Source organism: Hordeum vulgare, chromosome 2H (assembly GCF_904849725.1).
Source record: "Hordeum vulgare subsp. vulgare chromosome 2H, MorexV3_pseudomolecules_assembly, whole genome shotgun sequence".
NCBI lineage: Eukaryota > Viridiplantae > Streptophyta > Magnoliopsida > Poales > Poaceae > Hordeum > Hordeum vulgare.
In genome coordinates this window covers 171,760,657-171,832,745 of record NC_058519.1, presented here as the reverse complement: position 1 = coordinate 171,832,745, position 72,089 = coordinate 171,760,657, and the positions used below count along the sequence as shown (strand labels likewise).

Genomic DNA, 72,089 nt, shown 5'->3' with positions numbered 1-72,089 from the left:
TCTCATGGAGGACTAAATATAGGCCTAAGGAGGGCACCGGAGGAGGTGGGACCCAATCAGGCGGCCTCTAGGGCGGCCTAGGGCCTGACCGCGCCCACAGGTCACCTGGGAGGCCCGTGGCCCCCCTCTGGCCCATCTTCAGTGATCTCGAAGCTTCCGTTACGCTGATTTTTTATATATTTTTCCTGGAATTTTTCGAGCTTCGTAAAATTGGGTAAAAGCCCGTGCAAAATAGACATCAGCAGACACAAACTGGAACTGGGTGCACTGAGTTAGTAGGTTAGTGCAAATATGTGTAAAATGATATAAAAGTGTAGCAAAACATATAACAATGTCACCCAAAAGATCATGGAACAAGCAAAAATTATAGATACGTTTGGGACGTATCAGCTAGCTCATTGATCAATAGATGATCATGGTTTCCTAATCATGGACATTCTATGTAATTGATAACGGGATCACATCATTAGGAGAATGATGTGATGGACAAGACCCAATCCTAAGCATAGCACAAGATCGTGTAGTTCGTCTGCTAAAGCTTTTCTAATGTCAAGTATCATTTCCTTAGATCATGAGATTGTGAAACTCCCGGATACCATAGGAGTGCTTTGGGTGTATCAAACATCACAACGTAACTGGGTGATTATAAAGGTGCACTACAGGTATCTCCGAAAGTGTCTGTTGGGTTGGTACGAATCGAGACTGGGATGTATTGCTCCGTGTGACGGAGGGGTATCTCTTGGCCCACTCGGCAATGCATCATCATAATGAGCTCAATGTGACTAAGGAGTTAGTCACGGGATGATGTATTATCGAACAAGTAAAGAGACTTGCCGGTAACAAGATCGAACAAGGTATAGGGATACCGATGATCAAATTTCGGGCAAGTGTCATACCGGTAGACAAAGGGAATTGCATACGGGATTGAGTGAATCCTGGATATCGTGGATCATCCGATGAGATCATCGTGGAACATGTGGGAGCCAACATGGATATCCACACCCCGTTGTTGGTTATTGGTCGGAGAGGTGTCTCGGTCATGTCTGCATGTTTCCCGAACCCGCAGGGTCTACACACTTAAGGTTCGATGACACTAGAGTTGTAATGGGAATAGTATGTGGTTACCAAAAGTTGTTCGGAGTCCCGGATGAGATCCTGGACGTCACGTGGAGCTCCGGAATGGTCCGGAGGTAAAGATTCATATATAGGAAGTGGATATTTGATTGCCGGAAATGTTTCAGGGGTCGTCGGTATTGTGCCGGGACCACTAGAAGTGTTTCGGGGGTCCACCAGGACGGGCCACCAGCCCCGAAGGGCCACGTGGGACAAAAGTGGATGGTAACCAGCCCTTGGATGGGCTGGTGCGCACCCACAAAGTCCCAAGGCGCCTAGGGCAGCTAAACCTAGGGCATGGTGGCTGCCATGGGTGGCAAGCCACCCCCTAGGGCGCTGCCCCGTCCTCCTCTTGGCCGCCGCACCACCTAGGGGAAACCCTATGGTAGCTGGCCCTCCTCCTCCTCCCTCCTATATATAGTGGACGGTTTGGGAGGGCTGCACACACCTGGAACACCACCTCTTGGCGCAACCCTACCTCTCCCTCTTCTCCTCCTATGGGTGCTCAGCGAAGCCCTGCTGGAGAACTACATAGCTCCACCGCCACCACGCCATCTTGCTACCGGAGCTCTCCCTCAACTTCTCCTCTCTCCTTGTTGGATCAAGGTGAAGGAGACGTCACTGGGCTGCACGTGTGTTGAACGCGGAAGCGCCGTTGTTTGGCGCATAGATCGGAATCTTTCGCTATCTAAATGACTACGAGTACGATTCCATCAACCGCGTTCATTATAACGCTTCCGCTTAGCGATCTTCAAAGGTACGAAGATGATCTACCCCTTGCTCATTGCTACCATCTCCTAGATAGATCTTGGTGTGACATAGGAAATTTTTTGAGTTACTACTACGTTCCCCAACAGTGGCATCAGAGCCAGGTTCTATGCGTAGATTCTATGCACGAGTAGAACACAAAAGTTGTGGGCGATGATTTTGTCAATTGATTGTCGTTACTAGTCCAATATTTTTTCGGCGGTATTGTGGGATGAAGCCACACGGACCGACTTTACACGTACGCTTATGTGAGACTTGTTCCACCGCCTCACATGCACTTGTTGCATAAGGTGGCTAGCGGGTGTGTGTCTCTCCCACTTCAGTCGAATTGGATTCGGTGAAAAGGGTCCTTATGAAGGGTAAATATCTTTGGCATATCAACATTGTGGCTGTCATGTAGGTAAGAAGCGTTCTTGCTAGAAACCCAAATCAGCCACGTAAAACATGCAACAACAATTAGAGGACGTCTAACTTGTTTTTGCAGGGTATGCTATGTGATGTGATATGGAAAAAAGGATGTGATGTTACATATGTGATGTATGTGATTGATCATGTTCTTATAATAGGATTCACTACTTGCATGTCGATGAGTATGACAACCGAAAGGAGACATAGGAGTTGTCTTAATTTATTGTATGAGATGCAACGCCATGTGCTTACTTTACTTTATTGCTAACCGTTAGCCATAGCAGTAGAAGTAATAGTTGGCGAGATGACTTCACGGAGACAGAATGATGGAAATCATAGTGTCATGCCGGTGGCAATGATGATCATGCCGTGTCCCAAAGATGGAGATCAAAGGAGCAAGATGATATTGGCCATATCATGTCACTATATGATTTGCATGTGATGTTTATCATGTTTTTCATCGTATTGCTTAGAACGACGGTAGCAAAGATAAGATGATCCCTCATCAAATTCTGAGAAAAGTATTCCCCTAAGTGTGCGCTGTTGCGAAGGATCGTTTTCTCGAAGCACCACGTGATGATCGGGTGTGATAGACTCTAACGTTCGCATACAACGGGTGTAAGCCAGATTTACACACGCAAAACACTTAGGTTGACCCGACGAGCCTAGCATGTACATACATTGCCTTCGAATACGAGAGACCGAAAGGTCGAACATGAGTCGTATGGATGATATGATCAGCATGGAGATGCTCACCATTGATGACTAGTCTGTCTCACATGATGATCGGACACGGGCTAGTCGACATGGATTATGTATCACTTAGATGACTGGAGGGATGTCGATCTAAGTGGGAGTTCATTATATAATTTGATTAGATGAACTTAATTATCATGAACTTAGTCTAAAATTTCTTTACAAATATTGTAGTTCCAATGGCCAACGCCAATGTCAACCTCAACTTCAACGCGTTCCTAGAGAAAACCAAGTTGAAAGACGATGGTAGCAACAATGCGGACTGGGCTCGTAATTTAAAGCTCATCCTCATGGCTTCCAAGAAGGCATATGTCCTTGATGCACCGCTAGGTGACGCTCCCGTTCCCGCGGTAGCCCAGGACGTTTAGAACGCCTGATAGTCGCGAAGTGATGACTACTCCCTCGTTCAGTGCGGCATGCTTCACTGTTTAGAACCGGGGCTTCAAAGGTGTTTTGAGCAACATGGAGCATATGAGCTGTTCCAAGAGATGAAACTAGTTTTCCAAGCTCATGCCCAGGTCGAGAGATATGAAGTCTCCGACAAGTTCTTCAGTTGTAAGATGGAGGAGAATGGGTCTGTCAGTTAGCACATACTCAGAATGTCTGGGTTGCACAGCCGTCTGTCTCAGCTAGGAGTTGAACTTTCGGATGATGCGGTCATTGACAGAATCCTCCAGTCGCTTCCACCTAGCTATAAGAGCTTTGTGATGAACTACAACATGCAGGGATGGATAAGACCATTCCCGAGTTGTATTCAATGCTGAAATCAGCGGAGGTGGAAATCAAGAAAGAACATCAAGTGTTGATGGTGAATAAGACCACCAGTTTCAAGTTTCAAGAAAGGCAAGGGTAAAAAGAACTTCAAGAAGGACGGCAAAGCAGTTGCCGCGCCCGGTAAACCAGTTGCCGGGAAGAAGCCAAAGAAAGGACCCAATTCTGAGACTGAGTGCTATTATTGCAAGGGAACCGGTCACTGGAAGCGGAACTGCCCCAAATACTTAGCAGATAAGAAGGCCGGCAACGTCAAAGGTATATATGGTATACATGTTATTGATGTGTACCTTACCAACGCTCGTAGTAGCTCCTGGGTATTTGATACCGGTGTTGTTGCTCACATTTGCAACTCAAAACAGTAACTACGGAGTAAGCGGAGGCTGGCAAAGGATGAGGTGACGATGCACATGGGAATGGTTCCAAGGTCGATGTGATCGATGTCGGCACGCTGCCTCTACATCTACCTTCGAGATTAGTTTTAAACCTTAATAATTGTTAGTTGGTACCAGCTTTGAGCATGAACATTGTATGGGGATCTCGCTTGATGCGAGATGGCTACTCATTTAAATCTGAGAATAATGGTTGTTCTATTTATATGAGTGATATGTTTTATGGTCATGCTCCGCTGGTCAATGGTTTATTCTTGATGAATCTCGAACGTGATGTTACACATGTTCATAGTGTGAGTACCAAAAGAAGTAAGGTTGATAATGATAGTCCCACGTACCTGTGGCACTGCTACCTTGGTCATGTCGGTGTCAAACGCATGAAGAAACTCCATACATATGGACTTTTTGAGTCTCTTGATTTTGATTCATTTGACACATGTGAACCGTGCCTCATGGGCAAGATGACCAAGACTCCGTTCTCCGTAACAATGGAGCAACCAACTTTTTGGAAATAATACATACCGATGTATGGGTCCAATGAGCGTTGAGGCTCGTGGTGGCTATCGTTATGTTATCACCCTCACTGATGACTTAAGCAGATATGGGTGATTCGTCTCCAACGTATCTATAATTTTTTATGGTTCCATGCTATTATCTTGTCAACTTTGGATGTTTTGTTTGCATGATTATGCTATTTTATATCTTTTTGGGACTAACCTATTAGCTCGGTGCCAAGTGCCAGTTCCTGTTTTTTCCGTGTTTTTGACCCTTTTCAGAGAAGAATATTAAACGGAGTCCAAACGGAATAAAACCTTCAGAAAGATTTTTTTCCGTAATAGAAGATTCGCACGGAACTTGAGAACCAAGTCAAAGGATCCCGGGGGAGGCCACAAGCCCCCTAGCCGCAGCCTGGGGGGCGCGCCTACCATGCTTGTGGGCCCCCCGTGGCTCCTTTGCCCTACTTCTTCCACCTATAAATTCCCTAAAAATCCAAAACTGCCACAGAGAGCCACGAAAATACTTTTCCGCCGCCGCAAGCTTCTGTCTCCGCAAGATCCCATCTGGGGCACGTTCTGGTGCCCTCGCGGAGGGGGGATTCAGACACAAAGGGATTCTCCATCAACACCATTGTCTCTCCGATAATGCGTGAGTAGTTTACCACATACCTTCGGGTCCATAGCTAGTAGCTATATGGCTTCTTCTCTCTCTTGGATCTTCAATACAAAGTTCTCCATGAACTTCATGGAGATCTATCCGATGTAATCTTCTTTTGCGGTGTATTTTTCGAGATCCGATGAATTGTGGATTTATGATCAGATTATCTATGAATATTATTTGAGTTTCCTCTGATCTCTTATATGCATGATTTCGTATCCTTGTAATTCTCTTCGGGTTGTGGGTTTTGTTTGGCCAACTTGATCTATAATTCTTGCAATGGGAGAAGTGCTTGGTTTTGGGTTCATACCGTGCGGTGTCCTCACCCAGTGATAGAAGGGGTAGCGAGGCACGCATCATGTTGTTGCCATCAAGGGTAAAAATATGGGGTTTATATCTATTGCATGAATTTATCCCTCTACATCATGTTATCTTGCTTAAGGTGTTACTCTGTTTGTTATGAACTCAATACACTAGATGCATGCTGGATAGCGGTCGATGTGTGGAGTAATAGTAGTAGATGGAGACAGTATCGGTCTACTTGTCTCGGACGTGATGCCTATATGTATGATCATTGCCTTAGATATCATCATGACTTTGCACGGTTCTATCAATTTCTCGACAGTAATTCGTTCACCCACCATAATACTTGCTATCATGAGAGAAGCCTCTAGTGAACACTATGGCCCCCGGGTCTACTTCACATCATATTTTCAGCTCTACACTTTTACTTTGTTGCGCTTTCCACCTTCAGATCTCACCTTGCAATTAATCGTGAAGGGATTGACAACCCCTTTATAGCGTTGGGTGCAAGTTTGTTTGTTTTTGTGTAGGTACATTGGTGACTTGTCTTGATACTCCTACTCGATTGATACCTTGGTTCTCAAACTGAGGGAAATACTTACTGCTACTGTGTTGCATCACCCTTTCCTCGTCAAGGGAAAAACCAACGCAGGCTCAAGAGGTAGCAAAAAGAATTTCTGGCGCCGTTGCCGGGGAAGAGTATCAAGTCAAGAATAGTCTCCCTTCAACGTGTCAATTTCTAGCGCCGGGGACTATTCTAAGTGAAGCTTATCCAAGTAACTATCGCAAACTCATCTCTTGCATTTACTTTTTTTCCTTTTGCCTCTCGTTTTCCTCTCCCGCACTTCTGAAAAACAAAAATTTACAAAAATAATTGCCTTTTTCGTTTGCCTTTCCTTTGCTTGTGTGCTATGTGCCTTCAATATGCTTGCATCTTCGCTTGCTGGAAATCTATTGATATGGATCCTCATCCACTTGCTAATCTCTTTAAGAGATCCAATTATGTTGAACCAATTGCTAGTGAGTTGACTGCACTTGACTATCTTTATGATGTTTTGCTTGAGATGCGTGAATCCGAAAATTTTGATGAAGAAATTTATGAAGTGATTCACGAGGTCTCCTTGAATGAAAAGCATGATTGCAATGATTTCACTATGAATTCTATTAATGTCAATCATGCTAAAAATATGCAAAACCCTAAGCTTGGGGATGCTAATTTTGCTATGTCCACTACTTGTTCCAATGAGCATGATTGGGGTAATGATTTTTCTTATGATCTTGAAAATTTGTTTAAGCCTCATGATGATTATGATATTTGCAATAATATTGAATGTGGGATTGGAGAAGCCATGACTTTAGTTGATGATAATCCCACTATTTCTGAAGAGCGTCAACTTTGCATGCATGTGGATCATGAAAATAATATCCTATGTGATAGCTATATTGTTGAATTTGATTATGATCCCACATGTAATTATTATGAGAGAGGAAAATATTGTGGTAGAAGCTTTCATGTTACTAATTTACCTCTCGTTATGTTGAGATTGATATTGTCTCTTTCTTCTTCCTTGCATATGGTAGCTATTGGTTGTCTTGATAATTTGTTTTCCTATAAAATGCCTATGAATAGGAAGTATGTCAGACTTAGATGTGATTTTCACATGCTTTATGATGCCCTCGTTGCGATTCAATTCTTGTCTTTTATGTGAGCATAATTGAATTATCAATGCCTAGCTAAGGGCGTTAAACAATAGCGCTTGTTGGGAGGCAACCCAATGAATTTATCTTTGCTTTTTGCTTTATGTTTTGTTGTGTCCACACCATCATAATTCTGTTATGATTGTGTTTTTTGTGTTTCTTTTTTTGTTTGAGCCAAGTAAAACCTTTATGACTAGTTTTGGTGATGGTTGTTTGATCTTGCTGAAAAAGACAGAAACTTTGCGCTCACGAAATTATTTTTAATTCCTATCCGGAAAGATATTTTGAGTTGATTCTTTTTTCTGCTGGTTGGTATGCCAATTTCCCTAATTGTCGTAATTGTTCAGAATTTTTGAGATACCAAAAGTATACGAAGTATACAGATTGCTACAAACTGGTCTGTTTTTGTTGTGTTGATTCCTTATTTTGATGAAACTATGGATAGTATCGGGGGGTACTAGCCATGGAAAAGTGATGTTCTCATGGACAATTGGATAAAGAGTGGAAAGAGCTCAAGCTTGGGGATGCCCAAGGCATCCCAAGCCAAATTCAAGGACACCAAAAAGCCTTAGCTTGGGGATGCTCCGGGAAGACATCCCCTCTTTCGTCTTCAATCCATCGGTAACGTTATTTGGAGCTATATTTTTATTTACCACATGATATGTGTTTTGCTTGGAGCGTCGTGTATTATAGGATTCTTTTGTTTTTGTCACAATCATCCTTGCTGCACACCTTTTTGAGAGAGACATGCACTCATCGTGAATTTGCTAGAATACTCATTGAGCTTCACTTATATCTTTTGAGTTAGGCAATTTAGCTCGCATGTGCTTCACTTATTTCTTTTGAGCTAGATAACTTTGCTCTAGTGTTTCACTTAGATCTTTTTAGAGCATGGCGGTGTCATGTTTTGGAGAAAAAATAACTCTCGATCTTCACTTATATCTTTTTGAGAGTGCTCTCTCTGAGTAACTTGGTAGTTGGCGTGTGCCATGAAAGAGTCCTAAAGATGATAGGCATCCAAAGAGGATATAATAAAAACTTCCATATTCATGTGCATTGATTATAAAGAGAAGTTTGATTCCTCACAATTAGTTTTGAGATATGGATTTGGTGATATTAGAGTTATGTTAGTAGGGTGTTGTGAATCTAGAAATACTTGTGTTGAAGTTAGTGATTCTCGTAGCATGCACGTATGGTGAACCGCTATGTTAGGAAGTCGGAGCATAATTGATTTATTGATTGTCATCCTTTGTGTGGCGGTCGGGATCGTGCAATGGTTAACACCTACCAACCCTTCCCCTAGGAGTATGCGTTTAGCACTTTGTTTCGATTACTAATAAAACTTTCGCAATAAGTATATGAGTTCTTCATGACTAATGTGAGTCCATGGTATAGATGCACTTTCACCTTTCACCATTGCTAGCTTCTCTAGTGCCGCGCAACTTTCACCGGTGCACAAACCCACCATATACCTTCCTCAGAACAGCCACCATACCTACCTATTATGGCCTTTTCATAGCCATTCCGAGATATATTGCCGTGCAACTCCCACCGTTCCATCTCATGACTTGTGCCGTCACTTTCATATTGTCATTGCATGATCGTAAGATAGCTAGCGAGATGTTTCAACGTCATACACTAAGCTAGATCGTTGCACATCTCGGTACACTGCCGGAGGCATTTCCTATAGAGTCATCATAGCTCTAAGTGTTGAGTTGTAAGTAAATAAAAGTGTGATGATCATCACTATTAGAGCATTGTTCCATGTGAGGAAATAAAAAAATGAAAAGAGGCCAAAGAGCCCAAACAAAAAAATGGAAAAAGAGAGAAGGGACAATGCTACTATCTTTTTCCACACTTGTGCTTTAAAATAGCACCATGTTCTTCATGATAGAGAGTCTCTTGTTTTGACACTTCCATATACTAGTGGGAATCTTCATTATATAACTTGTCTTGTATATTCCAATGATGGGCTTCCTCAAAATTGCCCTAGGTCTTCGTGAGCAAGCAAGTTGGGTGCACACCCACTAGTTCTTCTTTTGAGCTTTCACACACTTATAGCTCTCGTGCATCCATTGCATGGTAATCCCTACTCATTCACATTGATATCTATTGATGGGCATCTCCATAGCCCATTGATACGCCGAGTCAATGTGACCATCTCCTCCTTTTTGCCTCACAACCTCCACCGCACTCTATTCCACCTATAGTACTATATCCATGGCTCACACTCATGTATTGCGTGAGAGTTGAAAAAGTTTGAGAAAGTAAGAGTGCGAAAACAATTACTTGGCCAATACCGGGGTTGTGCATGATTTAAATTCGTTGTGTGGGGATGATGGAGCATAGCCATACTATATGATTTTGTAGGGATAACTTTCTTTGGCCTTGTAATTTCAAAAGATCATGATTACATTGCTAGCATGCTTGAGGTATTATTGTTTTCATGTCAATAGTAAACTATTGTTTTGAATCTTACGGATCTGAACATTCATGTCACAAGAAAGAAGTTACAAAGGACAAATATGTTAGGTAGCATTCCACATCAAAAATTCAGTCTTTATCACTTCCCTACTCGAGGACGAGCAGGAGTTAAGCTTGGGGATGCTTGATACGTCTCCAACATATCTATAATTTTTTATGGTTCCATGCTATTATCTTGTCAACTTTGGATATTTTGTTTGCATGATTATGTTATTTTATATCTTTTTTGGGACTAACCTATTAACTCAGTGCCAAGTGCGAGTTCCTGTTTTTTCCGTGTTTTTGACCCTTTTCACACAAGAATATTAAACGGAGTCCAAACGGAATAAAACCTTCGGAAAGATTTTTTTTTTTTCCGTAACAGAAGATTCACAAGGAACTTGAGAACCATGGCAAAGGATCCCGGCGGAGGCCACAAGCCCCCTAACCGCGGCCTGGGGGCGCGCCTACCAGGCTTGTGGGCCCCCCGTGGCTCCTTTTCCTACTTCTTCCGCCTATAAATTCCCTAAAAATCCAAAACTGCGAGAGAGAGCCACGAAAATACTTGTCCGCCGCCGCAAGCTTCTGTCTATGCAAGATCCCATCTGGGGCATGTACTGGTGCCCTGCCGGAGGGGGGATTCGGACACGGAGGGCTTCTCCATCAACACCATTGCCTCTCCGATGATGCGTGAGTAGTTCACCACAGACCTTCGGGTCCATAGCTAGTAGCTAGATGGCTTCTTCTCTCTCTTGGATCTTCAATACAAAGTTCTCCATGATCTTCATGGAGATCTATCCGATGTAATCTTCTTTTGCGGTGTCTTTGTCGAGATCCGATGAATTGTGGATTTACGATCAGATTATCTATGAATATTATTTGAGTTTCCTCTATCTCTTATATGCATGATTTCGTATCCTTGTAATTCTCTTCGAGTTGTGGGTTTCGTTTGGCCAACTTGATATATAATTCTTGCAATGGGAGAAGTGCTTGGTTTTGGGTTCAGACCGTGCGGTGTCCTCACCCTGTGACAGAAGGGGTAGCGAGGCATCCATCATGTTGTTGCCATCAAGGGTAAAAATATAGGGTTTATATCTATTGCATGAATTTATCCCTCTACATCATGTCATCTTGCTTAAGGCATTACTCTGTTTGTTATGAACTCAATACACTAGATGCATGTTGGATAGCGGTCGATGTGTGGAGTAATAGTAGTAGATGTAGACAGTATCGGTCTACTTGTCTCGGACGTGATGCCTATATGTATGATCATTGCCTTATATATCATCATGACTTTGCGCGGTTCTATCGATTGCTCGACAGTAATTCGTTCACCCACCGTAATACTTGCTTTCATGAGAGAAACCTCTAGTGAACACTATGGCCCCCGGGTCTACTTCACATCATATTTTCAGCTCTACACTTTTACTTTGTTGCGCTTTCCACCTTCAGATCTCACCTTGCAATTAATCGTGAAGGGATTGACAACCCCTTTATAGCGTTGGGTGCAAGTTTGTTTGTTTTTGCGCACGTACATTGGTGACTTGTCTTGATACTCCTACTAGATTGATACCTTGGTTCTCAAACTGAGGGAATTACTTACTGCTACTGTACTGCATCACCCTTTCCTCTTCAAGGGAAAACCCAACGCAAGCTCAAGAGGTAGCAATGGGTATGTCTACTTAATGAAACACAAGTCTGAAACCTTTGAAAGGTTCAAGGAATTTCAGAGTGAGGTAGAGAATCAACGTGACAAGAAAATAAAGTTACTACGATCTGATCGTGGAGGAGAATATTTGAGTCACGAGTTTGGCACGCACTTAAGAAAATGTGGAATTGTTTCACAACTCATGCTGCCTGGCACACCTCAGCATAATGGTGTGTCTAAACATCGTAATCGCACTCTATTGGATATGGTGCGATCTATGATGTCTCTTACTGATTTACCGCTATCATTTTGGGGATATGCATTGAAAGCTGTCGCATTCACTTTAAATAGGGCACCATCTAAATCCATTGAGATGACACCGTGTGAATTATGATTTGGAAAGAAACCTAAGTTGTCGTTCCTGAAAGTTTGGGGTTGCGATGCTTATGTAAAGAAACTTCAACCTGAGAAGCTCGAACCCAAAGCGGAAAAATGTGTCTTCATAGGATACCCTAAGGAAACTGTTGGGTATACCTTCTATCTTAGATCCGAAGGCAAAATCTTTGTTGCCAAGAACGGATCCTTTCTAGAGAAAGAGTTTGTCTCGAAAGAAGTAAGTGGGAGGAAAGTAGAACTTGATGAGGTAATTGTACCTCCTCTCGAACCGGAGAGTAGCGCGGCGCAGGAAAATGTTTATGTAGAGCCTGCATCGAATAAATAGGAAGTTAATGATGATGATCATGAATCTTTGGATCAAGTTGCTACTGAACCTCGAAGGTCCACAAGGACACGTTCTGCACCAGAGTGGTACAACAATCATGTCATGGAAATCATGTTGTTGGACAATAGTGAACCTTCGAACTATGAAGAAGCGATGGCGGGCCCGGGTTCCAACAAATGGCTTGAAGACATGAAATCCGATATAGGATCCATGTATGAGAACAAAGTATGGACTTTGGTGGACTTGCCCGATGATCGGAGAGCCATAGAAAATAAATGGATCTTGAAAAAGAAGACTGACGCGGATGGTAATGTGACCATCTATAAGGTTCAACTTGTCGCTAAGGGTTATCGACAAGTTCAAGGAATTGATTATGATGAGACTTTCTCACCTGTAGCGATGCTAAAGTCGGTCTGAATCATGTTAACAGTTGCCGCATTTTATGACTACAAAATCTGGAAAATGGACCTCAAAACGGCATTCCTTAACGGCTTTCTTAAAGAAGAATTGTATATGATACAGCTGGAAGGTTATGTCAATCCTAATAACACTCACAAGGTATGCAAGCTCCACCGCTCCATCTATGGGCTGGTGCAAGTACCTCGGAGTTGGAACATTCGCTTTCATGAGGTGATCAAAGTGTTTGGGTTTGTACAGACTTATGGAGAAGCATGTATTTATAAGAAAGTGAGTGGGAGCTCTGTAGCATTTCTCATATTATATGTGGATGGCATATTGTTGATGTGAAATGATATAGAACTTTTGGAAAGCATAAAGTCCTATTTGAATAAGTGTTTTTCAATGAAGGACCTTGGAGAAGCTGCTTACATATTAGGCATCAAGATCTATAGAGATAGATCGAGACGCCTCATAGGTCTTTCACAAAGCACATACCTTGACAAGATATCGAAGAAGTTCAATATGGATAAGGACAAGAACGGGTTCTTGCCTGTATTACAAGGTGTGAGGTTGAGCACAGCTCAACGCCCGACCACGGCAGAAGATAGAGAAAAGATGAGTGTCGTCCCCTATGCTTCAGCCATAGGCTCTATTGTGTATGCCATCTTGTGTACCAGACCTGATGTGAACCTTGCCATAAGTTTGATAGGGAGGTACCAAAGTGATCCAGAAGTGGATCACTGGACATCGGTCAAGAATATCCTTAACTACTTGAAAAGGACTAAATATATGTTTCTCGTTTATGGAGGTGCCCAAGAGCTCATCGTAAAGGGTTACGTCGATGCTAGCTTCGACACAGATCCGGATGACTCCAAGCCACAAATCGGATACGTGTATATTTTGAATGGTCGGGCAGTCAGTTGGTGCAGTTGCAAGCAAAACGTCGTGGCGGCATCTACATGTGAAGCGGAGTACATAGATGCTTCGGAAGCAACACGAGAAGGAGTCTGGATGAAGGAGTTCATCACCGATCTAGGAGTGACTCCCAGTGCGTCGGGCCCGATGACTCTCTTCTGTGACAACAGTGGAGCTATTGCCATTGCCAAGGAGCCCAGGTTTCACAAGAAGACCAAGCACATCAAGCGCCGCTTCAACTCCATTCATGGTTACATCCAGGATGGAGATATAGATATTTGTAAAGTACATACATATCTGAATGTTGCAGATCCGTTGACTAAACCTCTTCCACGAGCGAAACATGATCAGCACCACGACTCTATGGGTGTTCGATTCATCACAATGTGACTAGATTATTGACTCTAGTGCACATGGGAGACTATTGGAAATATGCCCTAGAGGCAATAATAAAGTGGTTATTATTATATTTCCTAGTTCATGATAATTGTCTATTATTCATGCTATAATTCTATTAACCGGAAATCGTAATACATGTGTGAATACATAGACCACAACATGTCCCTAGTGAGCCTCTAGTTGGCTAGCTCGTTGATCAATAGATGATCATGGTTTCCTGATCATGGACATTGGATGTCATTGATAACATGATCACATCATTAGGAGAATGATGTGATGGACAAGACCCAATCCTAAGCATAGCACAAGATCGTGTAGTTTGTCTGCTAAAGCTTTTCTAATGTCAAGTATCATTTCCTTAGACCATGAGATTGTGCAACTCCCGGATACCGTAGGAGTGCTTTGGGTGTATCAAAAGTCACAACGTAATTGGGTGAATATAAAGGTGCACTACAGGTATCTCCGAAAGTGTCTGTTGGGTTGGTACGAATCGAGACTGGGATTTGTCGCTCCGTGAGACGGAGAAGTATCTTTGGGCCCACTCGGTAATGCATCATGATAATGAGCTCAATGTGACTAAGGAGTGAGTCACGGGATGATGTGTTACGGAACGGGTAAAGAGACTTTCCAATAACGAGATTGAATAAGGTATAGGGATACCGACTATCGAATCTCGGGCAAGTGTCATGCTGGTAGACAAAGGGAATTGCATACGGGATTGAGTGAATCCTCGACATCGTGGTTCATCCGATGAGGTCATCATGGAACAAGTGGGAGCCAACATGGATATCCAGACCCCGCTGTTGGTTATTGGCCGGAGAGGTGTCTCGGTCATGTCTGCATGTTTCCCGAACATGTAGGGTCTACACACTTAAGGTTCGATGACGCTAGAGTTGTAATGGGAATAGTATGTGGTTACCAAAAGTTGTTCGGAGTCCCGGATGAGATCCCGGACGTCACAAGGAGCTACGGAATGGTCCGGAGGTAAAGATTCATATATAGGAAGTGGAGATTTGATCGCCGGAAATGTTTCACGGATCGTCGGTATTGTGTCGGGACCACCGGAAGGTTTCTGGGGGTCCACCGGGAGGGGCCACAAGCCCCGAAGGGCCACGTGAGCCAAAATTGGATGGGAACCAGCCCATCTACCCACCAAGACCCAAGGCGCCTAGGGCAGCAAACCCTAGGGCGTGGTGGTTGCCTTGGGTGGTAAGCCACCCCCTAGGGCGCCGCCCCCTCCTCCTCTTGGCCGCCGCACCACCTAGGGGAAATCCTAGGGTGGACGGCTCTCCTCCTCTGCCCTCCTATATATAGTGGAGGGTATGGAAGGGCTGCACACACTTGGAACAACACCTCTTGGCGCAGACCTACCTCTCCATCTTCTCCTCCTCCGCGGTGCTTGGCGAAGCCCTGCCGGAGAACTACATAGCTCCACCGCCACCATGTCGTCGTGTTGCCGGAGCTCTCCCTCAACTTCTCCTCTCTTCTTGCTGGATCAAGGTGAAGGAGACGTCATCGGGTTGCACGTGTGTTGAACGCGGAGGCGCTGTTGTATGACGCTTAGATCGGAATCTTCCGCGATCCGAATCGCTAGGAGGAGGACTCCATCAACGGCGTTCATTGTAACGCTTCCGCTTAGCGATCTTCAAAGGTATGAAGGTGCTCTACCCCTTGCTCGTTTCCAGCATCTCCTAGATAGATCTTGGTGTGATGTAGGAAATTTGTTGCATTACTACTACGTTCCCCAAAATTAGGTCGATTTGTAAAATCAGCTTGAAGATCAAGATCTTGCTCGGGGCATACGTTAGGGATGGAAACGCAGTACACAGTACTTCCCGGGACTCGGATTGGGTGCGGCCGACCAACCTGAGGATCGAATCTCCTCGGAAACCGTATTGCACTTTGAAATTGATGCATTGAATAGGCAATGCAGTAGCCACTGATCCTTAATTTTGGTACTGGTGGTCAAATTAAGGATCGATATTTATTTGAAACAAACTTTGCTACATTTGACACAATTTATGTGCAATGATTCTATGTACCCAAGTACTTTACATCATCAATGCTCGGATCCGCATTGTACAAGACTTTGTTGATCGACCATCGGCTTCAACCTCCTCAGCCAGTAGCCGAGGAGTGTTTTCCTACTTTATAAAGCCTTTATAAGGGCAAAGATTTACAACAAACAAGGTAATTCGGCCATATGGTTTTATAAACAAAGTTACGCGGAGAGATATGTTATATATTGCTATTTAATGTAAGAAAAATCTTCTCGGAAAATAATTCATTTATAAGCTCCTTTTCCCAGGATAACATGATGACCATGATCATGAAACCTCAATTCCGATCAATGTGGGAGGAAAATATTGAGGATTCAGTTCAAGGAATGATCCCGAAGTCTATGGCCTTTAATGAACCAAAATTTTCACTTCCGTCGTTGCCGACCAATTATATTCTTTGGATAGCTAGCTTTTGGCTTCACCCAGTCTGAGGTACCAACCCGGATGACCTAGAAGTAATAATCCTAGAGGTGCTCCCTTTACCCCCTAGCCGAACAATCGGGAACATAGGGGGTAAGAACAGGAGCTAGGAAACCCAGTTTGGCTGAAGTCTTAAGTTAAATTGATGCATATCTATGGCTTTATAACGATCACTACGGAAGGCACCTTTCGTATATCAAATACAAACACTGATGATATATTGGGCTCTGGAGGAATCTCGATGCATCTATGCCAAGGTGCCACAAAGGAACCCTCGGCATGGTTTATTTTGACTCCATCACGACTATTTATAATCTGAAGGTGGCCTATCATCGGCTTCCACCCTCATGTAAATGCTACGCACGGTGTTTCCGTACAAAGAAGACAACCCTTAGCCGACATCTCGGTGCCCCGAGGCGGTTGTGTTAGTGGAAACAAGGCAATCAGATATTCGGGGTTTATAACTTTGACTTAGTCAAGGAACATATGTTTGTGGAAAACTTAATAGCCCCCGGTATATGTCGACTCCTCGGATTATTCAAGGTCGAACCACCCACAACTTGGCCTTTTTAGGAAAGAAAGACCCTTCATTGTACTCGGATAACCTCAATCGGCTATATTTGGTTGAACACCGCCTGCGGTTTGCTGGCCGATTTACGCTTGTTGTGACAGTTAGCTTTCGGCTTTCTCCAACTGAGGCACTTAACCTGTTAAACCAGAAGTGACAATAGCAGTGGTTCTCCCTTTACCCCTTAGTCGAACAAAACGGAAACGTAACGGGTAAGCACATGACCGGGGCAATCCAGCTCTAGACCAAAGAGACAACTCGAAATCAATGCATATAAATGCGAAATACCGATGTCATTTTGTCTAGGACTGCATGGAGTACCTCGGTGTTTGGTGGGTTTAGTGCTAACCGCAGAACCCCTTTAATATTGTCGATGCGTGAAATGCATGTGGCGTTGTGTTGCAAAAGTTATGCTTGGAAAAAAAACTTATGCAAAAAACTTTTTGTTTAGATAGAATCAATTTTTTATTGTGCCAAACCGAAATTGGTCGTAAAATTAATATGTGCTTCGGTCATGCTTTAACATGATACATCCAATCTTTGAACTTCAAGCCGGTCAGCCTTTGCCTTCAACCTACATATCCCGAAGGCGGAGTTTTTTCTTCGAGGCCTGTTTAGCAAATTAAACTCGAGCGGCTTTAGAAAGAAAACAAGCTATTCGGCTATTGACCACACACTAGTGTCGAAAAAAGGAGTAGTAGAAAAAGACTTTGCAACAACCAAGAAGAAAACACATTTATTATAAAATGGCTCATATAAATTTAGGAGCCCTTCGGTTAAATCAGGTAAAGAAAATTTTAACAAATAAATTTTTTAACAAACAATTTGTTTTTTGTTTAACAAAAAATATAATGTTTGGTTGAACAAACAAAAAGTAAATTTCAAAAAGAGCTCAGCACGAAAACGACTTAGCTGGTTAATGCAGAGATGTAGTCATCGGCCTGGCTGAGGTCCCAGCCCCCAAGCCCGAGGTAATCTAGCGAAGAACTCGGGTCGAGAAGTAGCAAGGCGACACGGTTGCTGCAGCGAGGCAAAAGCCCCCGGTCCAGCCAAGAAGGCAGAGTAGTTCGGCAGAGTGACAACGCAGCCCCCATTTATCATGAGAAAAGGAGGTGTTTTTAACAAGCAAACTTTTTTATTTAACACAAATATAATGATTGGTCGAGCCGAAAAAAAAATAATAAATTTGATCTTGAAAGCGACTTAGCTTAATATGCTCGGCATTGATGATGCAGTCCCGACTCAAGGCAGGATGGAAGAGCACATTGTTCTTTGAAAAACGGTATGGTGCGTTGTCCTCGGCTTGGCCGAGGTCCCAGCCCCCAAGACGGTTCCGAGGCAGCCGAGCGAGGAGCTTGGTTTGACGAAATGATGACACAACATTATCGACGTGGCAGGCGCAACCCCGGTCTAGCCAAGGGGACACAACAGCTCGGTGAAGTGACGTCGTAGCCCCAAAAATAGGTTGGTGAAGTGATACTGAAACTCCCGATCCAGCCGAGGTGAGGTCGGCAGAGTGACGCCGAATTAATGAAGTGACAGCGCGGGTATGCCAACATTGGGCAGCGCACCAAGGATGACACAATTCGGTCAACGGAGGCGAGGCGACAACATCGGTGCGTTGAGATGACCGCGTTACATAATCGAAGTCAATTACGTGCGCACATAATATGATGCAAGCCAAAAGTGATAACAAATAATGATTATATATATATATATATTTGAACGGGGAAGGCCAGGATGGCCTTTATATTTCATAAGAAAGGAGTGTTACATCGTTTGCTAATACATCGACAAGGAAACCCGGGGGTTCCTCAAACCACTTAATAGTTCGAGTGGTTACAGCATTTCTAGCAAGAGTATCAGCTACCATATTTGCCTCCCTAGGGCAGAACTGAAATTGGATGAAACTAAGATTCTTAGCCAGGAAAGCACATTCTTCATATATTGCAGCAGCCGGTCCAAGTGAGTTTCCTCCGTCGCACATAGTGTCCACCACCTCCATGCAATCACACTCAACCACAAGCTGTTCCAGCCCCAATTCATTCGCCAATAGAAGCCCATCTCTCAGACCTCTAGCTTCCGCCGACCCTGCATCCTCAGCAAAGGGGATGTCGCTGCACAGAGCCGCCATGAAGGTGCCTTTATCGTCGCATACAACTGCCCCTCAACTTCCTGTCCCGGCGTCGGTATTGAAGCAGGCATCAACATTGAGTTTGTAGAGGCCAGCACCAGGTGGATTCCAATCGTGACGGAGGAAACTCAGCGTTTTTCTCCCGGCCCGGGAGAAGTTTTTAGCTAGGGCTGATATCGCATGTGCTGATCTGGGTGGTTCATATACTTTCTCACCATTAGTAAATTGCTTTCTCTCCCACCACACGTACCAAACAGCGGTAGCGATGAGTTCCCCCCTACCAACATCAGTTATGTGCGAGTGGATATTATTCTTGGACAGCAACAAGTCTTGTAGTATCGCACCCCCATCCCTTTCCATCATGCATACTTCCTGGATAAGACTAGACAGCCCCAGGATTTGCCAGATTTCCAACACACGCGAGCACTGGAACATCACATGTTTGATACTTTCACAATCTCATGTGCATAAGGGACATTGCGAGCTGGTTCTGATATGACGGTTCGCCATGACACCATAGCAAGGTATTGCGCCCAACAAGGTTCTCCAAGCATGGATTTTGACCTTCGCCAGGATCCTTAACTTCCAAAGGGTTTTCTAGATAGGGTTAATACCTGAGGTTTGATGGTTGCTTGTCCTCCTCAACTTTCGCCCATGTTGGAATTCCCATTCTTCATGATAAGCCGATTTAACAGAGAATACACCGCGTCTGTCCGGGTGCCAAGAAACAAAATCTGTCATCATCCCAAGTGCCAGTGGTATGTTTAGTATGCGTTCGGTATCAATTGGCCAAAAAAGCTGTCTTATAAGATCCTCATCCCAAACTCTATTCTCCTCATCAATAAGTTCGGATACTCTAGTAAGCACAATATTATTCCTGGGCGTGTGGAGCCGCTTGTTCGGGCTACTAGGGATCCAAGGATCATTCCAAAGGTTTATTGATGTTCCATCACCTACTCTCCAAATGATGCCCTTTTTAAAAGTTTGGAGACCACTCCATATACTCTGCCAGGTACACGAGCTCCCCTTCTTAAGCGAGCAGTTCAATAGGTCACCATCGGGGAAGTATTTGGCTCTAAGTACTTGGGCACATAGAGAATCCGGTTCACTCGGTAGTCTCCAGGACTGTTTTGCCAGGAGGGCAAGGTTGAAGTAGTGTATATCGCGAAACCCCATCCCTCCTTGCTCCTTGGGCACACACATCTTCCACCACGCGAACCAGTGCATGTGTTTCTTATGATCATCATCACCCCACCAGTATTTGGACATCGTAGAGGTAATGTCGTTGCATATTTCCTTCGGTAGTTTGAAGACAGACATGGCATAAGAAGGGATAGCTTGGATCACAGCTTTGAGTAGGATCTCCCTTCCTCCTACCGATAGAAGCTTCTCTTTCCAACCTCTAATTCTGCTTAAAACCCTCTCCACCAGGTGTTGGAAGCAATCGGAACGATCCACCCCCACAATGGGTGGGAGTCTGAGATACTTTTCTGAGACCGCCTCGGCCATGATGTTTAGTGTAACGCACACATCAGCTCGGACCTGAATAGGAGTGCATGGACTAAAGAAGATCGCCGACTTGGCCTCACTTACCAATTGTCCCGACGCTGCACAATAGTCCTGGAGAGCTTGATGGAGACTCGTAGCATTCGCCTGATCTGCTTTCATCAAGATGAGGGAATCGTCCGCGAAGAGGAGGTGTGATACCGGTGGAGCCGACCGACACACCCTCACCCCGGATATATTGCCTGCCAGCTCCTCATGCGATAATATAGCTGAGAGTCCTTCTACACATAACAAGAACAAATAGGGGGACAAAGGATCCCCTTGTCGTAGTCCCCGAGACGGGATAAAGTATTCCGATAGTTCATTGTTGATGCGCACCTGGTAGTGCACCGGAGATACGCATTCCATAACAAGATCCACCCAATCCTGTGAGAAGCCCAATCTGATCATCATGCGTTCGAGGAACTGCCATTCTACGCGGTCATAAGCCTTGTGCATATCTAGCTTGACCGCACAGGTGCCATATCCAGACATCTTCTTCTTGATAGCGTGGTATGATTCAAAGGCCACCAGAAAGTTGTCAGTGATCAACCTTCCCGGGACAAAGGCGCTCTGGTTAGGGGATATTATGTCAGTCAGCAGAAACTTTAGCCTCCCAGCAAGAACCTTCGAGATGATTTTATATAGAACGTTGCAGAGGCTGATCGGTCTAAATTGGGTTATACTCTGAGGGTTCTCTACCTTTGGGATCAGCACAATAGTTGTGTTATTCCACCCAGCTGGAATCTTCTTGTTCTGAATAGCTTGTAGTACTTCATCCACCAGGTCCTCTCCAATGATGTGCCAAAAGCGTTTGTAGAAGACCGCATGAAGACCGTCCGGCCCAGGTGCTTTTAGATCTCCAATATTATAGAGAGCTTTCTTCACCTCCTCTCTCGTATAGGGTTTAGTCAACTCAGCGTTCATCTCCATGGTTACACGAGGTGCAACTTTTTGGAATAGGGCTTCGTCAATCTCCTGCACCTCCGATGTAAACAAGGATGAGAAGTAGTCCGTAACATGGGTTTGCAAGTCCTGTGGATTCTCTATCCAAACACCATTATTTCCCCTCAACTTCTAGATTAGGTTGCGCCGCTTCCTGCCATTCGCAGCGCGGTGAAAGAACTGTGTATTTTGGTCCCCTTTTGACAGCCAGTCCGCTCTGCCGCGCTGAAGCCAGTACAATTCCTCCTGCTCGAGGAGTTTCTCGATTTGAATATGTAATTCCTGTTGCTTTACCGCAGCCTCATCACATAATGGCCCTGAGAGGACGTCATTTAGCTCCTTCTGTAATCCCTGGAGCCTCCTTCTCGGACCCTTGAGAACCTCCTTATCCCACCGATGTAGGTCCGCGTGGACCTCAGCAAAAGTCGTGGCTAGGGGCGCAATTCCTTCCCCCCCTCCTTCTTTCCCACGCTTCCTGAACAATGGTTTCGACGCTCTCCTCAGCTAGCCAGCGGGCTTCGAATTTCCGAGGACCTATCGATCTTTGCTGGAGCAGGCCCAGAGAGTGTTCAGTATCTATAAGGATAGGGCGGTGATCAGACTTATCAAACTCCTCATTGGACACTCCAAAGTCCGGGAACAAATCAGCCCAAGAGGCATTCCCTACAGCCCGATCAACTCGCTCACGGATGTTCCCCCTTCGCCAGGTGAATCTGTCGCCAGAGAATCCCAGGTCATCGAGCCCGCAATCAGTCAGCGCATCGCTAAAACCCCATAGGCAACGGATCGGTCTGATCGCTCCCCCCTCCTTTTCATAGCCGTGGAGGATTTCGTTGAAGTCCCCCGCCAACAACCATGGTAAATCAATCATCGCATGTAGTTGTCTCATATAATCCCATGACAGGTGCTTCCTCTCTCCACTAGGTTCACCGTAAAACCCAGTAATTCGCCAACCCTCTGCCTCCTGTTCTTTTATCCTTATATCAATGAAGTTGGGTTGCACAACCATCGAGGTGACACCCAAACTCCTATGCCACAGCATCACCAATCCACCACTACGTCCGTCACTTTCAGACACACCCATGGAGTCAAAGCCTAGTCGTCTCATCAACTTTTCTGCCTTAGCTTTGTTCAGATGTGCTTCAGACAGAAAAACCACATCCGATTTAGTCCGCCCTTGGATCCCCAAGAGCGCACGAACTGCCGCTGGTTTGCGCAACCCACGGCAGTTCCAGCACAAGATTTTCATTGCGTCCGGTCGAGCTCCTTCTCAGAGCTCGCCGATATATGATGACTAGCATCCATAGTAGCTTTACTACCAGTTCTGGACCTTTTCGAATCTTGAGATGAGGCATCCTCTTCGTCCCTCTCCTCCCCATTACTGTCATGGTCAAGAAGCTCCAGTTGATCTTTCCCAGCAATCGATGGTCCGCCCAACGCCAGCCTCTCCCTGCTAGAGGCCATCGGATCATCATAAGTGAGTCTCTTCCGTGATCTGTCCCCTTCCACCATAGTTCCACCACTGGCCTTTAGAGGGCTACTAGCATCATCTTTTAAATCAGCATCCGATGCTGAGTCCCCATTGCTTCTGCCCTGGGGATTAGGTTGGTGCATCCCCTTAGTACCTTGGCATGGGAGTTGGGCCTGTGATCCTGGTCTAGGCGCAAGAATCCAGTCCCCCCAAGCCATAGAGGTCTTGTCATGCTTCCCATTGCCATGCTCCAAGTAAGTATGTCCCATATGGCCACACACATAACAGAAAACTGGCATCTTCTCATACAGGATCGAGTAATATACTTTCTTCTGGTTCTTGGTAATAGAAACAAACCTCATCAAGGGTTCATTCACATTAAGTTTAACCCGGACCCTCACGATTCTTCCACTACCCCATCTAGGGTTTAGCATGACCTTCACCACCGTGCCAACTTTCTTCGTCAGCGATCTGATGACCGGCTCTTTCCTGTACATAGGAGGGAGATCCAGCACCTGGATCTAGACCTCCAGTTGGTCCAGGATTATCTCATCAAACTTAGTGAACCCGTCATAGCTTTCAATTAGGACAGCATGGTCGCGGAACAGCCATGGTCCTTCTTCCGTGATCCTCTTCCAGTCCCCCATACAGTCCACCGTTATGGAGAAGAGATCCTCCCCTAACGCACTAAAAGTAACCCCCTGCTCTAAACTCCACGCCATCCGCATGTTCTCGTAGAAGGCTCCCCGCGAGAAGGGTTTATTGGTATGAACCCTAGCAATGGCCATGAACTCTGCCGCATCCCCCTCATCCGGGAATTCTTCATCAAAGTTGAGATCATCCTCCTCCCGCTCGTTCAGATATGTGTGTGTATGTATAAGGAATTTTTAACTTAATTAATTTAAGTGGAATAAATAATTTAAGGATTTTGGGCTGAGCGTCAAGGTCGGTCTAATGAAGTGGCAGCACGGGGATGTCGGTACAGGGACATGCGTCGAGGCAACGCCACAACTTTTTGATCGACACGGGCGGGACAACGACATTGGCTAGCGAAGATGATGGCATGACATGGCCGATGTCGATTTATCTGCACACATAAAATAGTGCACGATAATAATAATAATACCACTTAAAAAAACTTTGCACAGTTAATTTACGCGAAGTAAATAATTCGAGGAATATAGCCTGATGCCGTGGAAGCCCCGTTAGATGGCCGACCTGACACAACAGTGACGTGACCCAGGTGGTCATGGCACTCGAAGCAGCGCATAAGCGAGTTGGCACGAGACGGTAGCTGTACGATCAGGTCCTGCACCATCTCCCCTAATAATAAAGCGCGCAGCGCTTCTGCCGTAAGTCATTTTGCATAAAAGCCCTCGCGGTTTCAGGTAATTAACCCGCAGTCCAATTTTAAGTCAGAACGAACCGTTTTTTTGTCATTTTGCAGAAAAGTCCTCACAATTTTAGATAATCAACCCGCGGTCCATCTTTTAGTCACAGCCGAACCTTTTTTTGCATTTTTTAAAAAAATCCCTGATGTTTCAGGTAATCAACCCGCCGTCCTTATTTAAGTCAGCCAAAATGTTTTTTATTTTAACAAAAAAACCCTGACTTTTTAGTTAATCAATCCATATTTTATCTAAAACAAAATTATTCATATCTTTTAAACCGTAACTCCGATTTTAACATGTTATATATGAAATTTGATTGAAAAAATGTGTAGAATCTAAATAGGATGTTATTTTTAACTGTTGAATACTTCTTAAATATTATTTTTGGTGCAAACTTAATCTGTAGTGCACGGTCCTTTTTTTCTCTCTTTCCGACGACCATACGAATTGCAATAAATATCCATTAAATTAAAATCAAATTGACAGGAAAGAAAACATCGTTAATCACACATGCACACCTTTGAAAAATCTCGTGGGAAGAAACAACATATTTCTCATCTTATTCCGAGTGATTGTACATTTAAACACGTTTTCGTTGTGTGAGCACTGAGGCCATCGTCGACAACACAAATGTGATGCCATGTGAAAATATATTGTGTTCAAAGCGTGTGTTATTTTCTCTTTCATTGCAACGCACAGGTTTTTTTGCTAGTATTGATCAATCTATGAAAAGTATATAGATGGCCGAAGCAATAAATTCTAAAAATAAACCGTACGTGCAACATTTTTTTTGAGGGGGTACGTGCAACATTAGTACTATGGAAAATATCACCTTGGAGCCGCCTCTCCCTCCCTCCCAACCCTAGCCGCCTCCCCATCCACCTCCCTTCCTCGCCGCCGCCTGAGGCAGCCGCCGGGCAAGTCCGGGGCGTCAAGGATGGTGGCGGCGGGGCCTAGGCTGCCCTACCTCTACGTTGGGAGCCCTGGATCTGGAGCAGCGACTCCATTGGCGAGGCACGGCAGGCTAGCAGCCGTACGGGCGGTGGATCTGACATCTCGGCCGCGCGGGCGGCGGGATCCGGTGGTCTTTGGCGTCCGACGACGGCTTTTGCGGTGGCCGGTGCGCGCGATCTGGCACCTCCCCTCCTTCCCTGTTCGGCGTGCGGGCCAGCCTGGTCGGGCCGCGATTCCTTGGGTCGCTGGTTTTGTTCAGGAGGTGCCACTGGTGGCGGGGATCTAGTTCGGGCGAAATCCCTGGTCGGTCATGGCCGGCCCCGTCGACGGCGACGCCTGAGGGCGCCGTTCCCCTTCTTGGAGGCGTTGGTATGGACTGATCCCCTCACTTCCCCTTTCCCTAGGTCTCCCAGACGAAACCTTAACTTTGTTGGGCGGCGGCGGCGCTCACGGCGTCGTTCCCTTCTTGAAGGCGCCGCTTTGGGAACCTTGGGCTGGGTGACGCTTGTGGGTGGTGGGCGACGGCGGTGGTGCAGCCCTATCCTAGCATGGATCTCCGTCCGTTGCTTGGAGATGGACTCGCGTAGGTGGAAGTCGTCGTTTGGCGTCATGGTGGCGTCGATGGCGGAGGCACCTACCAAGGCTGGTACCTTAATCTGATCTGAAGATGGACCAGTGGAAGATGGCGGTGACGACACATGTGAGTGCGTCGGACCGGTTTGTGCCCCGGACCCGGTATGTGGATCGGTCAGGGTCTCCGGCTTTAGATGTTAGGCTTAGGTGAGAGGTCTGGGTATTTGGTCCAGTTTGCACCCCTTCATCATATGGATAGGAGTAGCGGCAGATGTTGCCAAGATGACGGATTCAGGCATATTGTACTACTGCTTTGTAAGGTCCTTGAGAATAATCAATAAAATGGCCGCATGCATCTTTCAGATGCAGAGGCCGGGAGTCATTCTTCTTTCCTAAAAAAAATGAGATCAATCAGGCCTTGCTTAACGAGATGATTGATTAGTAGCAAAAAAAAGGTGGAGTCCTTCACGTGAAACTCCCGGTGGGTTGTACTCTCGATAGTCCCATGCGTTTTGGGTGCTCCACGATGCCCAAGCGCCGCTGTGCCTTTTCACAAGATGATTTGACCTCCACGTGAAGTAGTAGTCATGCAGTAATTAAACAAAACTGTGAAGTAGCATCCGACCAGCGGTAATGTCGTCACTTCAATAATATAACAAAGGGCACCGTTAAGTTTCAGACTATTGATCCTGGTGCTGCATCAGACCAGGCAAACACAGTAGGATGATGTTCATATTTCATCGCATGATTTTAAAATTTTATTCACAAATGCAAGAAAATAATTTTTCTTTTAATTTTATTTATAATTCACAAGTTGAAACAATATTCATATTTTTAAAAAAATATCATGGTTGTCAAAAAACTTGATAACTCAAAGAATTATTCTGAATTTCAAGAAACATTTTTTAAAATATACTATAATATTTCGATCCACTCTGATAAATAATTCTTTAAAATTCACTCACGTAATCTAAAAGACTCAGAAGCATTACTGTTGAACTGCATACACTCGATCATTCGTGAACATTTTTGCAAATTTGGGAACATTTTTTTACTATTTATAAACATTTTTTAAAATTCTAAATAATATTTTATATTACGAATGTTTTCAAGTATTTTTTGTGAATTGACGAATAATTCACTTTTTGAATTATCAAACATTTTTTAATTGCATTAAAGAAATTTTGCAAAATGATGGAATTTTTTTGATTCATGAATGTTTTTTCCAAAATTATGATTTTTTAATATGTAAACATTTTTTACAAAAATCCCAATCAATTTTTGAATTTGCAAACATTTTATGTTTTATCAAACATTTATGTAAATATATTTTTTTGAATTTCGAAAGTTTATTTTTGATTTATTTGAATTAGAAAAAATAAAAAGGAACAGATAAATAATAGTAACTAAAAAACTAAAATAATAGGCCTCCTCCCATGGGCTGGCCCAAATGGGCGTGCTGTGTATTTTCTAACGAGCATAGCGTAGTATAGCTGGTCCCTATGCTTGGGCCGGCCCATGCGAGGATTCCCTGCAAAACGTTTTTTATAACTTATAGGTGGCATTGGTGAATAATATTAAAGAATTTTGGAGGAAATTTTAATGACGTATCACAGAAGCAATAGATGCTTTATTAGTAGGGATAGATAGGTGCGTCGGACTTTTTCTAGGTAGTTTCTTGATAATCAGCTTTATAGAATTAACTGCTTTCAAAAATTACGGTTGGACAGAATCTATAACGTGGGTCTATTTTTGTTTCCCTGTACTAATTTCGTTCCATAAACTAATCACTCCTAAAAATTAAGCAAGGACATATCGCCTTATTTTGTACTGAACGAAAATATGTTTCTTTTCTAATATTAACTTTCAGCACATGTTAAAATTGCTACGATCCAAGAAATATGTCTAATGTAACAACTTATTTTATTTTATTTAGAAGCAAAAAAAATTCATAAATTTTCTATTATTTTCCATCTTTAGATTACTCCATGTTATTTCCAACCAGCATAGAAGTTTGGTTCGATCTACTTTGATTCAACTTAATTTACAAAATATGCTTTCATAACATTTATTGATTTTCTCAAATCACGCTGCTGCCATATATGCTTCCGATATTCGCTCCGTGTCTATACAATCACAGAAGTTTTCATATATGCATGGTGGTTCCTTTTATTCCATACTCGTTTCCATCATATGCTTCCAACAGTACATTACATGCTTCACAATTCATGGTCACATTTTTCTCCGAGCATTGATGGTTTGTTTTCTGCTGATGTGGTCATAGTCCTAGGGTAAGGTCATAGGTCTGTCATACAGGTCCTACCCAAGGACTACCTCACACAAAGGACAAGACCCTAAGTCTATCCCGACTGGATTAAGGAATCCCCATCATCCAGTCGGCAACAGGTCCTGTATCATCCAGTCGGATACTAGCATTCGGAGGTTACCAAGCTAACCGACTAGATACACTCGGTACATCGTAACCTCCGTGGAGGGAAACGGTCGTACGTTTCCGGGTGCATTTATTAGCATTTAGAGCGTACGTTACCTGTAACGTATGCATTCAATCGCCACTACTCCGCCCCTAAATCAGAACCGCTCTGGAGGGCAGCGCACTTTATATAAGCCGCCCTCCCCCACTGGTAAAGGGGTTAGCAAATCATTGTATTCCATATTACACTCGGTAACAAACTCCGAGAGCACTGAGACGTAGGGTTGTTACCTCCACCGCAGAGGGGCCTGAACTCATACAACCTCGCCGTAGCTAGGACTTTGCCCATCTCATTCGTACCCTACACATCTGCTGTCAGGATTATACCCACGACAGTTGGCGCCTACCGTGGGGCAGGCGTCTAAGCGACTTCCGGCGAGTTTGCGACTACTTTCTTTCGTCATGTCGTCTGGGGGAGATTCGAGCATGGGTCACCAGATCCTCTCCGGCGCTCTCTCCTTCACCGTCGATGATTCGGCGTGGCTTCAGGAGGCGCCTCTCGACGTCGAGGCGCTTCCCCGTCACGGGGCCACGCACTTCCGTGCTGGCGCTCACGGCGTTCTTCTTCTCCAACAATCGGCTCCATTGTCGGCCTGCACCTCCGTCATGCGCCGCACCAAGCGATCCCGCAGTCCGCGTCTCCAACGTTGGTGCAGCATGCCCGAGCGCGTCCTCTCAAGTGGCAGTTTTGGAGTCTGTTGTGGTTGCCCCGCGTTCCCAGTGCTCGGACTCGGTTCCGACTGAGCTCCCTTCCGAGTACACGGGCCGCGGGCCTGCAGCAGAAGTACACATGGCCAACACCCATGAAGATCCCCGTCAGGCCGGCCGGAGCGAGCGCGAAATCGGTGAAGCATCCGGTGCACGCCGTCCGCATCGTCGTTCTGCCAGTCGGCACACCCGACGGAGCAACGTGGAGTTGTTCCGCACACCTCTCCTCAACTTGGTTGCGGCTGCCAAGATCGCCGATTCCCTCCAGCCGACTGATTCAGAGGCAGGAAAGGGAATCGAGCAGATCCGTGCTCTGTTGCACACGACGCAGCAGCAGAATTCGGCACTCTCCCAGTCACACAATCGGATCTACAATAGTTCCGTCCATGCAAACACACATCGGTCGGTTCACAGCCCTGGTTCCCATCAGCACCACAGGGGAGGCAGCCGTTCCATGATCCGTGAAGATCGCCGCCGCTCGCGCACCCCTCCGCGGGGTGGGCCCTATGGGTCCCGACATCATGATGATCGTCGTTCAGTCGGCGACACTTACGACCCAAGACCCGACGCAAGAGGGCGAATCGCCCAGCGAAGAGTCGACAGGGGTCGAGCCCACCGCGATGGTCACGATCTGGATCGTCCAAGTGGCAGCAGGACCGTCGTGTCCGACCCCGAGTGTTTTAGTCGAGCCATCCGCTCGGCTGACATCCCGCCCAACTTCCGATTGGCAGCTGGAATCGGTAAATTTACGGGGGAATCCAAGCCTGAAACATGGCTAGACGACTACCGAGTGGCAGTCCAGATCGGAGGAGGGGACGACCATGTCGCTATGAAGCACCTCCCTCTGATGCTCGACGGCTCAGTGCGAGCTTGGCTGAACCAGTTGCCCCCGTCAAGCATTTACAGTTGGGCAGATCTGGCCCGAGTGTTCGTCAGGACCTTCGAAGGGACGTGCAAACGCCCTGCAGGCCTTGTGGAGCTTCAACACTGTGTCCAGAAGCCGAATGAGCCCTTGCGCGACTTCATCCAGCGATGGACAACTCTCTACCACACGGTGGAGAACGTCACCAAGCATCAAGCGGTCTGCGCATTCAAGGCAAGCGTACGGTACAGGGAGTTGTACCTAAAGTTCGGCCGGACAGGCGACATCTCCATGAGCAAGATGATGGAGATAGCGGCTCGCTATGCAAATGGTGAGGAAGAGGACCGCATCCGGAGTGGCAAACACAAGACAGTCGGCGATGCCGACGGAGGTAACACTCGGAAGCAAAAACAGAAAGTTCCGCCCACACCGCAGGCAGAAGCTGTGGCTGTGACCAGCGCCAAGTTCAAGGGTAAAGGGAAAGCGCAGTCTGCCCCCAAGAAGAAGCCGTTCAACAATCCCATCCTGGACCAGCCTTGTCCGGTCAACACGAAGATGGACGAAGAAGGCAACCCCATATACGCGAAGCACACCACTCGACAGTGTCGTCTCCTGATCAAGGGATTCAGCGGAGGGCAACCGAGTGAGAAGAATCCTGAACAAGATGAGGAGGACAAGGAGGATCCGTTCCCCCAAGTCCATGCAACCCTCATGATTTTTGCTGACGTCGAAAGCAAGAGTCGACTGAAGTTGGTGAACAGAGAGGTCAACATGGCCGTTCCGACTGCTCCCAAGTTCCTTAAATGGTCTCAGACTGCGATCACTTTTGATCAGTCGGATCATCCAACACATGTCCCCACCCCAGGAAGACAGGCTCTGGTCGTCGACCCGGTGGTGGAAGGAGTCCGACTACGCAAAGTCCTCATGGACGGTGGTAGCGGACTGAACAGCATGTACGCTGACACTCTCAAGGGAATGGGCATTCCAATGTCCAGACTCATCGAGAGCAGTATGCAGTTCCACGGAGTCGTCCTTGGACGGAAGGCCAAGTCACTCGGCCAGATCGCGTTGGACGTCATCTTCGGCTCCGACAAGAACTTTCGCAAGGAGAGGCTCACATTTGAGGTGGTGGATTTCCAGAGCGCTTACCACGCAATTCTGGGCCGCCCGGCATACGTGAGTTTCATGGCACGTCCATGCTATGTGTACTTGAAGCTGAAGATGCCCGGCCCAAAAGGAGTTATCACCATCACGGGCAACCGCCAGCGAGCCGAGGAGTGTCTGCAGGAGGGATCAAGAATCGCTGACCAGCAGATGGCGGTACTCGAGCTCGATGAATACAAGAAGACAGTCGACCCTGCCGACCTGATGCGCTCAAAGAAACCAGTTTCTGAGTCCGCGTTCCAGTCGGCGGGAGAGACGAAGAAGGTCGGCATCCACCCGACAGACGACTCTGCCGCCCCGACGAACATCTCCACCACCCTCGATCCTAAATAGGAAGCCGAGCTCACCCAATTCCTCCGTGAGAACTGGGACATCTTCGCATGGAAACCATCTGACATGCCGGGTGTACCCAGGGAGTTGGCTGAGCACCGAGTGCATGTGGATCCCGCCGCTCGGCCTGTTCGAGAGCGCCTGCGCCGGTCCGCCACGCACAAGAGGAAGGCAATCGGAGAAGAGGTGGCCAAGCTGTTGGCTGCCAACTTCATTCGCGAGGTTCACCACTCCGGGTGGCTCGCCAATGTCGTCATGGTGCCCAAGAAGGACAAGTCACTCCAAATGTGCATTGACTTCAAGCATCTCAATAAGGTCTGCTCGAAAGACCATTTTCCGCTCCCCCGCATAGATCAAATTGTCGATTCGACTGCGGGATGCGAGCGTTTGTCATTTCTTGATGCCTATTCGGGCTATCATCAGATCCGTCTGTATGGTCCCGATGAGTTGAAAACAGCCTTCATCACCCCGTTTGGGTGCTTCTGCTACATCACTATGCCTTTCGGTCTGAAGAATGCAGGAGCTACCTTTATGCGCATGATCCAAAAATGTCTCCTCGACCAGATCGGTCGCAATGTGGAGGCATACATGGATGATATCGTAGTCTAGTCATGCAAAGGTTCCGACCTGCTGACTGACTTGGCGGAAACATTCGCCAACCTTCGTAGGTACGATATCAAGCTCAACCCAGCCAAATGTTCATTCGGTGTTCCCAGCGGAAAGTTACTCGGTTTCTTCGTTTCCTAACGAGGGATCGACGTTAACCCCGAAAAGATCGGGACCATCGTCCGAATGGAGAGGCCGGTTAGAATACACGATGTTCAACGGCTCACAGGTTGCCTAGCGGCTTTGAGCAGGTTCATCAGTCGACTCGGCGAAAAAGCACTTCCTCTGAACCGACTCATGAAGAAGTCAGATACCTTCGAGTGGACAGACGAAGCTCAAGTCGCATTCGACGACCTCAAAGTCCTACTTTCCACCCAGCCGGTTCTTACTGCTCCGCTCAGTAAAGAGCCCCTTCTTCTATATATCGCGGCTACAAATCAAGTCGTCAGTACTGTTCTTACAGTCGAGCGAGAAGAAGAAGGCAAAGCATACAAAGTTCAGCGGCCAGTGTACTACGTCTCCGAAGTCCTGACCCCTTCCAAGCAGAGGTATCCCCATTATCAAAAACTTATCTATGGGATCTATATGACTGCGAAGAAGGTGGCTCATTATTTCCAAGACCACTCGGTATCTGTTGTTTCTGATGCTCCGTTGTCAGAAATTCTCCACAATCGAGACGCATCAGGCCGAGTGGCGAAGTGGGCAATGGAGATGCTATACTGTGACATCAAGTTCGAGGCCAAGAAAGCTATTAAGTCTCAAGCCCTCGCTGACTTTATAGCAGAATGGGTAGAACAACAGCAACTGACCCACATCTACTCGGCTCATTGGACAATGTTCTTCGATGGGTCTAAGATGTTGAATGGCTCCGGCGCTGGCGTTGTGATCATATCACCAAAAGGCGACAAGCTCAAGTACGTGCTTCAGATACACTTTGATTCCTCCAACAACGAGGCGGAGTATGAAGCTCTCCTCTACGGATTGCGCATGGCCATCTCACTCGGCGTCCGTCGCCTGATGGTCTATGGCGATTCGGATTTGGTGGTCAACCAAGTGATGAAAGAGTGGGACGTAAGGAACCCCACCATGACAACATACTGCAATGCAGTGAGGAAGCTGGAGAAGAAGTTTGAAGGTCTAGAGCTCCATCATGTTCCGAGGCTGAAGAACCAAGCAGCTGACGAGTTGGCGAAACTTGGATCCACTCGGAGACCAGTCCCGAGTGATGTCTACCTCGAGCACCTCCATCTTCCCTCAGTCAAAGAAGATCCCTTCACAGAAGAACCGGTACAACCCAAGAGCGCAACAGATCCGACTGAAGTCGATGTACCTGCTGTGGTTGATCTGGTCACGGAGATTCTGGTTGTCATTCCCGATTGGACTGTGCCGATCATTGCATATATCCTAAGGCAAGAACTTCCAGAAGATGAAGTCCAAGCCAGGCAAATAGTTCGCAGGTCGAAAGCATTCACTGTCATTGACGGTCAATTGTACAAGGAGAGTGTTTCAAGCGTTCTTCAACGCTGCATTTCCCCGGAGGAAGGACAGTTGATCTTAGAGGATATTCACTCGGGAACCTGCGGTCATCACGCTTCTTCAAGAGCAATCATCGCCAAGGCATTCAGAGCCGGTTTCTTTTGGCTGCAGGCCAACGAGATGGCTAAATATATGGTCGAACGATGTGAAGGCTGTTAGTTCTACTCCAACAAGTCCCACAAGCCAACATCTGCATTAAAGACAATCCCACTTGTGTGGCCATTTGCAGTTTGGGGATTAGACATAGTCGGACCATTCAAGACAGGCCAAGGAGGCTACACACATCTGTTGGTGGCAGTCGACAAGTTTACAAAATGGATAGAAGCTAAGCCCATCAAGAAGCTCGACGCCTCAACAGTTGTCAAGTTTGTCAGGGACATCATTTCCAGATTCGGGGTACCTCGCAGCATAATCACGGACAATGGGACAAACTTCGACTCGGACAGATTTAAAGGCTTCTGTGCGAGTCAGGGTATCCGAGTGGATTTTGCTTCCGTAGCACATCCGCAATCCAACGGGCAAGCTGAGCGTGCGAATGGACTTATCCTTCAAGGTTTGAAGCCCCGACTCTTGCGAGAGGTAGGGCATGCTGCTGGTGCATGGGTCACCGAGTTACCTTCAGTGCTTTGGGGCCTCCGCACCACTCCGAACAGATCAACGGGGCGATCACCGTTCTTCCTCGTTTATGGGGCAGAAGCGGTCCTTCCGAGTGACCTGCTTCACAATGCCCCACGAGTCGAACTCTTCTCCGAAGCTGAAGCAGAGCAAGCAAGGCAAGATGGAGTCGATCTTCTAGAGGAAGAGCGCGAGATGGCACTTACTCGCTCAACAATTTACCAGCAAGACCTGCGACGCTTTCATGCGCGTCACGTCAGGAGTCGCACATTCCAAGCTGGCGATTTAGTGCTCCGAGTGGATCAACAAAGACCACACAAGTTGGCTCCGGCTTGGGAAGGGCCTTTCATCATCTCCAAGGTGCTGAACAACGGAGCATACAGACTCTACAACATCTAGAGGGAGACAGACGAGCCGCGCGCATGAAACGGAGATCTCCTCAAGCGTTTTTATACGTGATCGTCGACTGAAGCACTGTAACGAACAAGTTTTGACGAAATAATATATACAGCAGATTCAGTTTTGTGCAGATTCAGAGTTCTCCCACGGTCGCAGACTCCGGTCACAAAAAAAAAACTTAGCTGCGATCCCGGGTCGCCTAAGTACTAACCCCCTCCGAGTGTGCAATACACGCCGCACTCGGGGACTTAGCTGTGATCAAGAATCGCCTAAGTACTCACCTCCTCCGAGTGTGCACTACACGTCGCACTCGGAGACTTAGCTGCGATCCTGAATCACCTAAGTAATAACTTCCTCCGAGTGTGCACTACATGCCGCACTCGGGGACTTAGCTGTGATCAAGAATCACCTAAGCAATCACCTCCTCCGAGTGTGCACTACACGTTGCACTCGGAGACTTAGCTGCGATCCTGAATCGCCTAAGTAATAACTTCCTCCGAGTGTGCACTACACGTCGCACTCGGAGACTTAGATGTGATCAAGAATCACCTAAGCAATATTTTTCACCGAGTGCGCACTCCGCGTCACATTCGGAGACTTAGCTGTGATCCTGAATCGCCTAAGTAATAACTTCCTCCGAGTGTGCACTACACGTCGCACTCGGAGACTTAGACGTGATCAAGAATCACCTAAGCAATATTTTTCACCGAGTGCGCACTCCGCGTCACACTCGAAGACTTAGATGTGATCACGAATCACCTAAGTAATAACTTCCTCCGAGTGTGCACTACATGCCGCACTCGGGGACTTAGCTGTGATCAAGAATCACCTAAGAAATCACCTCCTCCGAGTGTGCACTACACGTCGCACTCAGAGACTTAGCTGCGATCCTGAATCGCCTAAGTAATAACTTCCTCCGAGTGTGCACTACACGTCGCACTCAGAGACTTAGACGTGATCAAGAATCACCTAAGCAATATTTTTCACCAAGTGCGCACTCCGCGTCACACTCGGAGACTTAGATGTGATCACGAATCACCTAAGTAATAACTTTCTCCGAGTGTGCACTACATGCCGCACTCGGGGACTTAGCTGTGATCAAGAATCACCTAAGCAATCACCTCCTCCGAGTGTGCACTACACGTCGCACTCGGAGACTTAGCTGCGATCCTGAATCGCCTAAGTAATAACTTCCTCCGAGTGTGCACTACATGCCGCACTCGGGGACTTAGCTGTGATCAAGAATCACCTAAGCAATCACCTCCTCCGAGTGTGCACTACACGTCGCACTCGGAGACTTAGCTGCGATCCTGAATCGCCTAAGTAATAACTTCCTTCGAGTGTGCACTACACGTCGCACTCAGAGACTTAGACGTGATCAAGAATCACCTAAGCAAAAAATTTCACCGAGTGCGCACTACGCGTCACACTCGGGAACTTAGCTGTGATCAAGAATCACCTAAGTACTAACACCCTCCGAGTGTGCACTACGCGTCACACTCGGAGACTAAAATGTGATCAAGAATCATCTAAGTAATATCTTCCTTCGAGTGCGCACCACGCGTTGCACTCAGAGACTTAGCTGTGATCAAGAATCACCTAAGTACTAACATCCTCCGAGTGTGCACTACGCGTCACACTCGAGGACTTAGCTGTGATCAAGAATCACCTAAGTATTAATCTTCTCCGAGTACGCACTAAGCGTTGCACTCAAAACAGTATTCAAACAAAAGACTAAATGTTTTCATTCCGATTCCAAAAGCCTAGAAACGATAGCTGACTCGGTGCGGATCAAGCTTACCCGCACCGATTCAAAAGTATGACAGCCAACAGAAGTGGCCAGAGTATCTTACAGGTAAACACTCGGTATACCGAGAATAAAGTTTTATTACGTGTCAGCTGGGCCGGCGCCAGGACTGGAGGGCTCCACAAAAGTGTCCAAGTCGATTCCATCAGCGATGCGGGTAGCAGTCTCAAGGAACGTCTCCATGAAGTCTTCGAATCGAAGCTTCTTCGTGTTGGCGACCTTCAATGTCTTCAGCTTATCTTCCCGCACCTCCTTGCAATGGACTCGGACCAAGGACAGCGCAACATCAGCACCGCAACGCGCTGCTGATTTCTTCCACGATTGCACTCGGCTCGGAATCTCCTCCAGTCGCGCCATCAGGGTCTCCATCTCCTGTCGAGACTCGTCTTCTGGCCAAAGTTCCTTGTCAATTCGGCCGACGGCTTCTCTTAGTCGGCCGACGAACGGACTCACTTTGCCTACGCGGATATGCGCCCGGACCAGATCCCGGTTGGCGTCCTCGCCGAGTGGCACATTGTCCTTAATGGACCGCTCCACAGCCGCTGCTTCAGCTTCAGCGTCACCGCAAAAGTCTGCAACAAACGGGCAAGCAGACAATAAAAACCGAGTGTACAGCACACGGTACAAGCATTCGGCAAAACATAAGACTTACCAGCCAGACGAGTCATCATCTGCACAGCCCAGTCGTTGACATACTTCTCCTGAGCTATACATCGTCTGTTCCGAACGGCCATCTGATTGTGCAGTTCAGTCCTCTGTTTCTTCAGTCTCTCCACCTCCTCTATCAACACCTTGTTCGCCTCCCGAGCCTCCTCTAGGGACTTCTCTCGTCCCTCCAGAGCATCCTTCATGCCGGCCATGGCGAGCATAGCAGCATCAAGTTCACCAGCGACCTGGTTCCTCTCCGCCCTCAGGGCCTCATAGGCCTTTCCGTTTTCACAAGTTTTCTGCCACCAAGAAACAAAGGGTAATCAGTAAGTTTATCAGTTCACGGTCTAAGTTCTTCAGACCCCTGCCGATGCAAGCAGTCGACAGCGGTCTCGGGGACTACACCCAGTGGGTTCACTAAGAGTGACCCCACTGACATGCACCTCAAGCAGGCCTGCCCTATTGAGATGCATGTTTTCACCTACGCCTCAGAGGCCAATACTACCCGACCTGCGTGCAACTTACTCTCGGAGACTCTTACCGCAAGAGCGCTCCGACTGCAACAAGTACTCGCACTCAGAAATCCTGTCTACGGACACAACCAAACTAAAGGCAAAATGTATAAAGACAACTGTCGGTGCAAGCACTCGACAGAAGTCTCGGAGACTACACCCACTGGGTTCACTCCGAGTGAACCCATTGCAAAAAAAATAACAACACCCAGTGGGTTACAGGAGAAAAGTAAGTACTTACTAGACTACTTACTCGGATATCATCGCGCAGCTCCAAGCTCCGCTGGTACAAGGCCGCAACGAAGTCATAAGCCCTCTTGGCTTCTCCAGCCATGAGCTCCGCCTGCACCATGGCCCCCTTGGCCGCTCCCACCTGCTCCTCCGGAAGGCACCGGATGCAGAATTCAGCACCTGACGAACCGGGAACCGTCGGAGGTTCTTGGGGCATCCCAAGATCCGCCCCAGTCGGTTCCTCCCCCACCGGCACCGGTTCAGTCGGTGGAGGCGCTTCAGTCGGTGGAGCGTCGGCGGCAGGGGTGGCAGCAGGAGGAGCAGCCTGAGGGACAGGCTCCACGGCAGGGTCGACTCTCCCCTGGTCGTCCTCGTCCAGGCGAATCGCCCCTGACAAGCCGAATGACATGACGTCTCAGAAAAAGAAAGAATGGCGCAGTCCGCGGGGATAAAACACCCGACTCTCCTGCAACACACCTGGCTGGGACGAAACGACGTTGTCCGTGTCCATGGAGTCGTCCCCTTGGCGGGCCGGAGAGGTTGCAGAGGTGGCGACCCTGTCGAGTGAAATCCATTTGACTTATAAAGCAGGAGTTCACTCGGATAACAGAAAGAGCCAAAAGTTAGATTCACTTACGTGGAGGTGACAGGGATAGCAACCCTCATTCGCGGCAGAGCCTTCCGAGGTTTGGGCCCACTCGGCTTGGGCGCCCTGGAAGACTGGCCTACGGGCTCAGCGGCGGCGTCCCTGGCCCTCTTTGTGCCTCGAACACTCGGGACCGCCGGAGCGGCAGGCGGGGCACTCGACGACGCAGGAGGAGCTGAAGGGACGGCGGGCTCGTGTCGGCGCTTGCTCCGATGCTCTCGCCAAGGAGGTGGCGAGTCTTGCTCTTCATCCTCTTCCTCTTCCTCTTCCTCGCTGTCCTCCTCCTCCGACTCCCCGCTGTCGGAGACATATTCAGCGCTCTCCATGCTGCCCTCCTGACTGCCTTCCTCCTCTTCCTCCTCCGGACTCCCGTTCGAGACGGGGGAGAACCAGTTGGTCCACGCCTGCATGAAGTTCAGTCGGAAACATTAGGCATCACACGGAGATATAAGTAAACGACTGGAATTAAGACAGTTCAATGCACTCGGCTAATGCCACTCACCTGATTCGGTGGAGGGTGGTTCGCGTTGTAAGGCTTCACTCGGCGAGCTCCTTTGGGGTTCTCACAGGGGGCCCGTGATTTGGAGCACCCACGAGGTCACCCTATCCTCGGGTACGCCCACCACGTTGGTCCGAGTGGAATCCTCGGGCCCTGTGTAGTGCCACATAGCATGGTCGCGAGCCTGCAGCGGCTGGATCCGCCGACCAAGGAAGACTTCCAGCAGGTCTATACTAGTGACCCCCCTCCTGACGACATCCACGAGTGCCTCAACCAAAGGCTGGATGTCGTTCTTCTCGGCCTTCGAGAGCGCGAGCTGCTTAGGCGGGACGGGCCGATCTAGACTAAACGGAGGCAACCCAGTCGACGCATTCGGACAGGTGATGTCCTGGCAGTAGAACCACGTCGACTGCCAGTTCCTAACCGACTCACTCAACTGGAGAGCAGGATAGCTGCTCCAGCTCTTCTTTTGGAATCCTAAACCTCCGCAGAGCTGGAGGAGGTGCGTCTTATCGTCCGACTGACTAAGACGTTTGATAGTTTGGGATCGGGCGGAGAAGATGTGTTTGAACAAACCCCAATGGGGGGGCAACCAATGAAGCACTCGCACAGAACGATAAAGGCAGAAAGATGGGCGATGGCATTCGGAGGGAAGTGATGAAGTTGAGCCCCGAAGTGATTCATGATGCCTTTAAAGAAGGGATGCGGAGGCAAAGAAAAACCTCTGTGAACATGGCTGAGGAGCAGGACGCGCTCCCCCTCCCGAGGCGCTGGCTCGACCTCGTCATCCGTCGACAGTCTCCAGGACTTATGCACGAGCATCCCGCACTCCACCAGCTCCAGCAGATCTCCCTCCGTCACCGTAGAGGGAAGGAAGTCTCCTTGGATCCACCCCACCGGCAGTGGTCACTGCTGCCGCTGAGCAGGCGCCGCCGCCTTGCCCTTCTTCTTCCTCGCCTCCATCTTGCTGGTCTGACCCTTGGTCATGGAGGCGACGGCGAACTCTCGAGAGGAAGGGGAAGGAGGGAGTGTTGGAGCGCTGGAGGTGGCGAGGAAGACGGAGCAGGCAAGAGCGAAAGGGTCGGCGAGCGTAACGAAGAAGCCTCGCCGCCCATATTTAAATAGGGTTCCGACTGGGTCACTGGCGGGTGGCCCCGAAACCTTATCCGCCCGACCGGCCGCGGCGATATCAGTGGAGGACTTGACGGCACGAGAATCGAGGCGTCAGGCGCTACTCGAGTGCGCTGACGTCGTCCCTGCTGAGCGCGCGGAACCCGAAATTTGAGATCCCGGAAAATCCGCCGCTGTCAGTTGACCGGTCACGTCAAAAGATGCCGCGGAAACACTCGGCTCCCGATAGTCGGTTTCGCAAGCACTTCCACTCGGATCGTTGGTCAGAAAAGGTAAAATGGATAGGGGCAAGCAACGCCCAAGCCGAATCTAATCCAGTCGGATCCGAACTTCAAGCACCGCTTCGTCGTATCAACCCCAATCCATTCGGGGACTAATGATGGGGTCATAGTCCTAGGGTAAGGTCATAGGCCTGCCATACAGGTCCTACCCAAGGACTACCCCACACAAAGGACAAGACCCTAAGTCTACCCCGACTGGATTAAGGAATCCCCATCATCCAGTCGACAACAGGTCCTGTATCATCCAGTCGGATACTAGCATTCGGAGGTTACCAAGCTAACCGACTGGATACACTCGGTACATCGTAACCTCCCTGGAGGGAAACAGTCGTACGTTTCCGGGTGCATTTATTAGCATTTAGAGCGTACGTTACCTGTAACGTATGCATTCAATCGCCACTACTCTGCCCCTGAATCAGAACCGTTGTGGAGGGCAGCGCACTCTATATAAGCCGCCCTCCCCCACTGGTAAAGGGGTTAGCAAATCATTGTATTCCATATTACACTTGGTAACAAACTCCGAGAGCACTGAGACGTAGGGCTGTTACCTCCACCGCAGAGGGGCCTGAACTCATACAACCTCGCGGTAGCTAGGACTCTGCCCATCTCATTCGTACCCTACACATCTACTGTCAGGCTTATACCCACGACATCTGCTATGAAGCACACGTGGTTGTATTTCGAAGCACAATTTTATTTGGTTGAAGCATGAAATGTAGTTCCAAGTTCCTTATACCATCACAATGTTAGCCTAAGAAATGAAGCACGCACCATTGTATTTCGAAGCACAATTTTATTTGGTTGAAGCATAAAATATAGTTCCAAGTTCCTTATACCATCACACTATTAGTGTAAGAAATGAAGCACGCTTCATTGTATTTTGAAACTCAATTTTATTTGGTTGAAGCATGAAATGTAGTTCCAAGTTCCTTACACCATCGCTATGTTAGAGTAAGAAATGAAGCACAGGTCATTGCATTTCAAAGCACTATTTTATTTGGTTGAAGCATGAGAAATGTAGTACCAAGTTCCTTATACCATTGCAATGTTGGTGTAAGAAATGAAGCACGCGTGGTTGTATTTTGAAGTACAATTTTATTTGGTTGAAGCAGGAAATATTTTTTAAGAAACGTATCGTGTTACATTCAAATGTAACACGGATGCATTTTTTGTGGCAGTGAACCATTAGAAACATAGTTTGAGAGTTACTGAAGCTTGAACAAAATATTACCAATTTACCATGTTTGTATAAATAACGAAGCAAGTTAACACATAAATGCTTCAAAACATGCTACATATGATATCGAAGCACATAAACTGAAGGAAGCACATACATATGTAGTATGACAGTACATAGAATCTGAACCATTGCCTCTATGACAATGAAGCACATCATTCCCACTATTTAGAGCCAGAGACGTCGAGGAACCGGAAGCATCGATGGCAGGAAGTATGAGAGATGATGCCGACTTGAACATCGATTAGGAGTACCATGGATGCAACGTCGCCGGAAAAGAGGCCAACATGGCGGCAAGATGATTGTGCCGCATCTTATCACATTCAATGTCCCCGCTGCCCGTTGATGTCGTATCGAGTGAAGGTAGCTACCATGCACCGGTGGTATATGGAAGAAGCGTCAATTTCATGCAATCTCAAGATAACACAATAGTATATAAAATTAGAAGCATGGCTACAATGTCGCAAACTCTATAGAGTGAAGAAGCACGAAGCATGGATAAGTCATATGCATACTGAACAAGCAGGCTTGTAAATTGTGTAAGCACAAATTATTGAAATTGAGAACTACCAATGCTTGCCACCCATATGTGAGTGCACAACACAGGGAATAAACTAAGATATGGACATACACAAATCTTAGCAAATTTACATATTATGCTTGGTATCAACACGTAAAGTAGGAATTAAAAAGCAAGATGAGTTGATCTAAAACCTAGGCATATAAGGATGGGATGGGGGAAACTGCGGTACTCTCCACTCATGTCGGTCTGGTTTCTGAACCGCGGCACTACGGCAAGGTGGACGCGGGGACACGACTGCAGGTGGAGCTGGAGCCGATCCAGTGGAGATCAACATGCTAGCGTGGGAGATTACGATCTCGTTGTTGTTTAGGTCGCGGCTAGTCCCCGCACTCGTATGACGGACGGTGCATCGGCGAGGTGGAGCAGATGTCATAGAGGACAGATCAGAAACTCAAATAATCGGGGCAACGAGGGGAATGGCGAGCTCAGCTATGAGCAGGACGGGGCGGAGATATGGGGACTTGAGTCATTTGTTTCGGGTAATAATTTGGGTAGGGAGTGATTAGGGGATGCAGGCCAGAAAATCTGGTTATTTTTTTATCCTCCGGAAGGTTTTTGAGGGTCTCTCACCCGTGAGACCAAAAAAACGAATCGACAGTGCTCCAGGGGTCTCGCAAATGCTTAGCATCATACATCTGGTAAGAAGTGTTTACCTAAAACAAAAGGAAAAGAAGAGTAGAGGATCATCCATGTGTATGCATCGCTTGGGACCTGGGATCAATCAGGCCGGTCGCTCCGCTGACGAACACACTTTCGACCTTGGTTGGGCCCATCTCTTGACTCTTGAGGCCAACTTCAATGGGCCGACCCATTTCGTTCGCTGGCGATCGTTTGGGTCGGCGCGGACACAAAAGTTGGCCCAGCGTCGATCCAAACAAATGTGCGTCCGCTTTTCGTGTGCGGGTGACCCGTTCCCGATCCATTTTTAAGCCAGATTTGCATTGGCGTGGACACGCGGGCGCTCGCCTTCTCCTTCCCCTGGGCCCGTTGGTCGGTGGCACATTGGCCTCCCCCCATCCAACATCAACCCTCGCCCCCTTCGTCGCTGACGCCGCCGCCCATTTTTTCCGGTGACTCTACCAGCTGCCGATCGCGACCGCGACCAAGAATCCGCCTCGCCGCCCCAGCCAGATCCTCATCGGCACGCTCGTCGGACGCCGACCACTCCCTTCACCGACCGTCTCCTTCGTCGATGCCTGCAAGCTGATCGACAGTTTGCCAAGGTACAAAATGGACTCCGCCGACGAGTTTTTTTTACAATTTCCTTTGTGACTCTGACGATTTGTCGTCCGATGACGAGGAGGAGATATTGGCTGCCGTGTTGGTCCATCACCACCTCAATAGCTAGCGGCCATTGTTCCGTGGCTCCATTTCGGGCCACCTTCCGGTGTTGAATCGCAACCGAGAGAGCGGGCATCTCCTTCTTTGGAAGGACTACTTTGATACAACAAATCAATTGTTCAAACATCAAAAAAATTGTTGTCATTTCCGTATGAGTAGGCATCTTTTCAACCGTATTAGAGAGGGGGTGGTCGGCTATGATGACTATTTCGAGTGCAAAGAGGATGCCATTGGAAAGATTGGTTTCTCCTCTTATCAGAAATGTTGCCACCATCCGAATGCTTGCATACGGAGTGCCTGGTGATCTCATTGACGAGTACGTCCGTATGAGTGAGTCTACATGCCTAGAGTCCGTGTATAAGTTTTGCAAGGCTATTATTGTTGTGTTTGGCCCTGAGTACTTGAGAAAGCCGACTCCTCAAGATACAACCCATTTGTTGGCGATGAATGCCAGCAGGGGCTTCCCAGGGATGCTTGGCAGCATAGACTGCATGCACTGGGAGTGGAAGAACCGCCCTTCTGCTTGGCAAGGGCAGTATAAGGGCCATGTCAGGGCTTGCACTATCATACTAGAGGTCGTGGCATCTCAAGATCTCTGGATCTGGCACTCTTTCTTTGGCATGGCCGGATCACACAATTATATCAACGTGCTTCAGCGCTCGCCGGTGTTTGATAGGCTTGTCGAAGGCAATAGCCCACGGGTGAACTTTACTATCAACGACCACAACTGCGACAAAGGATACTACCTGGGTGACAGTATCTATCCTTAGTGGACCACTATTGTCAAGACAATCGCCGACCCTGTCGTAGAGAAGAGGAAAAGATTTTCCCAAGAGCAAGAGAGTGCTAGGAAGGATGTCGAGCGTGCCTTTGGTGTTTTGCAATCTCAATGGGGCATCGTTCGGTATCCTGCTAGTACCTGGAGCATGTAGAAACTATGGAGGTGATGACTCCTTGTGTGATCATGCACAATATGATCGTAGAAGATGAGCATCCGGAACGTCTGTATGGTCAAGGGTTTTAATTTCAGGGTGAGAATGTTGTGCCTGAGCATGGAGGAGCGGCAACGTTTGAACAGTTCACCAAATTTCATCATGATATGCATGATTGTGAAACTCACGTGCAACTGCAAAATGATTTGGTTGAGCATATGTGTGCTCATATTGGTAACCAATAGACGTATCTTCTTTATTCGGCTTGTAAAACTATGTGAGACATTTTTAATTTTATTCGGCTTGTAAAACTATGCTATTTTAGTCGGTTGAAACTATGTTATTTGACTATATGTTTGAATGCAAAAGCAATGCAAAATGAGCTATTTGTTGAAATAGGGCAGACAGCCGGCCACGCCGACGCATATGGGTCGATTCGTTGGGCGCAGTGCCGACCCAAATCTAAAACAGGGTGGACGCCGGGTGAGTGCCCGACCCAAACGGACAAAATCGCCATCCGTTGGGTAGACCCATTAGAGTTGCTCTAACACTCCCAATCCTGCTTGTTTGTTATATATGCGGTGTATATAGATGTACAAGGTTGCTCCTAGTGTTGGGGAACGTTGCATGGGAAACAAAAAATTTCCTACGCACACGCAATACCTATTCATGGCGATGATCATCTACGAGAGGGGAGAGTGAATCTACATACCCTTGTAGATCGCTAAGCGGAAGCGTATATAACACGGTTGATGTAGTGGAACATCTTCACGATCAGTCCGTCGAACCATCCCACGATCCGTCCCATGATCCGTCCCGATCTAGTACCGAACGGACGGCACCTCCGCGTTCAGCACACGTACAGCTCGATGACGATCTCCACCTTGATCCAACAAGAGGGGCGGAGAGGTAGATGAGTTCTCCAGCATGGCAGCGTGGTGGTGGTGTTGGTGGAGCTATTCCAGCATGGTTTTGCCTAAGAACCGCTGAAACTAGAGGAGAAACAGATCTAGAGAGAGAGGGCAGCACGTGGTTGTTTTATGTTGTCTCTAAATCCCTCAAAACCCTTAGTATGTATAGGAGGAGAGGAGGGAGAAGGCTGCTCCCTAGGGCAGCCTTCTCTTCCCTTGCGCAAGGGAGAGAGGAGGAGTCCTACTCCAATCCTATTTGGAGTAGGACTCCACCTTCCCACTTGGAAACTCTTTCCACCTTGTTTTTTTCCTTCACAAACCTTATGGGCCTTAGTGGGAACTTATTCCAGCCCACTAGGGGCTGGTTTATCTCTTCCCAAAGCCCATGAGGCCCCTTGGGGCGTGACACCCCTCCCGATGGTCCCGGGCACCCCTCCCGGCACTCCCGGTACACTACCGATGAGCCCGAAACTTTTCCAGTGACCAAAATAGGACTTCCTATATATCAATCTTCATTTACGGACCATTATGGAAACCCTCGTGATGTCTGGGATCTCATCCGGGACTCCAAAAAACCTTCGGTCACCAACACATATAACTCAACTATACCAAAACGTCACCGAACCTTAAGTGTGCAGACCCTGTGGGTTCGAGAACTATGCAGACATGACCTGAGACACTCTCCGCTCAATAACCAACAACGAGACCTGGATGTCCATATTGGCTCCTACATATTCTACGAAGATCTCTATTGGTCGAACCTCTATGTCAAGGATTCATATAATCCCGTATACTATTCCCTTTGTCCTTCGGTATGTTACTTGCCCAAGATTCGATCGTCGGTATCTCCATACCTAGTTCAATATCGTTACCAGCAAGTCTCTTTACTCGTTCCGTAATACAAGATCCCGTGACTAACTCCTTAGTTACATTGCTTGCAAGGCTTGTAGTGATGTTGTATTACCGAGTGGGCCCCGAGATACCTCTCCGTCACACGGAGTGACAAATCCCAGTCTTGATCCTTGCCAACCCAAGAGACACCTTTGGAGATACCTGTAGAGCACCTTTATAGTCACCCAGTTACGTTGCGATGTTTGATACACACAAGGCATTCCTCCGGTGTCCGAGAGTTGCATGATCTCATGGTCATAGGAGCAGATACATTGACATGCAGAAAAACAGTAGCAATAAACTCACACGATCATATGCTATGTTTATAGTTTGGGTCTTGTCCATCACATCATTCTCCTAAGGACATCAAGTGACAACACTTGTCTATGGCCAGGAAACCTTGACCATCTTTGATCAACGAGTTAGTCAACTAGAGGCTCGCTAGGGACAGCGTGTTGTCTGTGTATCCACACATGTATTTGAGTTTCCAATCAATACAGTTCTAGCATGGATAATGAACGATTATCATGAACAAGGAAATATTATAATAACCAAATTATTATTGCCTCTAGGGCATATTTCCAAGAGTCTCCCACTTGCACTAGAGTCAATAATCTAGTTCACATCACTATGTGATTGTAATGAACCTAACACCCATACACTTATGGGGTTTGATAATATCTTGCTTGTGAGAGAGGTTTTTAGTCAATGGATCTGAACCTTTCAGATCCGCGTGTGCTTTACAAATCTCTATGTCATCCTATAGATGTTGCTACCATGCACCATTTGGAACTATCCCAAATGACTGCTCCACTATACGAATCCGGTTTACTACTGATAGTTATTCAGATTAGTGTCAAAGCTTGCATCGACGTAACCCTTTATGACGAACTCTTTAATCACCTCCATACTCGAGAAAAATTCCTTAGTCCACTAGTTACTAAGGAGAGCTTTGACTGTTGTTCAGTGATTCAAACTTGGATCACTCTTTGTACCCCTTGACAGACTCATGACAAGGCACACATCAGGTGCGGAACACAACATGGCATACTTTAGAGCCTACGACTAAGGCATAGGGGACAACCTTCATCCTTTCTCTTTCTTCTGCCATGGTCGGGCTTTGAGTCTTACTCATATTCACACCTTACAACACAGCGGAGAACTCCTTCTTTGCTGATCTATTTTGAACTTCTTTAAAAACTTGTCAAGGTATGCGTTTCATTGAAAGTTCTATTTAGAGTGTTGATCTATCTCTATAGATCTTGATGCTTAATTTTCAAGTAGCCCCATCCAGGTTTTCCTTTGAAAAACTCCTTTCAAACAACCCTTTATGCTTTCCAGACATTCTATATTATTTCCAATCAACAATATGTCAACCACATATACTTATCAGAAATTCTATAGTGCTCCCACTCACTTCTTTGGAAATACAAGTTTCTCACAAACTTTGTATAAACCCAAAAGCTTTGATCATCACATCAAAGCGCATATCCAACTCCGAGATGCTTACTCCAGTCCTTTAGAAGGATCGCTAGAATTTGCATACTTGTTAGCATCCTTAGGATCGAGAAAACCTTCTGGTTGTATCACATACAACCTTTCCTCAAGGAAACCGTCAAGGAAACAATGTTTGAGATCCTATGTGCAACATTTCATAAATAATGCAGCAACTGCTAACATAATTCCAACAGATTTTTAGCATCGCTATGAGTGAAAAAGTCTCATTATAGTCAACCCTTTGAACTTGTCGGAATCATCTTTGCGACAAGTCGAGCTTTTCTTAATTGGTGACTTTCACCATCATTGTATGTCTTCTTTTAAAGATCCATCTGTACTTAATAGTCTTACGATCATCAAGTAGTTCTTCCAAAGTACACACTTTGTTTTCATACATGGATCCTCTCTCGGATTTCATGGCCTCCAGCTATTTGCCGGAATCCGGGCCCACCATCGCTTCTCCATAGCTCGTAGGTTCATTATTGTCCAACAACATGACCTCCAAGATAGGTTTACCGTACCACTCTGTAGCAGTACGTGACCTTGTCGACCTACGAGGTTTGTAGTAACATGATCCAAAGCTTAATGATCACTATCATCAGTTTCCACTTCAATTGATGTAGGCGCCACAGGAACAACTTCCTGCGCCCTCGTACACACTGGTTGAAGTGACGGTTCAATAACCTCATCAAGTTCCACCACCCTCCCACTCAATTCTTTCAAGAGAAACTTTTGCTCGAGAAAGGACCCGTTTATAGAAACAAACACTTTGCTTCCGGATCTGAGATAGGAGGTATACCCAACTGTTTTGGGTGTCCTATGAAGATGCATTTATCCGCTTTGGGTTTGAGCTTATCACGCTGAAACCTTTCCACATAAGCATCGCAGCCCCAAACTTTGAAGAAACGACAGCTTAGGTTTCTCCAAACCATAGTTCATACGGTGTCATCTCAATGGAAATACATGGTGCCCTATTTAAAGTGAATGCGGTTGTCTCTAAGGCATAACCCGTAAACAGTAGTGGCAATTCGATAAGAGACATCATAGTATGCACTATATCAAATAGGGCGCAGCTATGACGTTGGGACACACCATCACACTATGGTGTTCTAGGTGGCATGAATTGCGAAACAATTTCCACATTGTCTTAACTGTGTACCAAAACTTGCAACTCAGATATTCATCTCTATGATCATATTGTAGACGGTTTATCCTCTTGTCACGACGATCTTCACTCTAAAATAGCTTCGAACTTTTCAATATTTCAGACTTGTGATTCATCAAGTAAATATTCCTGTATCTACTCAAATCGTTAATGAAGTAAGAACATAACGACATCCACTACGTGCCTCAGCACTCATTGGACTGCACACATCAAAAATGTATTACTTCCAACAAGTTACTTTCTTGTTCCATGTGGTATGATTTGCATGTCTCAAGTGAGTCCAAACGATCCATTTGCATGGAGTTTCTTCATGCGTTTATACCAATAGGTATGGTTTGCATGTCTCAAATGTTTCAAAAATGAGGGAGTACAAAGACCCATCAGCATGGAGCTTCTTCATGCATTTTGTACCAACATGACTCAAGCGGCAGTGCCACAAGTAAGTGGTACTATCATTACTACTTTGTATCTTTTGGCATCAATATTATGAACATGTGTATCACTATAATCAAGATTCAATAAACCATTGAAGGTATTTTTCCAAGCAAATAGAATAACCATTATTCTCTTTAAATTAATAATCGTATTGCAATATACACGATCTAATCATGTTCATGCTCAACGCAAACACAAAATAACAATTATTTAGGTTTAACACTAATCCCGATGGTAGAGGGAGTGTGCAATGTTTGATCACATCAACCTTTGAAACACTTCCAACACATATCGTCACCTCGTCTTTAGCTAGTATCTGTTTATTCCGTAGCTTTTATTTTGAGTTACTAACACTTAGCAACTAAACCTGTATCTAATACCCTCGTGCTACTAGGAGTACTAGTAAAGTACACATCAATATTCTGTATATCAAATATACTTCTGTCGACTTTGCCAGCCTTCTCATCTACCAAGTATTTAGGGTAGTTCTGCCTCAGTGACCGTTCCCCTCATAACACAAGCACTTAGTTTTGAGTTTGGGTTCAACCTTGGGTTTCTTCATTAGAGCAGCAATTGGTTTGACGTTTCATGAAGTATCCCTTCTAGCCCCTTTCCCTTCTTGAAACTAGTGGTTTTACTAACCATCAACAATTGATGCTCCTACTTGATTTCTACTTTCGTAGTGTAAAACATTGCGAATCGCTCACGGATCATCATATATATCCTTGATATGTATAGTTCATCACAAAGCTCTAGTAGCTTGGTGGCAGTGACTTTGGAGAACCATCACTATCTCATCTGGAAGATTAACTCCCACTTGATTCAAGCGACTGTTGCACTCACACAATCTGAGCACATGCTCAACGATTGAGCTTTTCTCCTTTACTTTGTAGACAAAGAATCTTGTCGGAGGTCTCATACCTCTTAACAAGGGCATGAGCATGAAATCCCAATATCATCTCTTGGAACATCTCATATGTTCCATGGCGTTTCAAAACGTCTTCGGCGCCTCAATTGTAAGTCGTTAAGCATTACACACTGAACTATCATGTAGTCATCAAAAAACGTGTATGTCAGATGTTCGCAACATCCACAGACGATGCTCGAGATGCAGCACATCGAGCGGTGCATTAAGGACATAAGCCTTCTGCACAACAATGGGGAGAATCCTCAGTTTACGGACTCAGTCCGCAAAATTGCTACTATCATCTTTCAACTAAATTTTCTCTAGGAACATATAAAAACAGTAGAGCTATAGCGCAAGCTACAACATAATTCGCAAAGACCTTTTGACTATGTTCATGATAATTAGTTCAATTAATCATATTACTTCCACTCAAATAGATATCCCTCTAGTCATTCGAGTGGCGCATGATCCAAATCCACTAACTCAAGTCCGATCATCACGTGAGTTGAGTATAGTTTCAGTGATGAACATCTCCATGTTGATCATATCAACTATATGATTAATGCTCGACCTTTCGGTCTCTTATGTTCCGAGACCATGTATGTACATGCTAGGCTCGTCAAGTTTAACCCGAGTGTTCCGTGTGTGCAACTGTTTTGCACCCGTTGTATGTGAACGTTGAGTCTATCACACCCGATCATCATGTGGTGTCTCGAAACGACGAATTGTCGCGACGGTGCACAGTCGGGGAGAACACAATTTTATCTTGAAATTTTAGTGAGGGATCACCTTATAATGCTACCATCGTTCTAAGCAAGATAAGGTGCATAAAAGGATTAAGATCACATGCAATTCATAAGTGACATGATATGGCAATGATCTTGTGCTTCTTGATCTCCATCACCAAAGCACCTACATGACCTTCATCGTCACCGGCGCCCCACCATGATCTCCATCATCGTGCCGCCATCGAGGTTGTCATGCTATCTATGCTATTACTACTAAAGCTACAACCTAGCAATATAGTAAACGCATCTGCAAGCACAAACGTTAGTTTAAAGACAACCCTATGGCTCCTGCCGGTTGCCGTAGCATCGACATGCAAGTCGATATTAACTATTACAACATGATCATCTCATACATCCAATATATCACATCATGTCTTTGGCCATATCGCATCACATGCATACCCTGTAAAAACAAGTTAGACGTCCTCTAATTTGTTGTTGCATGTTTTACATGGCTGCTATGGGTATCTAGTGTGATCACATCTTACTTACGCAAAACCACAACGGTTATGTGCAAATTGCTATTTAGCCTCTCTCCACGGACCGCCTCGATCAAATCCGATTCAACTAAAGTTGACGAAACAGACACCCGCCAATCATCTTTATGCAACAAGTTGCATGTTAGTCGATGAAACCGGTCTCTCGTAAGTGTACGAGTAAGGTTGGTCCGGGCCGCTTCAATCCAACAATACCGTCAAATCGAGAAAAGACTAATGGGGGCAGCAAATCGAACATCAACACCCACAGAAACTTTTGTGTTCTATTCGAGATTACATCTACGCATGAACCTAGCTCATGATGCCATTGTCGGGGAACGTTGCATGGGAAACAAAAAAATTCCTACGCACACGCAATACCTATCCATGGTGATGATCATCTACGAGAGGGGAGAGTGAATCTACATACCCTTGTAGATCGCTAAGCGGAAGCGTATATAACGCGGTTGATGTAGTGGAACATCTTCACGATCCGTCCCTCGAACCGTCCCACGATCCATCCCGATCTAGTACCGAACAGACGACACCTCCGCGTTCAGCACACGTACAGCTCGATGACGATCTCCACCTTCTTGATCCAGCAAGAGGGGGCGGAGAGGTAGATGATTTCTCCAGCACGGCGGCGTGGTGGTGGTGTTGGTGGTGCTATTCCAGCAAGGCTTCGCCTAAGCACCACTGAAACTAGAAGAGAAACGGATCTAGAGAGAGGGCAGCACGTGGTTGTTTTCTGTTGTCTCAAAACCCCTCAAATCCCTTAGTATATATAGGAGGAGAGGAGAGAGAGGGCTGCACCCGAGGGCAGCTTTCTCTTCCCTTGCGCAAGGGAGAGAGGAGGAGTCCTACTCCAATCCTATTTGGAGTAGGATTCCTCCTTCCCACTTGGACACTCTTTCCACCTTGTTTTTTTCCTTCTCAAACCTTATGGGCCTTAGTGGGAACTTATTCCAGCCCACTAGGGGCTGGTTTATCTCTTCCCACAGCCCATGAGGCCCCTTGGGGCGTGACACCCCTCTCGATGATCCCCGGCACCCCTCCCGGCACTCCCGGTACACTACCGATGAGCCCGAAACTTTTTCCAGTGACCAAAACAGGACTTCCTATATATTAATCTTCGTTCCCGGACCATTTCGGAAACCCTCGTGATGTCCGCGATCTCATCTAGGACTCCGAACAACCTTCGGTCACCAACACATATAACTCAACTATACCGAAACATCACCGAACCTTAAGTGTGCAGACCCTGCGGGTTCGAGAACTATGCAGACATGACCTGAGACATTCTTCGATCAATAACCAACAACGGGACCTGGATGTACATATTGGCTCCTACATATTCTACGAAGATCTCTATCGGTTGAACCTCTATGTCAAGAATTCGTATAATCCCGTATACTATTCCCTTTGTCCATCGGTATGTTACTTGCCCGAGATTCAATCGTCGGTATCTCCATACCTAGTTCAATATCGTTACCGGCAAGTCTCTTTACTCGTTCCGTAATACAAGATCCTGTGACTAACTCCTTAGTCACATTGCTTGCAAGGCTTGTTGTGATGTTGTATTACCGAGTGGGCCCCGAGATACCTCTCCGTCACATGGAGTGACAAATCCCAGTCTTGATCCATGCCAACCCAACACACACCTTTGCAGATACCTGTAGAGCACCTTTATAGTCACCCAGTTACGTTGCGATGTTTGATACACACAAGGCATTCCTCCGGTGTCTGGGAGTTGCACGATCTCATGGTCATAGGAGCAGATACATTGACATGCAGAAAAACAGTAGCAATAAACTGACACGATCATATGCTACGTTTATAGTTTGGGTCTTGTCCATCACATCATTCTCTTAGTGATGTGATCCCGTCATCAAGTGACAACACTTGTCTATGGCTAGGAAACCTTGACCATCTTTGATCAACGAGCTAGTCAACTAGAGGCTCACTAGGGACAGTGTGTTGTCTATGTATCCACACATGTATTTGAGTTTCCAATCAATATAATTCTAGCATGGATAATAAACGGTTATCATGAACAAGGAAATATAATAATAACCAAATTATTATTGCCTCTAGAGCATATTTCCAACACCAGGAACTGTATTTGAGGATGAAGAGGGAGTTGTGATCTCCTTTCCTTGGCCTCATGCATGTGTGAGAATGAGAGGGAGAGAGTGTGGGTGTGAGAGCCTCCTTGAGTGTGCCTGACCATGAGTGAGCTCTCGTGGTGCCTCTTATAAGGGAGGCCTTGGGGATAAGAAATGACACACATGACATATTACATTATTGGAAAAGACACGCGAGGTGATGCATGATGCATGCTATAGTGTGTCACTATTGAAATGGACGCGCAAGATGACGCATGACGCGGGCTATAGTGTGTCATCATTGGTCAACGGTGTTGGACTATTGGAGTGCAGCGAAGTGATGTGGCTATAGTGTCTTCGTGTCGTGTCTCACGGGACACGTCGGTTGACCTCAGTGGCGGAGCCACCTCCCGGCGACCCTGGGCAGCTGCCCGGGCTCTGCCCAGGAACTCCCATGAAATTATAGAAGGAGATGGTGATTTAATCATCAATTTTTGTGGGCAAATCGCCATGAGCCACATCCCTTCGTATTTTGCCCCGGCTTCATGGACTAGCTAGCTTCGCCATTGGTTGACCTCGTGCAGCCGGCCGGAGCAGCCAGGTAGGGAACTGGCTGGACTGAGGGGCGTTGGTCGCCCCGATGTTTTGAAACGTCGTCTTGTCTTCTTGAGCCTACCCGGGGGTCATCCCCCGACACTAGATTATGACGATCTTGTCCTCCTCAAGTTGGACCACCTTTCTTGATTGCGATGGCTCGATGAAGACTAATATATTACTCCCCCATACACGATTATGGGTGAGACATTCTTCGGCACGTCTTCACAAATATATTGTCACCACGATGGACGACAAGCTTCAAGCGTGATCTTTTCGTGATGCTCCACTTGAAATTGCACGTCACAATCTTGGTGAAGATCATCACTTGATGTCATCTTCCATGAGTTCTATGAGATCTTCCTCTTGACGCAAGCCCTCGAAACATACCTAACCCCACATAATACTTCCATGTAGATCATGAGTTAATACACAAAGCATAATGGACAATGTTTACCATACCATGGGATCAATTGATCCCACTTGGTACATCTTATACACTTTGTGTGTTCACCAACTTGATTCATTCTTTGACTTAGTCTTGATAAACCTTGTATCTTGTCTTATTTATGACAAATCATTGGGTAATCCCTTGAATAACACCTTGGTCAACACATAATCTTCTTCTAATAACCTTGAAACCAATCGATGGTCTTCAAACAATGTCTATGGACAAACCCTTCAAATATAACTCAAGGCAATCATTACCAACTTTAGTAAAGATTTTAAATCTCACACTAAGCAGACATATCGGTCTGAACTGCTCAATACGAACTGCCCCCTTCTTTTTTGCCAACAACCTTGTTTTCTAAAAGTTTAGGTGAAATAAATGAAGTTGGCCTCATGAAACATAGGCATGAGCTCACACTCAGCATCTTTTATACAACTTTGTTGCGAATCCATACGGTCCTAGTGGCCTGCTATTACTCATTTGTGCAATAGCTTCAAACACCTCTTTCTGTGTGAAAGGTGTTGACGGAGTTTCATTCTCATCAACATCGAGTAGTGCGAAATTCCCAACCAGCTGCTCATCAAGCGACACAAAATTGTCCACTCGTGCTTCAAAGAGCCTTTTATAATACTCGGAGATGTATAATTTCAGGTTCTTGTGTCCACCCTCCTCCTGTTCGAGCTGATTTTTGTTCTTTCTTTTTTCTGTGTTTTTCATGGCAATCAGATGGTAGAACTGTGTGTTGTTGTCTCCTTCCACGACCTGCCGCACTTTTGCTCTAAATGGCCACTTCATTTGTTCTGCCCTAAGAAGAAGTGTAATTAGGAATTGCGCTTGCGTGGATGTCGTCTTTGTAATCGCAAAAAACAAACAAAAAATCAGCTCAAGATTGATGTACAAGTGGATGCATTGAGTCACCATTGGTTCATATTTTACAAATCACCAAGTCCCAGCAGCTCTCCTATGTGATCGGACCAGCATTATAATCAACAAAGGATCTTTGCGATACCCTCTCATCCATCACTCGTCATACAAAACCAAAGCACGTTCGTTACACGGACGCGCGTTCGTCCATTTTGCAGCTGAGCTGACAGAAACTGCTCGACCACCGACCACTTAAGAGGAGCCGAAGGTGTCGAAGATGGTGGTGTGCAGCGGGTCGCTGAGGTGGGTGGCCCAGTTGTTGAGCGGACCCTTGCCGGTGGCGGCGGCCTGCACGGCGAAGCCGAGGAAGGCGACCATGGCGAGGCGGGCGTGCTTGATCTCCGCCAGCTGCAGAGTCTCCTTCTTCTCCGGGTCCGCCGCGAGTCCCAGCGGGTCGAAGTAGGAGCCTCCGGGGTAGAGCCTCCTCTCCGGGTCCAGCTCCGCGTTGCGCTGGAACTCGATGTACCCGATCACCAGCACCTCGATCCAGATGAGCGTGGTGATCGTGAACGGCAGCGGCTGACCCAGGTACGACGACCCGTCCACCAGCTCCACCTGCCAACATCGTCGACGTACGCCATACACAGATCAGTCGTCGTACTCCAGATTCACGTGCCTGCTAACTATCTACTCATATCGCCAATGAATCACATATGACTAGAGAGGACGTTACCTTGCCGGCGTCCTGCCAGGTGACGCCAGTGAGCCACTCGACGGTGAGGGCGCCGAGGGTGGCGAGCATGGCCCAGCGGCCGTGGATGAGCTCGCACTCGCGGAACCTCTGGAGGCCGAACACCTCCGCGTAGGGCTGGAACGGGGTGGACTTGACGTCGGCGTCCTCGAACCGGGTGCCGATGATCTCACCCGCCAGGTTCTGTGCAAGGTTCTGGTCCAGGGAGTCCACGTCGTACTGCAGGTACTCCGCGGGCTTCCCGAGGCCGAAGGGGTCGAAGCCGTAGTCGCCGACGAGCGTGCCGTCGAGGTACTCGGGCGCCTGCGCGCCGGGGAACCACAGCGGCCGGTCGGTGGTCGGGGGCGCCTTGGCCTTCTTCGGCGGGGCCTTCTTCTTGCCGAAGCCGAACCGCGCCACGATGCGCCCGTTCTGCGGCGCCGGGTCCGCCAGCCGGGTCCCGAGGAACGTGCTCGCCGCGGCGGCCACCGACGAAGCCATGGCTGCTCACTCGCTCCTCCTACCTTTGTCCTCCTCGGCCTTTGCGTGCGTTGGGGTGGCGGCTGGTGCTGTGTGGTGTGTGGCCGTCACGGGGTACAAATAGGGTGCTTATAAGAAATTCCCGGTGTTATCTCTGGCGTGGCACATCGGACGGCGACGAGGGCGGCGGTGATCTATCTGACGGGCAAGGCCGGCTCTGCCTTATCCGAGTCTTATCTGTATGGTCCTATGAACGGGGGAGGTTGCATTGGACGTAGGCGACACGTGGAGACCCAGGATTGGATGGTGGGGCTTCAGAGCGCTTGTGATTTGTGGTCGTCAGGGTGCGTGGGACCGGAAAGATATGGCGTAAAAATGACCTTGGCAGCTCTGGGCTCTGGCCCTGTAATAACTGTATAAATGCATATTGGTCCTTCCTGGAAACAATGCAGTTTTGGTTGGCTTCGAATTACCCGTGGATTCGCGTGAATCAGCTTTGCCACTGAAGGAGTATTTGTTTCAGCTTCAGTTGGCTTCGAATCACCCATTGATTCGCGTCAGCTTTGCCATTCAAGTACACCGGACCCGTGCTTGAGGCAATTGCACTGAAAAAGGCCGGAATCCTACATCGGACCTGTGCTTGAGGCAATTGCACTGAAAATGGCCAGAATCCAGGTTCAACTTCACCGGCAAAGTTGCTTGCAAATAGTAGTTGTTTTTTTCATGATGAATCGATCTAATACTACTCATAGGTTATAAACCATTCACACATCTAACACGCATCTTGTAAAATTCTCCAGTTTCCTTACTTGCAAAACGCTTTTATATTGTGCGACTGAGGGAGTACATTTTACTTCTATTATGCTGCTTTAGTCACTTGGGTACTTTTGATGATCCAGCATGAAATAACCTTTTTTTTAAAGAAGGGGAGCACCACGGTCTCTACATCATAAGATGCACACAGCCATACTACGATCTATTATGATGATTTCCACCACAGATACTTGCAAATTTCAGCTTTTTATACGCAGATTCAGATTAACAGCACCAGTCAGAATGACTTCTTTTTCACCAAAATATATGATTTCTCATCTTGTGAGTAACATTCACCACCAGATAACTCTTCATATATTGTCAACGAAGTGAAGAAAACGGTACATTCGAACACAGAGAAGGAGAAATTACAAAATACCAACTACTGCGAATAATCTGGATCTTTTTGTACCGCCGAGTACTACACCACGCAAAGAGCAGCCAAAGATGCCCCCGATAGTTCTCAACGCTATCCAGATGTATAACTGTTAATATCTGTTATCCGGACAAGCTCTCCTCTGGGGAAAGGTTGAGTTAATGCTTCAAGGGATAAGTGCTTCCATCGAATTTTGCAACAGCCTCGTTCGGCTTGGGCGTCTCCAATCTCTCTGCTCTCTTCTTCTTTTCCCTGCCAAGAGAGTCCAAGTTAGCCCAGTCCAATTAATTGCAACAAAAGTCTTACAAGGTAAAACTGGTAGAAGAGATTACCTCTCGACGTATTCCTTAAGAAGTTCCTTGGCTTGAACCAATTTCGACAGTAAGTTGCGGTAAACGTCAAGGTCTCTATCCACGCTTTTTTTATTGATGTTTAGAGCAGCGCAAAGCTATTGAGCAAGAAGAAAAGTCAGTATCTATTGTTATATCAGCAAATAATGCCTAAGACTATACTCATTTTGCGCCTTCTTGGCGTTTTTCTTCTAATACTAATAATTTTGGTGCGTGTTTGAGAAAATAAAACTGCCCTCCATTTTAAAATCATCCAAAAACAATATAAATGCTATGTCTGATGTACTTCAGTGCTTTTCAAGTATTACCCTTCATGCTACTGCTACTAAGTTCGCTGCTGGGCAGTACGAGAAAAGTTAGGCAGCCCTGGTCCGAATTATTAAGCTAGCAGAGTTGTTCTTTTCTATGGTCATTCAGAGACGAGTAAAGAGAGAAGAGGAAACACAAGAATGTAAATGGCATCTTAAGACAAAGCAGAAATTGCACGCCATCAATTCGCATATATCTACTTGAAACACAAAATAGAGAAGTACGGAGTCACAAGGTTGCCTTACTGTACTGGGTAGAAGAGCGTAGCATACCGGTGGAAAGTAGAGGTTGAAAAATAAATCTAGCAGCAAGCCTAACGTCAATGGGTCTGCGGTCTGCCAATAGAAAAATCTGAATGTGCACATAGAGGCACGCCACCAAGCAACTTGCGTCGAATGTGTTGAATTCTCTAATATGTTATTCCTATTTCAGCTCAAGAAAAACCAACCCCTTAACAATATTGGGGATGGCCAGTACAGCAGGCAAGCTATGTAAATACAATAAGGTTAGCACTTCTATCTTTGCAATGAAAGAACGCGATGGTGGTCCTAAAACACTTCTGGTTACTAAATAAATAAATATCAGATGCAAATCATCCCCTCAATTGGTTTACTCCCTCTGTTCCAAAATAGATGAAGTTTCAGATTTTGCAGTGTCTAGAGCAACGTTACTGTTTAATTTTTGTGTGCATATATAGTAATTAATTAGAAAAAAAAATGTGAAACTATTATTCATGACAAATTTGAAGGTACAATTGAACTCACTCCCGTTTAAATTATAGATGTCTTTTTCGGCTGTTCACATTTTCTCAAAATATTTGTCCTCCACTCCTACAGTTCTAATACTCCCTTCATCAATGCCATTGTGTTCCTACTTTGCTCTTCATCATTTTTTTAAAGCTAATTAATTAATTATTGTTTGCTTTCGGGAGGGAAAATAGGCAATTTAATGGTTTTGTAAAGAAGAGATGGGTGATATGGACAATTGACTCAGACTCTTTTTGTACCCAATTCTAGAAAAATATTATTCTTCAAAAAGAAAAATAGTCCGAAAAAATAATTCCTTTCAAAATAAAAATTAGGAAACAAACAATAATGGGAAAAGGAAAAAACAATTGGGAAAAAAGTAACAACTAGCAGGAAATGTGAAAACAAAATAATTAATGGCAAGAACAACCTTGTCCAGTACGGTTGGCTCCGTCGCATTTGAGAGCTCAAGCAAACGGAACAAGCCAACAGCAAAGAACCGGCTGTAGCTGAAGTTTCCCTTACCCTGGGCCCTTTCTGATATATCTTTCAGAATGGACTCTATTTCCCCATCTCTGGAAGAAAATTCAACTAACAGATTACCATTTTGTGAGCGTGCCCACTCTTCCATCCTTTGTGCATCAGCCCTAAACAGAGAAGTAAAAACTCTTAATATTTGTTTGAAACAAAAAATTCTTACAGAGGAAAAACTTTTACTAATGCCAACAAAGCAAATGAACTAGTAACAAATAATACATGAGATTTTGGTGCCAAGGAAGCAGACTAACTAGTGACCCAAACATACAAACATGTAAGCAATAACTAGTGTAAACTGGGAAATTTTAACAGAAACAATAAGGCGCATAAGTTAATAAAACCTCTCTAAGAAAAAAAATAAGGGTTGTTTATAACATATTTAAATGAGACGAGGGGTAATAGATATAACATTTACAGAAGAGAATTATAACAATCCCACGTGTACCAATAGTTATGAAAATTAATTTGAGGATTCAGGATATGGATATGAAAAGAAAAATACAATCTAATATAAAGAAAAAGATGCTAACATGTCACTGGTTCAAAGCCATTTATATGAGTTCTGTTATGCACCTGTATTGCTCAGGATCTTCATTTAACGCCGTTACATATGACTTGAAGATGGCATCCCTGTCCTCGTTGCTGGGGTACCCTTCCATAAGCTGGTCATAGACGGTGACAAATCCAAGAGCAAACACAGGATCATACTGATACGTACTTTTGTATCTCATCAGATGTTGCTGCACCAAAAGTTCTTGTAGAACTGTACTGTAAATGCTTGGAATAGGACGTTTGTACGACTTCAGGAAGTTCATCTTTGTATCTGCCACAGTAGGTGGAATATCTGCAAAAGATTCAGAGTAAATGAAAAGTTCAGACAAAGATCCTTTATTTGGTTATACTTCACATGATTAAGCTTCTCTTGTGTATATAATCACACGATTTCTTTTTATGTGCCTCTTATACACGTTCAAAACGCTTCAGGCTGCGTCGTAGTTGCTACACGTTACCAAGCCCCAGCAGCACAAAAGTTGGACTAATACCATAATTCAACTAAACAAAAAATTCAGCCTCCCAACAATTGACCCTAAAATTTTCTTTGCACAAGACATGTATAAATTAACAAATCCAATTAACAGTTGACCCTAAACTTTTCTTTGCACAGGCACAAATGGTGGATAAATTGAGGGATCTGTAGCAGAAACACCCTATTAACAGACTGAAACCGTAATCATGAGTTCATCACACAAACCAATCCAAAAGCAACAATTATTAGGATTAAAGAGTTTAGCAGCATGACCTCCCAGTCCTTGCAGCCCCATGTAGAGGCCTCGCCGGTTAACAGAAAATATCTAACCTTTGCTAGTAAACTGAAACCCCACAAAAGTTTTTATAAATCGGCCTAAAATAAACAAGAAAAGCATTAGCTGCTGGCAAACTAATGGAGCCATAGACTGCATCAGCAAGACGTTATTGAGACCATAAAAAGGCCCAGGTCGGTGCCTCAACCAAATGAGACCTCACCAGCTTAATAAACAAGTATCCAGTAAATTTAATAACAAGGTGTCACGCTAACTCAGACACTGTAAACTTGCTCTGATGGTTCATTCTGCAACATAATTGCTACCAATTGGTTTAGTTGAACCGTTCAGTGTCTTAGTTTGCATCGCTCGATTAGTTTCCAGTAGTGCTTTACATACTCTCTCGATAGTACCATCCAGATTAAACCTGTAATTAAATGGAGGGAGGGCCTTTACCGTTAATATTCTATATCTAATTATCAGGAAATGAGACTGAATTTGAATCAGATGAGTAGCATAAGGGGAAATAAGCATTTCTAATTGCAGGTTGTGAGGTTGATGCCATATTACCTCAAATTCACAACAGGAACTATAACTAGATGGTACAAAATGAGTTCAAAAGGTAATTGTCACAGAAAGAATCACAGGATAACCAGTGCCCGATGGTGTGAAAAATTGAACAATTAGATGCTAAATTCGTATAAGGCGTGCTGGCCCAAATGGTAACAAAGTATATGGTTACTCAAAGCTTCAGAGTTCAGGACGCCCGGCACCCCACTCAAAGAAAACGAGGGTTTGGGATGGGAGCAGGGATGGAACAGGGTGTCATATTACCCCGCTGAAACTCACTAGCCTGCAGCTCAGCGGCAGCGTGCATCAGCTTGTACCAAGTACGATGCCGTCGGTCGCTGCAGCAGCGCATCGGCGCTGCCTAGTTCGAGTGGCGCCCCAGCGCCAGCTGGATGCAGAGGGGTGGTGGACTACGGCGTCTGCCAGGCCACAAGCAGCAATACGAGAGGCAGAGCGCGAGCGAACTCACCACCGGCAGTGATGACGCAGCGCACCACCGAACGTGAGCCCCGCCGAGCCCTCGCGTTGAGCATGACGCCACCGGAGACGCTCACCGCGGCAGTCGCCGTCGACGGCCTCCAGTCGGCCGCTCGGCGCAGTGCAGCGAACGGAAGCGACGATATGGCCGCCATGGGAGAGTCCTCGGGCTGCTACCGGCTCTCGCACTGGATACGGCGGCGGATGGTCGACACCGCCGGTGAGGGCAAAAGGGTAATTGACAGGGGCAGGTGCGAGGAAAGGCTATTGCTCGTCTGGGAAGGGAGGGATGCGATCTTTCTTATCCAGTAGGCGAACAAAGGCTTCCTGGCCACCAGACGTTGCCACATGGGATGGCATTCTTTTGATCGCGAAATATCCCTTGTTTCCGAGGACGGTTTTTGCTGAAATTTCATGGGCGTCGGAGGTTGGATTTGCTTCGGGTTCTGCAATTACGAGTTCTGGAACGGCGTTTTGATGGATTAGTCGAGACTTCAGCAGCTAATGTCCATCCAAGTGTTTTGGAATGTTGTTACTAGTTCTTTGTGTACACGCAACAAAAGCATGTTGATTCAGCTGACGACTAAAAAGGAAGAACAGGCTGAGGTAGACTTTGTCTAGATTGTTTTTGTACAGCTGATTAAATTTCTGTTTTAATTTTGCATTCTTATTTCTCATGAAAGTCAAAACAGCCCCTATGTATGGGTGTCGGTATCAAAAAAATTGAGTTACAGTTTGATAAAAAAAAAATCTTTGCTATCCGTAAATTTACAAATTTTAGTCTCAAGATCCAAGGGCTTACATTTTTAAATTGATATTACCCTCTAGTTAATTCTACTTCAATTACCTTTTAATTACTCTAAATTTTAAGTGTTATACATTTTAATTGTGAATTATGACTCATCTAGTATACGCATGGTAACATTTTTATGAGCCACTAAGGCCACCGTATTCTCCTCACGCCCTCACACGATGCAAGGTACCGTAATTCCATTATAGGTGTCCTTGAAGGCGGCGAACGAACCTTTACAAACAAGGTTGGGGCAAACTCCACACAAAGCTTGGAGACTCCCAACAAGATCACGAAGCTTCATCACAATGGAATGTGGCTTCGAGGTGACCTCAACCGTCTAGGATGCTCAAACACCCAAGAGTAACAAGATCCGCAAGGGATTGGTGGGGGAATCAACTTTTCTCTTGGTGGAAGTGTAGATCTAGGCCTTCTCAATCAATCCCTAAAGAATCAACAAGTTTGATTGGCTAGGGAGAGAGATCGGGCACTTTTAAGCTTAGGGAGCCACAATGGAGCTTGGGAGGGTAAGAGATAGGGTTCCACAGCTAGAAGAACCCCTTATATAGTGAGGGGGGAAATCCAACTGTTTTCCCACTCACAGCCCGTGCCTAGCGGTACTACCGCTGGATGCAGCGGTACTACCGCTAGCACGCGAGCGGTACTACTGCTAGCACACCAGCGGTACTACCGCTGGGCCCATGGTAGTGCATAAGCACTACCGGGCCAACCACCGCCAAGAAAGTCTTCGCAAAAAGGTTCGTCGAAGTACAACCGCTAGGAAGGCGGTACTAAGCTCCTGGAGCGGTACTACCGCTGGCTGCCTCAGCGGTACTACCGCTAGCTGCCTCAGCGGTACTACCGCTAGCCCTAGCCCTAGCGGTACTACCGCGGTAGTACCGCTGAGGGACCATTTGCTTAGACGAGATAAGCACAGAGGCAGGAGCCACTCCAAAGTTGCAGGTAAGGGGAAGGAAGATAAAGTGAGTGCGTGCAAAATTGATTCCACCCAAACCTTTCCACTACGGGTCCCCTCTTAATAGTACGGCGTTCCTATGACTCAAAGAAAGAGAATCGTAGAGTACACCGTGCTTCTGTTCCATGGAGAGAGGGGGCGAGTCGTCTTGTGCCGTTGACATGTGTTATCTGAAATCTTAACACACACGGTTAGTCCTTTGCGATATTGTCACCAATCACCAAAATTACTCAGGCATAAACTATGCCCTAACAATCTCCCCCTTTTTGGTGGATTGATGACAATACCGGATTTGCACAGTGAATAGCATGTGAACATAAAGATGGAGATATAAAAATAAGGAGCATATGACTCACAGCATATGATGGAAATAAATCTCACACTAGTTCAAGTCTCACATCACCCAAAGCAAAGATAGCAAATAAAAGCAAACCAAGTTCAAAGCAAACACGAAAGATAAGCAAAGCTAAGCAAAGTTCAACTCTCAAATCCAGCTCCTAGACTCTCTCCCCCTTTGGCACAAGACACCAAAAAGGGGCACACCTAATGACACAGGTGGTCACTCCTCATGCTCATCATCCCCAGACCCGTCCGTGGCATCCAGATTGTCCTGCTCTTCCTCATTGTCCTCCTCAGACGCCTCCTCCTCTGCATCAGACCACTGATAACCTTGAGCCCGCATCCAAGCAGACTCTGGAGTGATGTCGTCCTCTGAGCCGCTGGAGATATGAACATCAAGTGTCCTCAGGACACGCTTGTGCCTCTGACGGTTCTCCTTCTGGGCCACATGAGTCTGGTATTGTCCCTTGGCCTGCATACAGAAGAGAGTCTTCATTTTGTCCTTCAGTTTCACTGCCCAAGATGGCATAGCAGAAGAGTGGGACTGAGAAGCGGTGCCTCTGTCAGCAGCAGTCTCTGTGTCAGTGTCCATGTGCTGAGATGAAGTTGATGGGTTGGCCCATTTGTCCTTGATGCGGAGCCTGATAGGATCGTACACAAAGTAATCAGCCTGAAGGTGGAACTCCTCAAGCAAATAGGTGCCGTGCCACTTCTGGAGAATATAGGCAAACAAGTAGGGCCCGTAGATGGAAACCTTGCGCATCATGATGCAGTTCCAGAGCTCGGTGAACATCACGTCAGAAATATCGAGAGGGGCAGACTCCTTAGTCATAGCCTCCTCACACAGCAGAAGCATCTCAGCCAGAGAACCATGCACCTCGTCGAAGTTGCCAATGCGAGGAAAGAGGGTGTTGCGGAAGATCCGATGCATGATATCCAGATGCTTGGCGAGCACACCTTTCTTCACATAAAGTTGTTGCAGCCTGTCCTTGGCGGGGGCCCTATCAGTGGAAGCTGGAGCATGAGGACGCGACCCAATAGGATTGTCAGCGCCTTGAAAGTCGACCTTGAGAAACTCCATGAATTCACGCCAGGAACATGTCATCTTGTGAATACCAGTCATCCAAATCATGGTGCGCTCGTCATCAGGCGAGAAGTGAACAGTGACATAGAATTGGGCGACAACGTCTGGATCAAAGTCTTTCTTGAAGGAGATGATCTCCTTAATGCCAAGCTTGTCAATCAAAGAGAGAGCGTCACCAAAGTAATCTGGGTTCCGCTGAAGGTGAGCCAAGTCAATCCACTGAACTGGAACAAAACTCTTCTTGAAGTTCTTGATGATGTCGCGATAGATCCTGAAGTGATCCGTTGCCCAAACATGCTCGACATCCTTGATCACAACCTTCTCTTGGAGATAGTGATTTTTGGTGCGGAACCGCAGAAAATCCTTAGGGGGCATAGTGCGAACGTTGACCCCCTTGTCCTTGTGAGCTGCCTTCTTGAAAGACTTCTTTTTGGGTTGCAGACCGGAAGTGGCGGAGCCCTCTGGAGCCTCTTGATTGCGATACTGTTTCGACTGGGTGTCCTGTGGGGGGTTCGAGCGGCGAGCACCACCTGTGACACACAAGATACACAGCGAAAAAGAGCGATAGAAGGAGTCAAGGCAATGAACAAAAAGATGCATAAAAGTAAACTCACATTGCCAAGCAAATGAAAAGAAGAAAAAAAATATCCTCCTAGCGGTAGTACCGCTACCCTTGGTGGTAGTACCGCTGGAGTCCTAGCGGTAGTACCGCTACCCCCGACGGTAGTACCGCTGGGGTCCTAGCGGTAGTACTGCTACCCCCGGCGGTAGTACCGCTAGGGGGTTGACTTTCAGATCTGAATATGAAAAAAGACCCATAGAAACGGCTAGATTGGATTTACGAGGGCCATGGGTACTGTGTATATCATCTAATTGAAGACATGCCTAGTCAAGAGGATTCAAGTTTTAGATCTAATCCAAAATAAGAGAAGAAGTGCTTGATCTAAAACATGAAGAACCTATGGCATGGCAATATAAAGGCAATGAATCATAGGACCTACACTCCCCTAGAATATCTCCTTCATGCCATCCAAGAACAAAGCACAATACCATAGGCATGGATCCAAATCACCAATGCTCCTAACCCTAGAACAAGAAAACATCAACCAAGAGAATAAAGGGAGGAGCTTTAGCGGAGTCCATGGCACTTGGTGGAGGAACGAGAAGTGGAGCAAACCCTCCAACTCAACGCAGAGAAGGGGCTCCACGGATAGAGATCCAAATAGGGGGAGTTCGGGGTTGGGGAGGGAAGAGCCACGAGGAAGAAGAAAGAGGCAGGAAAAACGGGCTCCCCCTCCTTTATATAGCCCAAGGGGTACGGGCCAACGGTAGTACCGTTGGAGTCCTGGTGGTAGTACCGCCGGGGTCCTGGCGATAGTACCGCTCCCCCTGGCGGTAGTATCACTCCCCCTTGAGACAGCCCTAAAAAGTCCTAGTCAGGTCGTGGTAGACCGGAGTCCTAGCGGTAGTACCGCTATCCCTAGCGGTAGTACCGCTGGGGTCCTGGCGGTAGTACCGCTGGGGTCCTAGCGATAGTACCGCTACCCTAGCGGTAGTACCGCTGGGGTCCTGGAGGTAGTACCGCTACCCCTGGCGGTAGTACCGCTGCAAACGACACAACGAGACATAGGAGATGAGAAAGACGTGGGCAATACGACAAGTCAGTGAAAATAAGAAGATAGCACCAGCAAGATATACTGACTTGTCATTTTGTATCCTTTCTTCCATATGAGAGAAAGGTGGGGGCGGTGGCCGATGCCACCTATGTTTGAGACAAAGGTATGACATCGTGAAGAATTATCCTTGGGTTCATGACCAACGCTCGTATTTGAAGCACAAGTGCCATTTGGTAATGGCTAAAGTAAAAGACTAGATCAATTTATGCATAATTGGAGGAGGAAGAGTTCATTGAGAGAACAACACTCCCCCTATGTCCATGCCTACATCTAGACCAAGATCGAATGTATAGTGAGGTGCAAGGTGCCAAGCTTCAATCCACATTACTTGAATCAATGATATTTAGCTCATGCCTTAACTCCCGGAACCTTTCTTCATCTAGGGGCTTAGTGAAAATATCTGCAAGTTGCTCTTCAGTGTGGATGAAGTGAACCTCAATATCACCAAGCTTGATATGTTCACGAATGAAGTGATGGCGAATATCAATATGCTTGGTCTTGCTATGTTGCACTGGGTTGAGGAAAATCTTGATAACACTTTGATTGTCACATAGAAGAGGCACTTTGTCACAAGTGGCACCGTAATCCTTTAAAGTTTGCCTCATCCATAGCAATTGTGCACAACAACTTGCAGCTACTACATACTCAGCTTCGATGGATGATAGTGAGACACAATTCTGCTTCTTTGAAGACCAACTTACCAGGGAACGACCAAGGAATTGGCATCCTCCAGAAGTTGACTTCCTCTCCACACAATCTCCTGCCCAATCTGAGTCAGAATAGCCAACTAGGTTGAAGTTTGATCCTTTGGGATACCATAGACCAAAGTTTGGGGTATGAGCCAAATGTCGAAAGATTCGCTTAACAGCCATATAATGACTTTCTTTTGGTGCGGATTGAAACCATGCACATATCCCTACACTCAACATAATATCTGGTCTAGATGCACAAAGTTAAAGGAGGGATCCAATCATGGAGCGATATACCTTTTGATCCACTTCTTTACCATTTGGATCACTGTCAAGCTTGCATCTTGTTGGCATGGGGAACTTGACCGGCTTGACATCTTCAAGCTCGAACCGTTTGAGCATGTCTTGAGTGTATTTGGCTTGTTTGATGAAAGTCCCTTCTAGGCCTTGTTTAATCTCGAAGCCAAGGAAGAACTTCAACTCTCCCATCATGGACATCTCAAATTTCTCGGTCATTAGTGCAGCAAATTCTTCATTGAAGGAAATGTTAGGAGAACCAAAAATAATACCATCAACATATAGTTGGCATATGAACAAATCCCCTTTAACCCTCTTAGTAAAAAGAGTGGGATCTATCTTCCCAATTTCAAACCCACGATCTTGTAACAACTCAGTAAGATACTCATACCACACACGTGGGGCTTGTTTAAGGCCATAGAGTGCCTTATTAAGTTTGTACACATGATTGGGGAGCTTGGGATGTTCGAATCCCGGGGGTTGTTTGACATAGACCAACTCATTTAACGGACCATTAAGAAAGACACTTTTCACATCCATTTGCTGTAATTTGAAGTTATGATGAGAAGCAAATGCAAGCAACATGCGAATAGATTATAGACAAGCAACAGGGGCAGAGGTTTCACCGTAGTCGATACCCTCGACTTGGGAGTAGCCTTGAGCCACAAATCTTGCCTTGTTTCGAATCACAATCCCATTGACATCTTGCTTGTTTTTGAATATCCATTTGGTCCCGATGACATTATGTTCCTCCTTTGGTCTTGGCACTAAATCCCAGACTTGGTTACGCTCGAAGTTGTTAAGTTCTTCATGCATGGCCATAAGCCAATCCTCATCATCGAGCGCTTCATGTACCTGTTGAGGTTCACAATACGAAACAAACGCGTGATGCTCACAATAATTCCAAATTTGTTGACGGGTGGATACTCCCTTTTTCAAACTGCCAAGTACATTCTTCATAAGATGTGACTTGACTCTCAGTTTGTTCGCAATCTTGGTTGCTCGATGCTCCAAGAGTTCTTCATTGGATAACTGGGGAGCATCGACTTGTTTACTTTGCTTGCCCTTGCGTCTTGAACCTCCCTTGGCACCGGATTTTGGTGCTGCAGAAGGGAATTGCGAGACAGTATCCTCATCATCTTGACTTTCGACTTGAGCAGGTTCACTTGTTTGTCCTTGTACTTGTGGTTGCTCTTGATCTTGATCTTGTGCTTCTACTTGGTCTGGATCTTGTGGTTGCACTTGATCTTGCTCATGAGCAGGTTCGGAATCTTGGGTTAGTGCTTGAATATCATGGGACACACCATCATTGTTGGGCAATTGATCTTGACCTTGAGCTTGTTCATCTTGTTGAGAGTCTTCTCTTTGTTCATCGGAAGCGTGTGGGGCTTGTGGGGGTGATGGCTCTACTTGAGTAGAGCATTGTCCTTCTCCTTCGGCCACAAGGGGTTCCTCAATGGGGAGTATTTGACCAATCCCCATTCTTCTTATGGCTTGGGGAGGAATTTCATCACCTACATCACAAAGACCACTTTGCTCCACTTGGGAGCCATTATTTTCATCGAACTCCACGTTACATGTCTCCTCAATGAGTCCGGTGGACTTGTTGAGGACACGGTAAGCATGAGAGTTTGTAGCATAACCAACAAAGATGCCCTCATGTGCTCTAGAATCAAATTTAGCTAAACGTGCACCTTTCTTGAGAATGAAACACTTACAACCGAATACCCGGAAGTACTTGAGATTGGGTTTTGTTTCCAGTGAGAATCTCATATGGAGTCTTGTTCAAGCCTTTGCGGATATAGAGACGATTGGACGCATGACATGCTGTGTTGATGGCCTCTGCCCAAAAGTTATGTGGAGATTTGAATTCCGCCATCATTGTTCTTGCAGCGTCCATAAGGTCCGGTTCTTCCTTTCTGCCACGCCATTTTGTTGAGGGGTATATAGTGCTGAATATTGATGTTTTATTCCCTCATCACCTAGAAGCTCATCCAAGGTGTAGTTCTTGAACTCGGTGCCGTTGTCACTTCTAATCATCAAGATCTTTGCTTCATGTTGACGTTGAGCTTCATTAGCAAAGTTGATGACAGTTTGTTGAGTCTCACTCTTCCTTTTGAAGAAATATACCCAGGTGTATCTTGAGTAGTCATCAACAATCACCAAGCAGTATTTTCTGCCTCCAAGACTATCAAATGATGGAGGGCCGAACAGATCCATATGGAGGAGCTCCAATGGCCTCTTAGTGTAAATGAGAGTCGTTGGACGATGAGCAGTTTCATGAATCTTTCCTTCAATGCAGGCACTGCAAGGACGATCTCTAGCAAAACTCACATTTGTTAGTCCACGAATATGGTCCCCTTTTAGAAGACTTTGCAAAGATCTCATATTCGCATGAGCTAGTCAGCGATGCCAAAGCCAGCCCACATCAACTTTAGCCATTAAACACGTCGCAGTCTTAGTGGGTCGCTTGGAGAAGTTTACCACATAAAGACCATTTTCGACATATCCAACATAGGCTACTTTAAGAGTCTTTCTTCATAGGAGGACCACAATATCAAGATTAAAGAAAGTGGAAAAACCCATAATTGCAAGTTGACGAACCGAAAGTAAATTGTAGGCAAGAGACTCAACAAGCATGACCTTCTCAATAGATAACTCTTGAGAGATGACCACCTTACCAAATCCCAATACCTTTGACAAGGATGCATCGGTGAATTGGACATGGGTGGGCATAGATGGAGAATGATGCACATCCACCACTAAGTCCTTGCTTCCGGTCATATGATTTGTTGCTCCACTATTGAGCAACCATGACACCCCACCGGAAGCAAACTCCTGCAATAGATCAAGGCTTGGTTTTAGGTACCCATTTTTTAATGGGTCCTTTCATGTTAGAGACAAGGGTCTTAGGAACCCAGATAGCCCATTCAATGGACTCATAGTAGGAACCAACAAATCTGGCATAAACATGCCCATCACTAGCACGACATAAGACATAGGAAGAATTGAGTTTGTCGGCTGTGTTAGTAGGAATGGTTTTGCCCTTCTTGACGTTACCATCGTCCACCTTGTTCCTGTTCACCTCCTGAGTCCCTTCGCTCTCTTTGACAAAGATGTCCATGAGGGTAGGGGATCGTTTGTTCCTGTTCCTCCTTTTTCCTTTTGACTTGGAGGTAAGTCCAAGTCCCTCCTTTCCTACAACACCCTTTTGAGTGCTCAAGAGGTCGTTCAGGCTCTTCTCACCTTGTATGCATGCCACAAGGCCCTTCTCAAGTTTCTCCTTTAACTTGGCATTTTCCTCCACAAGATGTACATGCTCACAACAAGGATTAGTTGCACAAGCATTATCAATTAACACAAAGGGAGGACAAGTAGACATTTCCTTGGTAAGCTTTGCTTGGAGTTGATCATGAGACTTTCAAAGAGAAATGAGCACCTTTCAAGACCTTGTGAGCCTTGTCAAGTGTGTCAAACTCCGCTTTGAGTCTGTCATGGCCAATCCCAAGAGCATACTTCTCAGACTTAAGCATATGAGTAAGAACAGTATCATGATCTAGTTTCTTTTGCATTTTAGCGCAGTCATCGTTATATGACTCCTCAAGAGCCAAACGAAGAGTGCGCTCCTTTTCTAGAACAATAGATAATTCAGCAATTTCATCGGCATATTCATGACTTTGTCCCTGAAGCTCGGAGATGGTCTCCTCATGAGACTCGATGAGGTCATTGGCCTCACCCAGTTGTTCCAAGAGAGCAACAAATTGCTTCTTATATTCTCTCTTAATAGTGCATAGAAACTTGTCAAGATCATGTTCATTAAGTTCCCCAACATCACTATCATCAACACAATTTAACAATGAAGGAGCAGTAGCGATTTTGGTCTTAATGATGGGGGTTACCTGATTGATACCTTTTGCCATGAGGCACTTGGTGATG

The 72,089-nt window shown here is 46.3% G+C and overlaps 2 protein-coding genes across 2 annotated transcripts; both read right to left on the bottom strand.

Annotated features, from left to right (window-relative positions):
• Positions 1 to 55,638: 55,638 nt before the first annotated feature.
• On the bottom strand, positions 55,639 to 56,981 carry LOC123425713 (chlorophyll a-b binding protein CP29.2, chloroplastic-like). Its single transcript, XM_045109424.1, has 2 exons — positions 56,347 to 56,981; positions 55,639 to 56,228 (listed from the first exon to the last, which is right to left on the bottom strand). The coding sequence occupies exons 1-2, from the start codon at positions 56,842 to 56,844 to the stop codon at positions 55,866 to 55,868; spliced, it is 861 nt and encodes a 286-aa protein (XP_044965359.1). The 5' UTR covers positions 56,845 to 56,981; the 3' UTR covers positions 55,639 to 55,865.
• A 906-nt stretch (positions 56,982 to 57,887) lies between these two features.
• Positions 57,888 to 62,645, bottom strand: LOC123425712 (protein THYLAKOID FORMATION1, chloroplastic). The gene is made up of 5 exons (XM_045109423.1): positions 62,295 to 62,645; positions 60,528 to 60,798; positions 59,848 to 60,064; positions 58,345 to 58,460; positions 57,888 to 58,264 (listed from the first exon to the last, which is right to left on the bottom strand). The coding sequence occupies exons 1-5, from the start codon at positions 62,455 to 62,457 to the stop codon at positions 58,171 to 58,173; spliced, it is 861 nt and encodes a 286-aa protein (XP_044965358.1). The 5' UTR covers positions 62,458 to 62,645; the 3' UTR covers positions 57,888 to 58,170.
• Positions 62,646 to 72,089: the final 9,444 nt, after the last annotated feature.

What these genes read in the sequence shown, in the direction of transcription:
- LOC123425713 (XM_045109424.1), bottom strand. Translation starts at nt 56,844, where the DNA reads ATGGCTTCGTCGGTGGCCGCCGCGGCGAGCACGTTCCTCGGGACCCGG. An exon ending in CCTGGCAGGACGCCGGCAAG is followed by an intron (nt 56,229 to 56,346) that starts GTAACGTCCTCT and finishes CGATGTTGGCAG; the next exon opens with GTGGAGCTGGTGGACGGGTC.
- LOC123425712 (XM_045109423.1), bottom strand. Translation starts at nt 62,457, where the DNA reads ATGGCGGCCATATCGTCGCTTCCGTTCGCTGCACTGCGCCGAGCGGCC. An exon ending in CTGCGTCATCACTGCCGGTG is followed by an intron (nt 60,799 to 62,294) that starts GTGAGTTCGCTC and finishes AATCTTTTGCAG; the next exon opens with ATATTCCACCTACTGTGGCA. An exon ending in GAAGATCCTGAGCAATACAG is followed by an intron (nt 60,065 to 60,527) that starts GTGCATAACAGA and finishes TTCTCTGTTTAG; the next exon opens with GGCTGATGCACAAAGGATGG.